The sequence below is a fragment of the Lynx rufus genome, unplaced genomic scaffold (assembly GCF_022079265.1).
Source record: "Lynx rufus isolate CCGP_SWC_20201006 ecotype Redwood Valley unplaced genomic scaffold, mLynRuf1.p SCAF_3, whole genome shotgun sequence".
NCBI lineage: Eukaryota > Metazoa > Chordata > Mammalia > Carnivora > Felidae > Lynx > Lynx rufus.
This window is the reverse complement of record NW_025814845.1, coordinates 185,731,419-185,803,329: the sequence shown is the minus strand read 5'-3', so window position 1 is coordinate 185,803,329 and position 71,911 is coordinate 185,731,419. Positions and strand designations below refer to the sequence as shown.

The following is a 71,911-nucleotide window of genomic DNA, read 5'->3' as shown; positions in this document are numbered from 1 at the left end:
ACCTGAACAAAAGGCTCCACGGAAGATCAGACCTTTCAAAGATGGGTAGGATTTTGTTGAGTGAGGAGCAAGATGGTGGAATGAACGGTAAGATGAAAGGGAGGGAGGCGTGATCTTGGTGTTGGGAGGTCACAGGATGCTGCTGAGGATGGAACCATGGTACAGAGAACGTGGCAGAGGAATTTAGACTTAAGGAGTCAGGTGTCTTCAGATTGTAACTTGATGGGTTTCAAATGGCAACACCAGAAGTTATAATAAAATTCTCCCCTGGAATCTATGACTTAGATTTATGTGGCAGCTAGTTGAATAGAGAGTGTAACTTCTAACTTTACAGTCCAGTCAGGCATATCCTCATATCACAGAAGGAGATTTAAAGCACTTATTTCTTTTCATATATATATATATATATATATATATATATATATATATATGTAAATCCATATTGAAGTAACAAAAAAAAGGGTAATCAATTGGTCATCAGTTGCTAATTACACTGGGGGATATATTAGCCATTTTTTATAATATAATTTATTGTCAAATTGGTTTCCATACAACACCCAGTGCTCATCCCAACAATTGCCTCCTCAATGCCCATCACTCACCTTCCCCTCTCCCCCACCCCCATCGACCCTCAGTTTGTTCTCAGTATCCAAGAGTCTCTTATGGTTTGCCTCCCTCCCTCTCTGTAACTATTTTTTCCCCTTTTCTTCCCCCATGGTCTTCTGTTAAGTTTCTCAAGATCCACATATGAGTGAAAACATACGATATCTTTCTCTGACTGACTTATTTCACTTAGCATAATACCCTCCAGTTCCATCCACGTTGCTGCAAATGACCAGATTTCATTCTTTGTCATTGCCAAGTAGTATTCCATTGGATATATAAACCCCATCTTCTTTATCCACCAAATTGGTGGACATTTAGGCTCTTTCCATAATTTGGCTATTGTTGAAAGAGCTGTTATAAACATTGGGGTACAAGTGCCCCATTGCATCAGTACTCCTGTATCCCTTGGGTAAATTCCTGGTAGTGCTATTGCTGGGTCATAGGGTAGATCTATTTTTAATTTTTTGAGGAACCTCCACACTGTTTTCCAGAGCGGCTGCACCAGTTTGCATTCCCACCAATAGTGCAAGAGGGTTCCCATTTCTCCAAATCCTCTTCAGCATCTATAGTCTCCTGATTTGTTTATTTTAGCCGCTCTGACTGGCATGAGGTGGTATCTCAGTGTGGTTTTGATTTGTATTTCCCTGAGGAGGAGTGACGTTGAGCATCTTTTCATGTGCCTGTTGGCCATCTGGATGTCTTCTTTGGAAAAGTGTCTATTCATGTCTTCTGCCCATTTCTTCACTGGATTTATTTGTTTTTCAGGTGTGGGGTTTAGTAAGTTCTTTATAGGTTTTAGATACTAGCCCTTTATCTGATATGTCATTTGCAAATATCTTTTACCATTCTGTTGGTTACCTTTTGTTTTGTTGATTGTTTCCTTTGCAGTGCAGAAGCTTTTTATCTTGATGAGGTCCCAATAGTTCATTTTTATTTTTAATTCCCTTGCCTTTAGAGATGTGTTGAGTAAGAAATTGCTGCAGCTGAGGTCAAAGAGGTTTTTGCCTGCTTTCTCCTCTAGGGTTTTGATGGTTTCCTGTCTCACATTCAGGTTCTTTATCCAGTTTGAGTTTATTTTTGTGTGTGGTGTAAGAAAGTGGTCTAGTTTCATTCTTCTGCATGTTGCTGTCCAGTTCGCCCAGCACCATTTGCTAAAGAGACTGTCTTTTTTTCCATTCGATACTCTGTCCTGCTTTGTCAACATTACTTGGCCATACATTTGTGGGTCCACTTCTGGGTTCTCTATTCTATTTCATTGGTCTATGTGTCTGTTTTTGTGCCAATATCATACCGTCTTGATGATTACAGCTTTGAGTAGAGGCTAAAGTCTGGGATTGTGATGCCTCCTGCTTTGGTTTTCTTCTTCAATATTACTTTGGCTATTCGGGGTCTTTTGTAGTTTCATACAAATTTTAGGATTGCTTGTTCTAGCTTCGAGAAGAATGCTGACGCAATTCTGATTGGGATTGCATTGAATGTGTAGAGATAGCTTTGGGTAGTACTGACATTTAACAATACTTCCAATCCATGAGCATGGAATGCTTTTCCATTTCTTTGTGTCTTCTTCAATTTCCTTCATAAGTTTTCTATAGTTTTCAGCATACAGATCTTTTACATCTTTGGTTAGGTTTATTCCTAGGTATTTGATGATTCTTGGTTATATTAGCCATTTGTAACTCCTGCAATCCCTTAACCTGACTCCATCTTTCTGTCCAAGGGAGAAACTGGTTCTGTCACGTGACTTCCTCCCCACCCATTTAGCAAACTATTTTGTATACGTTGGGCAGGAGTCATGGGAATTTTCAGTGGCAGAACTTTCCTGGTTCCGTGTGAGAATTTCTGGTAGCCAGTTTTGAATTCTTAGCTCTCTTGTATCTTAAGTCAGTTCCCCAGGAAATAAATACCCGCATGGAAATGTCTGCGCAGCAGAATTCGGGGAGTGCTCTGATTTGTAAGGGAGTGAAGTCACCTGGATTGGGAAGAGAGCTCACAGTGACCTGTGCTGCAATTGCAGCAGAAGCCTCAGCAGACCCCACAGGGAATGGCCTTACAGAGTTGATGCCAAAAAGGGGCTGGACCACTCTACCCTCATCTCAACCAATCAGCATTGGCTACAGGCAGTCCCAGGGAGGAAGCTGTGCCCTTGAACAAAAAGCTTTGCCTAAAAGCAATTCCAAAGGAGGAGATCAGTTGTGAAGTATGAGGAGTGAACAATCTGGAGGAATAGGTAGGTGCCTGGCTCCTGAAGGCGAGATCTCAGCATCCTGAGGTATTTAAGAATTAAAATAGATGTAGTTCACTTGGTTTCTTTAGGCACTTCTGCAAGCTTCCAAACATTTCATGTTTTAAAAAATAAAGTCTCTTCCAGACATCCTGGAAGACAAATGGTTTCATAGGAAGCCAACATTTAAAAAAAAATAAAAAATAAAAATGCTTTCACAGTGTCAATGTCTTCCAGTCAAAGGCCACCAGAAACACACCTGCGGTTGAACAAGTTGGGTTTATTTCTCATTGAAGTGAAGAAGCATACACACCATGGAGATCCAGGGGCGTCTCAGTAAAAAGGTGCCTGAATGAACCTGTTCCATAGGTTTGGACATTCCTTGGGTGATTTGGGGGAGGGCCTAAGGAAGCAGAGTTTCCTTCTAGATTTTATGCTGTTACAAAGGGGGAAATTGTGTGCCTGGTTATCTCAATAAAGCTTATCTATAGAGAGAGAAGAGACTAGAACCAGGAGAAGGTTATAATTGGTAAAGCAAAGAAATAGCCAACAGAGGAGTGTTTGTGGTATTAGGAAGGTGCCACAGTGACCTTATTTTTTTTTGTCTGTGCTTATACAGAATTACAAAGTGGTCATCCTGGGTCTCATTTTATAGCGTCAGCGTAACCTTGTCTGAGGTTGATACTCTGTGAGGTTGTTTGTGTCCAGCAAGAGAATAACATGGCCCAGCTATGAGTGCCAGACCGGCTTCTGGGTTGTCAGGGGCTGCGTTTTGTTTGGCACAGAAGCTTTAACACAGCCTTTTGGCTGTTACCAAAAGCGTTTACCTTTTTGGCTTCTTGCAGAGATATCTTTTCATCTTAGCGAGCACTTGGTTGTAAGTGCCAGAAACTCAAAGTTCTTTAGGCAAAAAGGGAAAATGTTTGTGGTCTATACTCAAACTGGGAAAAGGGCCGGAATATCACTAGCTGTTGAAGGGAACTAGAGCCTAGAGCTCAAACGCCACCACACCTCATACCTGCTCCTCTCTCTGTGTTCGTTAGTAGCTGGGTTTGCACTGCTAGAAGTTGGGGTAACCAGGATCTCTTAGGCTCCCATTTCACATCGGCAATCCCAGTTTTTAAAACCTCGGGGAAGGCCTCTGATTGGCCTTATTTGGGGTATACATCCATGCGTGTGGCCATGACGGTGGGGTCCTGTGGTTGGAAGCGCCCACCAGAACCATGTGGATAGACCCATGTGCTGTTTCCCAAAGATGGGAGCTGGACAAGCCAAGCAGTTCATGCCCACCGTATGAGACTTGTGGAACTGGCCCATTGAACAAGCTGGATTCAGTAAGGTGCAAACAGGAAACTGTGTTATTCTATCTTCCTCTCAAAGCTCTTTTTAAGAAGAAAAATTCTGCCATTTGCACAAAACCTCAGGCTTGTCATAGAGCTTTACAGACACTCTTAGATAGTACAAAGGGTTGTCCAACCTCACCGTCACCACTTGTGATGGTCCAGTAGTGATAACCAAAACCCAAACTCTTGCCCAATATGAGTTCTCTACTTCCCCTGCTGGTGTCTGTCTTCTGGAAGACCCCACTGATGAGGGTGAAGGTGTTGGCTTCTTGTCTCTCTCCTCACTCTACCTGCTCATCCACTGGCTGGCTGGGCACCTCTAGAATCTCAGGAGTTCGGAACACAGTTGAAAGAAGGGACATCAAGGACAGATGTCACAGATATGGGGTATGATCTGGCCTCTGGGCCTTCGCAGCATAATGCTTGGTTGCTGGCTCTTTTTTTTTTTTTTTTTTTCCCATGGGATGCTTTTGTCACTTCAGAGACCCAGAACCTTCCGTTGCAGCCCAGCTCACATGCTAGCTGTGGTCAGCCGCTCCCAACACAAATTCTTCTGGTGACTCCCTGGCATCTAATAAAATGAATTCAAAGCTTTCCAGCACCCTGTCTCTACCCAGTCTTTCAAACTTGTCTCCACTATTGCTGTTTACATCTAAGGTATTAATTGGTGTTCCTCACCAGTCTGACAAGATAATATCCCATAAAAGGGCCCCTGCCAAATAAATGTGGGAAGCACTATACATACTGTGTCCTCCTTTCAGAAATATGCAATGCGTCTCGGGATTTTACCAAGCTAAGATGTCCTGCTTTACAGAAAGGTACTTAACTTTTTATTATCGAGGCAGTCCCTAAGCCAATTTGATTACAGAACCCTTCTTATCACTTACCTTGTTAAAATCCTGCTGAATGCATGCTCTGCATAACACAGTTTTGCAAATCTAACGGTAAATGTTCGACTGAAGTTGTGGCAGTGGACATAGAAAGGAAAGAGACACATTTGATTTCATGGAAATATATTTTTACCTTCCAGAAATTTTGTTAAATTTCTGAGACAGCAGACAAAAGAGAACCAGGATGCTCTAAAATTCCCTCTAACCACCTCCAGTTCTGCAATAACTATTCCAAAACATGCTGCTACTCCTTTAACAATGGCGTAGGGAATTCCAAGTCCCCACTTAAAACCTTAGTTTACATTCTAAGAGTGTGTGTGTGTGTGTGTGTGTGTGTGTGTGTGTGTGTGTGTGGCATTGCTTTTTCTTCTCTTGCTTCACCGCCAACACACAGTAAATAGTCACAAAATATTTATGGATTGAGTGATTGAAGAATTAAGTGAATGAATAGGCCCTGAAGTCTAGCCACCCGGAACTGCCTACAGTCTCGCCCACATGCGTGGCCCTTTCACATTTCCATCTGCATGTGACTGTGGGTCTGCTTTCCCCGCTGTCCTACAGCCTTTTCTTAGCTAAACCATGCAGTTTCAGGGGTTAGCTCAGGCATCAGCTTCTCCTATAAGGAGACCTAACCCTTGGCCTAACTTGACCTAATCTTGAAACTTACAGCCTTCCTAAATACACCCCCTTCTTAGGATGAGTTAGTTGACTTTTACCCTGTGCCAGGCACTCTTGGATGGGAAAAGCTTGATCTCAAGTGAGATCGCCCTTCCTCAGAGAAACCCTGTTACCTAAGCAGTGGTAAGAAACAGAGGGTCCCTCTAGACTTCTCTGACAACAGTCCAACTTCCCGGCTTGGCCACTTGGTGATTCTGTAGACTTGTGATGTAACCTCTCTCCAGTGAACCATCTGGTATTTTCTGGCCTTAAAGTGTGTGTGCTCCCAATACCAAACCTAGCTCAGGACAGTGTGGAAGAAGCAGAACTGCCCCCCACTCCCACCCCGAATCCCACACTCATGAGGGAGCACCTGGTGATTTCTGAACACAAAGGCAGAGTCGTGAAGGGGGAGAAAGTATCTAAGGGGTGGTATAGGGGTTTGGTTTAGGAAACTGGCCCTCGCGTTCATCTTGGCACAGTATGTTTTGAACATTGTGCCTTTGAACAAATTCCAGGGGGGGCCCTTGGGACCACCTGAAACTTTAAGGACAGATTTACCAGTTACACAGGATGTCCTCCATCATCCTTCCCTCTGTCTTATTTCTCTTATGATCTTTCTTTCTTCTCTTTTCTCCTTGAGTTATACCCAGGGTGGAGGCATGCGGAGCAGAAAAACACAAATAATATTAATTAAAAAAAAAAACCTCTTAGGAAAATGCAATTGTACCCTTAACTGATCCTTTTAGGACCATATTCTATTGCAGAGTGGCTAAGTTGCTCGGGCAGTGTTAGTCTTGAGCTGGTAAACACCAGAATACATTCTTCTGGGCAGAAAGGTAGGGGCAAGGGTCATATAACCCCCAAAAGTTTCTAGAACCCAATTACGATGTGTGGTGGTGGTGGTGGTGGTGGTGTTCTACATCACCAATCAATTCTCCAACACCAGCGGGGGGGTGTCTTACAGTTTAACTCAGCTTTGACACTGTCCACCAGGAGATAGAGTCGGATCCTACAGTTTAAGGGCTCAGTCCTGCAAGACTGTTTCCCCCACACCTCTTCTGCAGATGGCAGTCACCAGTCTGGGGTGTCCCTGGTGCTTCTGACAGACCAGCTATAGATCAGAGGTTCCTAAGAAACCCTTCTGGGGTTTGACCCCTTACTGAGTACCAAGGGACGTACTGTGACCGCGAAGCGTGATAACCCTTATTCCCCCTTTGCCGATGATTAGTTGAGGGATGGACTTTTAGCCCAGTTTTAGCCAATGAGACTCAAGTGGTCAGCTTGAGAAGCTTCTGGAAAGTATTTTGCTCCTTAATGAGAGGGAGAATGAAAGAGTGAGCTGTACCTTTTGGGCTCGAATGTGGTTATTTGAGGGCAAGATGTTTGGCGCTAAAGGTGCCATCTTGGGACCATCAGGAACAAGCAAGTGAACAAAAAAGAAAAGAGATCTGCCATCTCTGATGACATTGGTAATTTATGGCACCATTCTCAGCACCAACTTACTGTAGGCTTCTTGCTCTGTGAGTGCTTGAGCCACTGTTGGTGAGGGCTTTCTCTGTTGCCTGCAGCTGAAAAGGGAACTGAGCTCGTTGGTCTGTCCTCTGCTCTTTCCACTGTGCTATATATGCTCCCATACCTAGCAGAGTTAGTCACGGTCTGTTAATAATCTCTGTGATCGAAAGCTGCTTCTTCATCAGTGGAAAGTTGTTCTTGTTCTACTATTGTTCCCTTTGCTAGAAACCAGAACACCTTAATCGAATATTAAGACAGTTTTCTGTTTAGTTTTCTTTTATTGCGTTTGTCCCTAAAAGTAAATAATACGTATTTACCGAAAATATTCAAATAGTACAAAAGTGAATAAACTTGGAAGTAAATGTAGCTATAACTTCCTTCCAGATTTTCCTCAGGTTGTTCATGGTAACCTGAGATTATATGATAAGAGCTAATATCATATAACAAAATCACATGTAATAAAATCACGTATAATATAAATTAACATCTCGGGGCGCCCGGGGGGCTTAGGTGAGCATCTGACTTCGGCCCACGTCATGATCTCACGGTTTATGAGTTCAAGCCCCGCGTTGGGCTCTGCCCTGACAGCTCAGAGCCTGGAGCCTGCTTCAGATTTTGTGTCTTCCTCTCTCTCTCTGCCCCTCCCCCGCTCATGCTCTGTCTCTCAAAAATAAATAAATGTTAAAAAAAATGATAACAAAATTAACATCTACTGAGAGCTTACCCTGTGTGACGCTCTGTTTCAGTTACCAAGCACGTGTGAATTAATATAACCCTCGGAAATTGCCATTATTTCAGATAGGAACCATTTCATCCCTGGATTATAGTTGAGGAAACTAAGGGACAGAAATAAGCCTGGGTGTTGATGGATGGCAGAGACCATATGAACCTAGAGAATCCTGTTCCAGAGTCTGCTGTTCAGTACTGTCTCCATTGTGGTGCTTTGTAATTACTTGTTGTATCAACAAATGTCTTTTACTATTAAGAAGCTTTAAATTTTTTTATAATCAAATCTGATTGCATTTTTCTTTATAGGTTCTGGCCTTGGTGTTATGCTAAGTGAGGCAGTTTAAATTCTTTCAAAAGAATTTTTTTACATGTTTATTTATTTATTTTGAGAGAGAGAAAGAGAGGGAGGGGCAGAGAGACAGGGAGAGAGAGAGAGAATCCCAAGCAGGCTCCGTGCTGTCACTACAGAGCCCAGTGCGGGGCTCGAACTCATGAACCATGAAATCATGACCTGAGCCGAAATCAAGAGCTTAAACGACTGAGCCACCCAGGTGCCCCATGGCGGTTTAAATTCTTGAACAGATTAGTTACTCAATGTTATTTGCTTTAACCTTCAGGTTTCCAAAACATAACATTTCTTCATAGCAACATGGTCATAACTTCCTAATGTTTTTTTCAGTGATGCAGATGGGCATTGTTATACACCCCAGAAAACCACTGCATCTAATTCTTTTTTTTTTTTTTTAATTTTTTTTTCAACGTTTATTTATTTTTGGGACAGAGAGAGACAGAGCATGAACGGGGGAGGGGCAGAGAGAGAGGGAGACACAGAATCGGAAACAGGTTCCAGGCTCTGAGCCATCAGCCCAGAGCCTGACGCGGGGCTCGAACTCCCGGACCGCGAGATCGTGACCTGGCTGAAGTCGGACGCTTAACCGACTGCGCCACCCAGGCGCCCCTGCATCTAATTCTTAATTAGCCAATATAATCAGAAGAGTTTTAGCACGTAGAACACTGCTTTCACATAAGGTCTGCCTAAAAATCACCACTGCCACAGTTAGAAGCAATAATTTACTGCATTTCTTTTCATTACTGCACTTGAGCTCCATCCGTGTGGTACCTCACCTGGGGTCATGTTATGAGAATGGTAATTAACAGAGAGGCCTGGTAGCATCTAACATCTGTCTGAAGGACTGTTGATGGATGAACAATGGGTGTAAAAGACCTAGCGTCTTCCTGAGAATCGTTTACCATGTTTGCAATTATAGGCCATTTTCAAAGGACTTCAAACAAAAGGATCAGTGTTCATTCATAGTGCCTTCCTCACACGGCTGGGTGGCCAGAATATTTTATCCCCTACTTGAACTGACACTTCCCGCCCCATCCTTTCTGTGATTCCTGTCATTCTCCTAGTAGATTTGAGAAAGTCATGATTTGCATCTGTGACCAGCTTTATCGAGCGAGCACCCCACCGAAGATGCTCATAAACATATCAGAAAGATACTGCGATCGTGAAGTACCCCACTAATTAATTAATACTCAAATAGCTTATTAGTTTCTTAGGGATGCCATAACAAAGTGCCCCAAACTGGGTGGCTTAAAACGACAGAAATTTATTCTGTCATTGTTCTGGAAACCAGAGGTTGACATTAGATGGGCAGGGCCATGCCCTCTCTGAGACCTATGTAGGGAAGAATCTTCCTCGCCTCTTCCCAGCTTCTGGCGGTGGCTGTCCGTCCTTCTCATTCTTTGGCTCGGCAGCTCCATCACCCCAGTCTCTGCCTCTGTCAGCACATGACGTGTCCCCTGTGTGTTTGTGTTCAAATTTCTTCTTGAGAGTATGGCAGCCATATTGAATCAGGGCCCGTCCTGACAACCTCCTCTTAACTTGATTACATCTGTAAAGGCCCTATTTCCAAATAAGGCCACTTCCACACAAACTGAGGGTTAGGGACTTTTTTGGACTGGATTCAACCGAGACAGATAGGATGCATGTAAACACACCTTAGAAGCAGAATACTTTCAAGCCAGGTTCTGGAAGAGGATGAGCTTTTCTGCAGTCTTATTAACGGTATCTACATACTTAAAGAAAAGCATGTGCATGGAAAGGAAGTGGTTAGTAATGGAAGAATAGAAATATCTAAAGTTAGAGAGCTGAGACAGGTGGGCGAATGTCCCACTGTTTATATTAAGGTTGCTCCTCCGAGAGGGAGAAAAGTGTTGTCTCTGACGGTTTCTGCCCCCATGTGTAAAATATATGTATATATATATAACATATGTATGAATTACTACCTTCTCTTTGGTTCTGTGCCCATTTAACAATCTTTCCACTTAATTTGGTCTTAACAGGAATTCTTCTTGTCGAGAAAGAGCAGAGGACAAATCTGCAGTTGTGTAATTATTAGTTAACACGGTGGAACTCGGGCTTGAGCACCAGTATTTTCTGAGTCAGTCAGTGGGTTCCATCCTAAGAGGCTGGTCAGCTGTGAAGGTCCTGGGCTGAACAGATTTCCGAGTCCGAGGAGTCAGGAACTCTGAGATGTGGCCTCAAGCAAGTACTGTGCCCCAGGAACTGGGTGGCTTGAATCAGGCTTCGCTCAGCAGTGGCTGTCCTTTGCTGCCTGTCCCTTCAAGTTATAGTACATATGTTCAGCCTCAATCAGATGATTAGCAGCTTAAACACTGAGAGTGCATGCTCTAGAAATAGTCTCTACCTGCATTGAAGATTTAATTGTTCTGTGAACCAGACTCAAGATCCTTATGAAATAAACAAACAAAATCTTTTTATTTATCTTCCAAAAAAAATTTTTACGTTTATTTATGTGAGAGCGAGAGAGAAAATCCCAGGCAGGCTCCAAACTGTCAGCACAGAGCCCAGCTTGGGACTCGAACTCACAAACTGTGAGATCATGACCTGAGCTGACACCAAGAGTCAGACGCTTGACCGACTGAGCCACCCAGGTGCCCCAACAGACAGCAAATCTGTTTGGGACACAGATTTACGACCTTGAATGAGAGCTGAATGAAAACAGAAGCCGTTCAATGTTCTGATGGGCCTCCCACACCTCTGAGGCCACCTGATGAGTTGCTACAAAAGAACAATGAGAGTAGGAGAGATGTTGATGGTCCCAAACCATGATGCCTCTGCTGTCCTTGCATGACGACACAGGAGGTGCAGTTTGCTTGGTTTGACCCTGAGACCTCTGCCTCTAGTTTCCACTAGGTGTGTCTGCTACTTTCCCCTCTTTCCTTCATTCTTCACCATGTGCTGGTGCTGTTCATGCTGACAACTGCATGCGCTTCCCTCTCCCAACACGCAAGGCCCTTTATACTCTGACCCGTATCTGCCTTGTCTCTTACTTCTCTCAGGCACACATGTGTTACTCTTGCCTTGAGCTACTGCTGACTACAGTGCCTGCCTTGTTTTCTGGGACACTCACCTTACACTTAGCGTGTGATGTGGAGCTGATCATTCCACATTGTGGGAAGAGAACACCTTTTTTTTTTTTTTTACCTCTCCCTGTCTACCACAATCTTGAGTTAGGAAAGGGCCTGGCGTATGTCTGTCCAGGGTAGTTGGATGCAGAAAAGGGCTCATGACAGGATGTGAATATCGTAAGGAGAAGACTGGCCGGCTGTCTTCAAGACGATGAAAAGCTTGCATTACTATAGAAATGTTCCATGGTTCAGAATCCAGTTTGTGGATTCTTGCGAAAGACTCGTGTATAGAGTCACGAACATCAGCTAACGTATTCACTACCAGACTTACTCATCTCTTTTTGCCACCTCTAATCAGGAAAATATACCTCCTGAGATCCAAACAGAAACTCTTCACTAAACATTAGTGGATAAACCGTCCACATCTTATTTTTAAATCACGCTCAAAATCAACCCCACACTCCCGCAGATACTCATACTTACAACTCTACCATGCACACAGATTTCTTCCGACTTCGTAAAATGCAATGTATTCCACTTAATTAAAAACTCTTACCTTTCGTATCTGCCTTTGAGTTTGTATCCAAGCAGTCTGATTATAGTTTGAGTGCCCAAACATTTTAGTTCTAAAATCTCTTGGTGCACCCAAATAGATGTTGTGAACGCACACATGGTGTATGGATTTTACTCTCAGGGCGCCGTCTTTTTTCCACGTTCTTGGGTGAGGCCCTTCCTTGCTGTCGTTCCCCTACGTCCTCTTCACTGACCCACTTTGAACATGGCCCTGAGGCGGGAGGCTGGGCGCTGCTGTTTCAAGACCCCTCGCCTGAACACGCGTTTGTACTAAGCTTCCCTCAGATCAGAGAGCTGGCCGGCTCCCTGATCCTGGCACCTTTCGTCTTACCAGGCTGGACAAGCTCCAGATCTTTTGGAACCAGGATGATGGCGAGATTGCCGTGTTCCTTTAAGGCACGCATCAAGGAGGGCCGCCAGTGTGTCTATTGCGGCCGCGGCCCCAAGCTGCAGTCTGGGGCCCAATTAGCAGTGAGCTAAGCAGGGTTTTTGTTTGGCTTAGCAACCGCCAGCGCCGTCCCGGGGGCCCGTGGGGGTAGCTCCCGCGGGCGGAGCCCAAATCACCCTCCGGCCCGCGGCGGCGCTGGCGGCACTTCGTCTCCCTGGGCACCCGGACCTTTGGCCCTCGGGGGTCTCGGAGTACTAGGCGGAGAAGGGGCTGCTCCCCGCAGACGGCGTCCTCGGCACCCCGCAGGCGGACCAGGCCGTCGGGGCAGGTCGGCCTAAAGCGCTGCGGAGCTGAGCGCCGGGAGGGGTTCCTGCTGGTGGAGAGAGTGCCAGGCGCCCCCCGGGCTCGGCGGCGTGCGGGGACCCCGGGACCCCCGCCCCCGCCCGGGGCAGCCGGAGCCGGATCGCCGAGCGCGGCGGTGGATGGAGCCCAGCAGCCCCGAGTCCCGTGCCCTGGAGGTTCAGGCTGCCGCGGGGACAGCGTTTCCAAGACCGGGGCATGAAGGTCGCTGTGTCGGACCTGGGGTCTCTCTTCGCCAAAATCTTCAAGACCCCGACGGCGCCCCCGGCGGTCCCCTCGCCGGTGGCCTCCTCCGGCCATTCGGGGGGCGCTGCCGCCGCAGGCCGGACGGGCTCCAGCGCCTCGCCCGGCGCGGCCCCGACCCCGGCCCTCTTGCCCGCCCTGGCCCCCGACTCCCCCTCCGCCGCGCGGGGAGCGCCGCGCGCCTCGCTCCATCCTCTGCTCGCCGCCTCCTACCCCCGGGTCTCGGTCGCGAGCCGCGCGGCGGAAGCAGCAGGGACCCCCGTCTCGCTGCCCAGTAGCCCGGGCGCGGCCCGAGCGCAGCCCCCGCCCGCCGGCCACTCCAGCAGCGGCCGCAGCGCCGCAGGCTCCCCCGCCCACCTGGTGACCCGGGCGCGGCCCGCCCCGGGCCCCGGCGGGGTCACCGCTGCGCTGCCGGCCCTCGGGGGCGCCGGGGGCGGCGGCAGCCTAGGCGCGAGCCCACGGAGCACCCCACAGTCTGGCCCCGGAGAGCGAGCGCCCGGCGCTTGGATGCCCCCCGGGCCTGGCCCCAGGACCCTGTTCTTCACCCTGCCGGACATCGGCGAGGAGTGGGCCTCGGACGGCGACTCGGAGGACGGTGGAGAAGCGTGAGTAGCGGCGGGGTCCTTGTGTGTCGTGGTTAGGACGCCGACCTTCTCCTGCCACACCCACCTGGCCAGGCGCTAGTTGCAATTTCACTTCTACTAACACTCCTGGGCACCCTCCTTGCGCTTTCCCTGAGTCCTTATTGCTCGGCTGCCTGGTCTTTTCAAACCTACGCCCTGACAGGCTTGTTGTTCAGCTTTCTGGAAGGTAATCCTCTTGCTGTTTGCTCTCAGAGAGGGAGGGGAGACCACGCAGGGCTTGAAGGACAGGAGGACAGAATTTTGTTTCTCTTCTAGCTGAAGTGTTCCCCTCGATCGTTCCATACTCTGGTTTCCTTAGGGACTTTGAAAGGAGGCTTCAAGTCCCTTTCTCTGATGCAGAATGTGACAGAGAGATGTGCAGTGTAACCGAATACACGTTGGCAGCGACAAGTTTAAGAAATGGTGAGACTTTGCGCTTTCCTAGTTTTCAAAGATCAGCCACAATTCTTATCCCAGGTGGGATGGGGTTTTCTTTGTGTGATATCTAGTTAATTTACATATGTATAACATCATATGACATAAACGGAATCTGTAATACTCAGGACACTTCTGATCATATACCCTAGAGCTTGGGAGTTCTTGCCATAGCGCCCTGAGGTAGTTCAGAAACACTGACTGACTTCATGGGAATATTTCACTGGGGATTGGCGAACCCTGCCCTCAACACACACACACACACACACACACACACACACACACACACACACAGTCCCTCCACCATCAAGAGCGGTGATGAAAACATTCCTCTTGCAAAATGTGCAGTTTAGAATTAAAGAGATTATTTTTCAATGAGCAGAACATATGGCTTTTCTTAAGTGGGTATAGAAATGTTCAGCGTTCTGAATCCTGCAGAAGAACGGTGAAATGGTCAAGGGCACACCAGAGGGTCCCCATGATGGATGGAGATTTCTGCCTACACAGAAGCTCTTCCTCACCTCTTGCCCCCCAAAACAGATTGGAGAACCATCGCATTAAAACGTATTCTAACCCATTCGCAATTTACATGACTGCATCTTTACAATTCTCTGTGATATTCATCTCCGTGTTAAAATAAGTTGTTAAATAACATTAAGATGATTCTTTTGATTTAAAACAGCATGTTGGAAAGCATATTAGAAAATGCGTTAATAAGTTGATCCCCGCCAGAAGGAAAATCAACTGCATTTGAATTCGAGTAAGTGGCTAGAATACCTATGCCTTAGGAATGAGGCCTTTGTTTTTGGCTACTGGTCCTTTAACACTTACACACTTAATGTTTTATGAGCACACAGTTCCACATGCTGACTTTAACCTCTAGTCTTAGTGCTTTGTACGAACAGGCACATTGCTCTGAGAAATAATATGCACAGATCTGCTCATTCAAGGATCTTTCTGATGATGTGTGTTCATACTCTGCCATCAGACAGCCCTCGAGTGCACCAGGATCTTTTGTAGATACACAAACTCTCATATTCCCTTCCTTTCATACCTCATTCCTTTTGTCACTTAGAAAGTTTATGAAGGGGGAAAGGAAGAAAGTGTTGCGGTGAGTTTTCCTTCAATACTACAGACCTTTTGCAGCTTGAAGTGTATTTTTTTTTTTTTGCCCTCCCGGATTTCTCGGTTGGCAATTTATAACATAGACTAAAGAAACATCATTCAGTGATGGATTTAAATTATACAACTGCAAGCCTTACCTGCCGGTTTGCAGAGAGCTACTATGAATTATTAGACTACTTGCTTAATATTAAAGTAGAGTCTTTAGTTTTCTCAAGTCCAGGGAGGGACATGGGGAGAGGGAGGTGGTTAATGTAGGAGTAGGAAGACAAAAAGAGTAGGTAGAGAGAGTTTGGGACATGGAAACTACTGGACATAAACCCTTGAGAAACACGAATCCAATGGTAAGACCACTACACTCAGTTACAAAGGAAGATCTTAATTCACAGTTTCTGTTTGCTTGATGAAAACCCATGCATTTTATATCCTGATTCTGTACTGTTCTCTGAAAACTGGAAACAGTGGAATTAATTTGAGTGGGGAAGTGCGCAGACTTTCTCTCAATTCTGAGCCTTTTCTTTTTCACCGAGGTGCTCCATAGCAGCCCAAGTTTTGATCTCTGAACCACAGATTGGATGAAGGAATGGCCCACAGAGGAGGGCCTTGCCTTTTTCATTCCACAGGGCGGGCGCCTTGGCTGCCTCGCAGAGGCAGAGGGTATTGAGTTCCCTGCTTCACCTCGCCCTCTTGCACTCCCAGACATGTGATCCCCCCACTTTTTGTCTTCACCCTTACCTCCCCATGCATTTCATTTACACCGTGTCCCTCATTTACGCTGGCTTCCGGTCTTGCCCACCCTCCTCACTACCTCTCTTTGGCACTTCTGGTGTGAACTACGCAATTACCGCCCTGTAAAAGGTCTTATTCTATTTGTTCTGGAGATACAAGAATTTCTAACAGTAGGTAAGGTGGAAGGTATATAGTTGGATAATAGCTATATAGGAATGTGGATAGACCGTAAACTTCATGTGGTCAGAAAGTATATCTCTTATAAGTTATAGCTGGTAGCATATAATGTTGCTTTTTTGAGTGATTGAGTTCCACTGTCGGAGTCACGTGAGTGTGGAAATGTTGCAGTGACTGCCTTCAGGGCTTGTCAGCTTAGCTGGAAGTCAAATGAATGCAGGGACTTACCTCTCAGTCTATCGGGGCTGAGCGAGCCTGTGTACCTAGGAATCAGAAGAGCCGGATTCCAATCTCAAACCGTCTGCCGGCTGTGTAATTCTGGGCAGTTTATGCAGTCTTCCAACCTGTGGGTTTTTCTCCTTGATAAAATGCAGATGATAATAATATTTGCCTCAGAGGGAGGTTCCAGAATTCAATTGCAGCAACATCTTAACGTGCCTAACACGCGGAGACCTGCTTTAAAAATGTTTTCCATGATTAGCATCTGCTTCTTGGATGAAGATGAAATGAAATCTGGGAGTGTGTTTCCTGAAAGGATACATTCCAGGTGAAGAAAAGGGTGACAGAAACAGAAGAAAAAAAGAAGAATTCGTTTACAGTTATCAAATGACTGTAAGAAATGGCACCGTTTGGTTCCACTATTTGGGGAAACCAATTAGAGTAGTCTAATCTTTCATGACAACGTCCCGAAGGTAAAGATTATCCTAATTAGCATGACCACTGATTATGGTCGAATGGCTAGAAGAAATGTAGGTGTCACCCTGGGATCGAACGTTTCATGTTCAACTTTTAGAGACACTGCAGAAGAATCCGTAGCATCACAAATCATTCACGGCCCACCCTCCATACAGCTCTTACCCATTCCTACCCCCTAACCCTGTGGCTCCTATTCACACATTACATCCTTTTTGGACTATAAACCCTTCGTCCTGTGCCACTTAAGGCAACATGTGCAATAAATAAAACAATAAATAAATATAAACTAAAATAGGCAATTTTAGGAAAAAACATTTAATAAAATCTGTTAAATGAGTGAATGAAAATGTTAGCTTTGTCATATAAGCCACTTTTGTGGGTTCCTAATCTCAAGGCAATTTAAATGCCCTTTCTCAGGACATTTAGGTACAAAACTGTATGTCACATAATGAGTTCAATTTGTTAGGAGTACAGCGTTTGTGAAAAGGCATTGGGAGAAAACCCGGCGAGCCTTGGATACCAGACTCTGTTTAGCAAACACTGGGGAGGCCACTAAATGTTTTTAGACAGAGAAGTGGCATGAACAGGCCTGAGCTTTAGAAGGAATAAGCTAATGCACAGAGAGTGTGAACCCAGAAACAGTGGAGAGGCTCTGGCAATGAACCCCATGAGAGATATGAGGGCCTGGGATGAGGATGATAAAAATAAAGATACTGGGACGATAAATATCACTGGACTGGCAATGTGTTGGTGCAGTTGAAGGAAGCAAGAGGGAAAGTTAAAGATCATTTTACGTGACTGCAAGGAGAATGCCATCAATAAAGTATGAACACAGAAGGGAGTTTGTTGGGTAGATGAGGAATTCACTTTGGGATGCATATTGGGTTGAAATCTTGGAAAAACAACCAAAGAAGGTGCCAGGCGGAGAGCTGGACCTTCGTGAGTGGAACTTGGGAGAAAGATTAAGGACTAGAAATATAAATATGGCAGCTTTCCATATGCAGTTGATTTTGAATATGTACAGCAATTACAAATTTATAACACAGCGCATTACAGACTCTGGAAGATACATAGTGTTCTTTATTTTTGCTGCTGGGTGTTTTAAGATCTTCTACAAGTGGAGGTGTCTCTTCTCTGTGCTAACCTAGTATTTCTCAACACGTGCCCTGTCAGTTACCTGTCACCGGTCCGTGATAAGTACAGAAAGTGGGAATAAGCATTTAGAAACTTTTATAGCAATTGAAAGAATAGCTTGACGCCTGCTGACTGATAACATTTGTATTTGTATTTTGTGCCTCTTTTTTTTCCATTTTATTCTCTGGTTAATTTATTTTTATTATACTTTAACAATTATTTATTCACAGTAAACTGGAAAAAAAAATTTTTTTTAATGTTTTTATTTATTTTTGAAGGAGAGAGAGACCGAGCGTGAGCAGGGGAGGAGCAGAGAGAGAGGGAGACATAGAATTTGAAGCAGGCTCCAGGCTCCGAGCCATCGGCCCAGAGCCCGACGCGGGGCTCGAACTCCCGAACTGGGAGATCATGACCTGAGCCGAAGTCGGATGCTTAGCCGACTGAGCCACCCAGGCGCCCCTGGAAAAAAATTTTTTAAATGGTCTGACACTACACAATAGTTTGAGAAGCATCGAGGCAGACTTTACTTAGATACCTTTAGACCGTAAAGAGCAAAAAAACCTTTGGGACACCAAGAGAGAAAAAACCAGCCGAGTGATCATACTACCTTTTTTACTCTCCCTGAAATACAGGGCTAAGCAACATTCAGCGTACCCTCTGATTTAAGATGAGAGTCTTTAAGTTGTTCAAATGATCTAGACTTGCAGATGTGCTCTGTTCACAACATCTATGGGAGCTGTGGTCCTGGGGAGAGACCTGTGGCCAAGAGTCCGCTGCTCAAAGGGGAAGGTTTCTCCTACTGTTACTCTTTGTTTTTTTTTTTTTTTTGAAGTTTAAGCCAATGGCTATGTCCATCATGATTCCCATAGTTCATTCACAACCCTTGATGGCTAATTTGTCTCATAAAGCATAACTTGCAAACACAGATAATTTCCAAACGAAAGGAACTTGGACAGGAAATATGCAACATGACCTGCTCTCTTGTTGCCAGTCTGTTGTCTTTGAGAAGAGTCCTTTGCCTGTAATTAAGAGACGATCATAATGTATTAATCTCTTCTGAATCCTATAGAAAGGAAGCATGTCACAGTAAGGGCACTGATCTTTTGCCCCATGAGACTATTTCCCCATATTTTAAATTTAATTTCCATTTGAGGCCCACATCCCACCAAAGTGGTAGAAACTAAAACTCAGTTATCTGGGATTTTCCCAACTTTATCTTAAGCATGAGCCTCTTTTTGGGGTGGCGGGGAGGGGGGTGGTGGTTTGCCTACATGGGACCAGGATATTCAGTGGCAGGGAAGGAGCCCACTGGTTTTCTGATAACCTCTATCCTTGCTGGATCCCCTGAAATGTCCATAATCTCATCTTATCCTTCTTTCTAACCCAGGGCTCGTGCACATATCTACCAAGGCTCTTCAAGTTAGGGCTCTCTTCCTTATTTCTGTGGTCCTCATGGGAGCCCCTCATACCAACATTCTCCATTATAGGACTTCCAGGAGGATGTCAGTCTGCGCCAGACAGCCTTTCTTTTCTCAGGGATCCTTACCTAAGTCCTATTGAAGCATCAGGACACAGGTCCTCCCTGATCCCTTACCACACAAACATACCTTAGGCCAGGTTCCACCTAGTACTCCAGCTCTCTGGAGGTCTGCATTTTGTGCCTCGGAACCACAATTTCCTAGAGAAAACCTGGTTCCTAGATTCAGGGACCCACCAGTTCACGGGAATGAGAAAAGACACTCCTTCCCCCAGTAGGCCCATTACTGGCACCAAGAGGGAAATCAAGTGGAGGGCTGGCTAGATTTCAATCTACCTCCTGACTTTGTGCCTTCTCTAGGGTACAGTGTCCCTAATGGACTGTTTTGCTTTGTAATGGCCACTCAAGACACATCCTCACTTCCTAAGACTGTCCCTAAGATTCCCTTCTAGGACACAGAAAATCTCTCTCACAGAATCTCCCCATTCTGGGGAATCTGTTTCTCTTCTGGGGGTGGGGAAGAATCTCCCTAATGTATGTGTTTTTCCCTAAATCTTTTCCTAAGCTAAAAGTCCATACCAATCTCGTAAGTTCAGGCTTAAAACACACACACACACACACACACACACACACACACACACACATCAAGGGGAAAAACCCCTGATTCATTTTCTGTTTTCTGAAGCAATAAGCAAAAAGCTTTGGATTATTCACTATGGGAGGGGACGAAGGAACATAAAAACACTAACTGAATACATTTATCTTTTTTTAATGTTTATTTATTTTTGCAACAGAAACAGAGCATGAGCAGGGGAGGGGAAGAGAGAGAGAGGGAGACACAGAATCCAAAGCAGGCTCCAGGCACTGGGCTGTCAGCACAGAGACTGACATAGGGCTTGAACTCAAGAACCACGAGATCACGACTTGAGCCGAAGTTGGACGCTTAACCAACTGAGCCACCCAAGTGCCCTGAAATACATTTAAAAATACTCTGCTACACATCCCTACATATAGAGAACACTTTTCCCCTCACCAGAGCAGTGTGGATATTTGTTTAATTCAACAACACCCAAATCATATACCTCTTTGGATATAATTTTATAATCTATAGGCAAAACTTTTGCTTTACCCCCAAAATTATCTGAATATTCAATGGTCTTAAGAATGCTAGGCATAATATATATTATATTATATTATATTATATCATATCATATCATATCATATCATATCATATCATATATATCATATATCATATATCATATCATATATATCATATCATATATGTTATATGTTGTATGTTATATATAATATATAATATATATTATATATAATATATATAAAATAGGACATGACTCATCAAATGAATAAATACCATTCTTTAAATATATGTTGAAAAAATTCAAATATTGTCCTTTTATTCTTGAGAGGTAGAAATAGTCGATGAATATACCATGTTTCATACAGCACAGAAATTAAATAAAGCCTTTGAAATGATTAAGTATCCAGTTGTGAACTTGGAAAAGAAATGAAGGTCTTTGACAAAGACAAGAAAAACAGTCAAGCCAAGCCTTACCCTATTTTGTTTAATAAACAGATTATTAAGGTTAAGTTGAACGAAGTAAAATGTTCTTTTCCTATGCACATATGCATGTATATTCTTCTCAGGATCATTGTCACCTTAAATGTTTTATAATGCCAGTAATAAGGATGAGGAAAAACCCCACCTTGGAAGCTCACGACTTACATTAGGATTTTAATACTGATAGTTAAATTTCAGAGAATGTCGCTAGATACTTAGAAGGTTAAAATGGACACTTCTTTTCAAATGAAACTAATTCAGATTTCTAACACTGAACAGTGAAGTCTTAGAAACCATTCATGTATATCCAAGATTCTTTATAATCTAGTTGAATTAAGAGTCTACACTGGGGGACACTTGGGTGGCAGTGGTTAAGTGTCGACTTCGGCTCAGGTCATGATCCCCGCGTCGGGCTCTGTGCTGACAGCTCTGAGCCTGGAACCTGCTTCAGATCCTCTGTCTCCCTCTCTCTGCCCCTCCCTGCTCGCTCTTTCTCTCTCTCTCAAAAATAAATAAACATTTTTTTTTAAAGAGCCGACATTGAATAAAGTGAACACCTCCTGCTTAAAAACCAGTAATTTCATTGCTAAATTAATGCATAATGATAAATTCTGGGGAACTTTAATTTTATATATAAAATATATTTTAAGGAAGCAGGTGATATATTCTCAAGAGAGTCTACCTCAGTTAGACTTTTGTTTTACTCACTAGTTTTAACATTTTTATAAGCATGTTGATTGAGCATTGCGCAAATATGTATTATTCTACAAAGCCAAGATTCTTAGCATTAGACACAACAGGTAGTATTTCCATGTCTACTGGGAACCAAATGCTACATGCATGTTTTTATAGACATTATCATGAATCACCAAAACAAACATAGTGGGTAGGAATTTTGTTACCATTTTACAGATGAAGAAATTGAGGCTCCGAAGGGAAAAGAAATTATTTACTTCCACCTGGCTAATAGGTGGAAAATATAGCATTCAAATCCAAGCAATCAATCTATATTGTGCTCACATATATATATATATATATATATATATATATATAACCAAATGTTTTTTTAATAGCCTGTTTAACATGGTAAGGAGGATAAAAATCTGTTTCTAAAGTAATTGGTAGTGTTTGTCCTGGAACAAACTGACTCTACGAAATTTTACTCTTTCAAGAAAAATAAATTTGAAAAATAAAAAGCATGTTAATGAATAATCGAAAAGTATCTTTCTTGGAATAATACTCCTAGTAATCCTGATAAGGGGACCAAATTTAACGCTTAGTTTTGTCCATTTTGAAGTGCAACTTAAGAAATGACTTTTATTCTAAAGCCGTAATTTCTTTTTTTTAATTTTTTATAAAATTTTTTTAATGTTTATTTATTTATTTAAAAAATTTTTTTAACGTTTATTTATTTTTGAGACAGAGAGAGACAGAGCATGAACGGGGGAGGGGCAGACAGAGAGGGAGACAGAATCGGAAACAGGCTCCAGGCTCTGAGCGGTCAGCACAGAGCCTGACGCGGGGCTCGAACTCACAGACCACGAGATCATGACCTGAGCCGAAGTCGGATGCTTAACCGACTGAGCCACCCAGGCGCCCCAATATTTATTTATTTTTGAGAGAGAGAGAGAGTGAGCATGAGTGAGGCGGGTGGGGCTGCTGGTGCAGAGAGAGAGGGAGACATAGAATCTGAAGCAGGCTCCAAGCTCTGAGCTGTCAGCACAGAGCCCAATGTGGGGCTTGAACTCGTGAGCTGCGAGATCATGACCTGAGCTGAAGTCGGACGCTTAATCGACGGAGCCACCCAGGTGCCCCTAAAGCCATGACTTCTTTAAAATAAAACATTAGTTTTATTAACCTTCTTCTCATTTATTTTATGTGTTATTCTTATAAATTATTTCATGTATATTTGAGAGCAAGTCAAATACTTTATCCATATAGTAAGACAGATAATTGGTAAACATTGTCTTACAAGAAAAATTGGAGAAGCAGGTATTAGATACGGCCCTTGCTAGGGGAAAGGGTATACCCACACATTAGCATTTTCTTAATTAGACATTTCACTTAAGGGTTTAGAAGAAGCCTTATAATTAAATACTGACCGCTGTAATCCTTGCCAGGCACTTATATTCACGTTTCTCTAATGAATTTCCTTTTTCCACATAGCATTTAACATTTTAGATCTTACTGATTTCTAACATAATGATATCATTTTGAGTATCTTAAAAAAATTGAACAGTGAGTTATTTGTTCTTTTCAAGATTCACTAAAGTGACAATTTTTAAATTAATCATTAACTTCAATTCCTTACAATGAAATTTCTTTCAACGGAGCACATGGCAATTATACTGAAGAAAACCACGGGCCCCTATTTGAGATGGGCAAGAAATATTAATGACATTTGCTGAGTTCCCGTGTATGAAAACATACGTGGTGCCTGTCCTAACACATTGCCCCCCACTTACCCCCTAGTCTGAGACCAAGAAACTGAACCTTTTAGGGGTTGTTGTCTCGCTGTCTCCCTTCTGCCTTCAGTAGAGTTCTGCCTCTCACCCTTTGTCTTAACTTGGTGGTAGAGTTTAACTTTGGACTTGAGTAAGTTTGGCTAAATTTGGCCAATTTAATTTAAAATTGGCTAAGTTAGGGGCGCCTGGGTGGCTCAGTCGGTTGGGCACACGACTTCAGCTCGGGTCACGATCTCACGGTCCGTGAGTTCGAGCCCCGCGTCGGGCTCTGGGATGATGGCTCGGAGCCTGGAGCCTGCTTCCGCTTCTGTGTCTCCCTCTCTGTCTGCCCCTCCCCCGTTCATGCTCTGTCTCTCTCTGTCTCAAAAATAAATAAACGTTAAAAAAAAAATAAAAAAAATAAAATTGGCTAAGTTAAATTGGCTAAAATCTGCTCAAATTCATGTAACCCTCAGAACTCCTGAAAACCCGGCTTCAGCTTGCTCTTTACAAATGAGCAAAGTGTCACAGTTCCGAGGTGATCTGGGGCCTTTTCCCTTCGGAAAAGGCTGGTTGAAGAGTAGGAGGGAATTCTGCAGTGAAGTCGTCTCGCGAGCCCGTTACAGATATTCTGGTGATCAGAGGTGTTTCAGGGGCAAAAGTGGTAGTTTGTGTGATTCTCTGAGAGTCCCTCCATCCCCACGAAGCAATAGTGTGCCGAGTGGATAGAACTGGCTGGCGGGAGACAATCACCTGCAGCTATTTCCTGTTCCACACTTAGTGGCATCACGGTGGTGGCTGGAGGCTGGCCAAGGAGGGAGCATTCACACCCTGCAAGTCTGCAAACGCTTCACATCAGGACTTTTTTTTTTTTTCAGATTGCTGGTTTCTCAGCACACCAGTGGCAGTAAGTATTAGAAGTATGTTTACTTCCAAAGCCGTCCTGGAGATGACGGGTACATTGGAACAAAGGGATATGTTTAGCAATAGCTTATGAAACTCCTGAAAATGTTTCTGTCACCTGAACACCCCAAAGAGATGAGGGGATCTCTGCCTTCCAGAAGTCACAGAGCTGGAGAGGAGATAGGGGGTCCCCGTCGAGTGAGTGGCTCCCCCACCTTGGTTCCCTCTCCATTAGAGCACGGCGTTTGTATGCGCAAGACACGTTTTCATGCACAACTGTTCATGTAGTCCCTCACTGTCCACGTGAACAAGAATATGAAAATGCAAATGCAAATGATAGCCTCGAAAGTGCTCTGTTTCGCAACGCACGTTGTTGCTACAAGTAGTCTCAGAACTGAGACTGAGGTTAGGGACCCTGATTTTGGATGATACGTGGATGGATAAGAAAGAATTGTGTCCAGCAGGAGGACTCGGTAGTTTTCTGTCTTGAAGAGCCATTCAGCTGAATGTTCTAAAACAAAACAAAACAAAAACAAACAATAGAACTTTCCGTGAAGCACCTTAGCACACAATACATTGTCCTCATTATAAGAAGGAAAATTTGTGTTGATTATAGCCAAGGCTTGAGCTGGGCTTCCTGGAGATATGCCTTAATGGAAATATTCCTGTGTTGAACTTTTGTGAATTCAAGGTCTATATTAAATTCAGTTTATGATGCACATGTTTATTTTTGTTATTTAATGCACTCAGCGGCTCATTTGTTTAATACCGATACTTTGATTTAGCATCGTGTCTGTGTGTGTGTGTACTCTAAATGTACTTCTAATCCATATACGGGTCCCTGCTGGAAACCTTTGGTTTTGCCTCAAGGTGACCATGAAGCAGGATGCACTCCAGTTTTCACCATAAAGCATTTGTAAATTCTTCCTCAGTAAAGCATTAGGGGACAATGTACATTTTACTGAGGACTCTCCTGGGACATGAATGGTGATTTGTGGCACACACTGTACAAGATTTTGCTACAAAAATTCCCTTAACTCAACTTCTAGCAATGGCACACTAACCTGAGTGCAAGGAGGAAAGCTGGGCAATAAATACAAACCCCTCAGGAGTTCAGCTGAACTGGAAAGAGACCAGCCCCACAAGGACTGAAACCCAGGTTTAAATCTTCTTAATTACTGACTGGATTAGTGATTTGAGATTGCCAGGCCCCCCAGTCTGCCACAAGTCGCAAATTTAATCCCATCTGAATTTAGCTGTAAGCAACAACTTTATATTCTAGTTGATCAAAGAAGCAAGTTTAAATACTAGAATACAGAAATACCGGAGATAAATGTGTGGATGGAATGTTGGTACATGTAAACTGTAATCAAAAGAAAGCTGGTGTAGCTTTTATAATATGAGACCAAGTAACGTTTAAAACAAGAAGCATTATGAAAACTTCTCTAAAAAAAGAAAAGAAAAGAAAATGCCCTGACAGCATGGAACCTGCTTGGGATTCTCTCTCCTCTCTCTCTATGCCCCTCCCCCACTCATGTTATGTCTGTCTCTCTTAAATAGATAAAAACTTTAAAAAAAACACACAAGAAGCATTAGCGGAGGTAACAGGGGCCGTTTTATAAATAGAAAAGGGCCACTTTGTCGGAAGATGTGAAAATCCTAAATGTACAGGCACCAATAACATAATTTCAAAAATATATGAAGATGTGTCTATTTTTGACAGACGTAGAGTATCTGCTGCTAAGTTCTCCCTACCAGAGCAAGAAGAAAGTGTTCTCATGCTCTCTCTGATTGTGGCAGGCAAAACTGAATGGAGAACTGAATGAAGAATACAAGAATTATTGCTCATGGGGAAGAGATCATTTTTACAACTCAGAAATAACCTTGTAGATAGTGAAGAGTGAATTTTACAGCAAAAAAAAAGGGGAGCCTAAATTTTGAGTTTGCAAAAACAAAAACCTATCTATAGTTATAGCAGCAATTGACTAAAAGAAGAAATAAGCAAATCCAAACTCATAAGGAAAAATTTTAACGTACCTTTCACAGAAATTGATAGAAAATATACAGAAAAAATAACAGTAATTACTATACAACAATATTTATAATAATATACAATAATTATTCTAGAAACTTTTTTAAAGTTTTTTTTTTTTTGAAAGAGACAGAGCGCAAGTGGGGAGGGGCAGAGAGAGAGGGAGACACAGAATCTGAAGCAGGCTCCAGGCTCCCGGCTGTCAGCACAGAGCCCGACGCGGAGCTTGAACTCACGAACCATGAGATCATGACCTAAGCCGAAGTCAGATGCTTAACCGACTGAGCCACCAAGGTACCCCAGCAATAATTACTCTAAAGGACACCAAATTTATTATAAAGCCACATTAATACATAAAGTGTATTACTGATGCAAAGACAGACAAATAGGCCAGTGGAACATAATAGAGAACCCAGATTCCAGATTCAGTCTTCTAAGTTTATGAATGTTTGTTGGTGAAAAGACCGTCTTTTCAATAAACGGTGCAAAATCAGTTGTTCATCCTTAAAGAAGCAAAAGAAACTTGATCACCTGTGCGAAACTCATGCGAAAAAATCAGTTTTAAGTGAATTGTAGGTCTCAATGTGAAAGAAAACACAATGAAGCTTCTAGAAGAAAACATAGGACATGATCTTTATGTCTTACGGTAGGCAAAGATCTCTTAAATAGGGCCAAAAAAGTGCTAACCAGAAAGAAAAGATTGGTAAGTTATACTAAATTAAAATTAAGAGCTTCCAAAAAATCAATAAAATTGAGAACTTAAGTTCATCGAAAGAGGCCACTAACTGGAAGGTTTTAACCACCCCAAGAGAGCTTTGTCAGGCCAGCTGGCTCTGTAACTACAATTAATCATTGGACAGGAGGCCCTTTGGATTTTATGAGTTGAGTTTAGCTTCTGTTTTGCTTTATCATCTCTGTTAAAGGTTGGAAGACAAAAACCTAAAGAGTTTGAAATTAAGAATTAGAAACACAGATAAACTTAGTATTTCCACAGCAGAGAATTATTTGACAGATTACCCTGGTACAATATCATCTTCCAGTTCATGCTGCTTTTTAATGAAGGGCAAATCTTTACAGGCCTATTGTCCATTTCAGCAAATTAAGCCATTGAATGTAGTTAAAAACCCTGTTTCAAAATCAGGAATTACTGAACTTCATTTAATTTATAATGTTATTGATTGTTAGACACATTATTATTTTATATTCCACTAAAAAGAAAAATGTTGCCGATTAAACTATGATACAATGCTTTCCCATCAATTAGAATTATAATTTTATTCTTATTGTAGTACTTCTTTGAGATTTAACCAGATTTTTTTTAAGTGATAAATTGCTTTTGTCCCAGTATAAGAAGGAAAATACAGGCTAAATAAGTTCCTAGAAGTTCTTAACATTCAAAGATGACTCTTTTGAATTCATTTTCTACTCATCATTGTCAAGGCCTTGGTTTTTCCACACAATGATTTCTGTGCCATTAAAACATAGATGAAACAGTATTTTTACTATGAATCCAGTAAAGTATTAAAAGATATTGGTGCTGGGCTCTTAAGCTGGCTTTGCAGTTAGTAACATAGAGCCAGCCTATACTTGACCCTACTTAAGGAACGTGAATCCGATTCGACCCCACTCCCATATCCTCCTAGGGCTTTGGTTGTTAAAGTTTAGATAAGTGCTTTTATGTTGTGGAAAAGATTTATGTATGGAAAGACTCCTTTCCAAGTCACTAATACTGATTCTGCCCATTGGAAGGTGAGCTTTCTTTTTAAATGTGCTAAAACGTATATAACATAAGATGTATCATTTTAACCATTTTGAAGTGGATAATTCAATGGCATTAAATGCATTCACAATCATTCCTCTCCATAACTTCCTCATCATCCCAAATAGAAACTCTGTACCTATGAAACAATAGCTCCCCACTCCTCTGTTCCCCTCAGCCCGTGGCAACCACCATGGTACTTTCTGTCTCTGAAATGAAATGCCGTTGAAATCCCATGTAAGTGAAGTCGTATAATATTTGTCCTCTTGTGTCTGGCTTATTTCACTTAGCACGTCTTTAAGGTGCATCCATGTTGTAACATGTGTCAAGATCTCACTCTTTTTTAAGGATGAATCATATTTAATTGTAAGTATAGACCACACTCTCTTTATCTGTTCACACGCTGATGAATATGTGGGCTGTTTCCTTCTTTTGGCTAGAGCAAATAATGCCGTTATGAACAATGGTGCACAAATACCTGCTCAAGTCCCTGCTGTCAGTCCTTTGGGAGTACTTACTGAGGAGTGGAATTGCCGCATCATACGGTAATTCTGTGTTTAATTTTGTAAGGAACCACCAGACTGTTTTCCATAGTAGCTGCACCATTTCACATTCCGACCAGCAATGCAATGGTTCCAGGGCACCTGGGTGGCTCAGCCGGTTAAGCATCGGACTCTTGGTTTTGGTTCAGGTCATGATCTCACAGTTTGTGATTGAGCCCCGCGTAGGGCTCCCACACTGATGGTGCAGATCTTGCTTAGGATTCTCTCTCTCCCTCTCTCTCTACCCCTCCCCCACTCATGCATGCGTGCCTGTGTGCCTGTGCTCGCTCTCTCTCAATATAAATAAACATTTTTTTTTAAATCTTCAAAAAAGAACAATGCAAAGGTTCCAGTTCCTCCACATCCTCACCAACACAGGTTATGTTTTGTTTTTTGGATAATAGGCATCCTAATGAGTGTGAGCGGGAAGCTAATCTTTTTTACGGTTTATGACAAGTACTTCCCTATTGATGCTCTCCTGGCCACTATTGTAAGATACTATTGGTGATAGACATCCTCACCTCAGAGATAAAAATGTGAGAAATTATGGGTTTTTTTTTTTTAATTTTGCAAATTTTAGGCTGACATTTTTTAAAGACTTTAATTTTTGAGCAGTGTGAGGTCCACAACAAAAGGTTGTGAGTGAAAGGAAAAGATTTTTCACAAAGATATTTCGTAAAGATTGTACCCCCCTGTCCAACACAGGCATTACTTTCCCTATTATCAACATCTCCCACGAGAGTCAGATATTTGTTATGAATGATAAACCAACAGGGGTGCCTGGGGGGTTCGGTCAGTTAAGCTTCAGACTTCAGCTCGGTCATGATCTCATGCTTCATAAGTTCAAGCCCCTCATCGGGCTCTGTGCTGAGAGCTGGAAGCCTGGAGCGTGCTTTGGATTCTCTCCCTCTCTCTCTGCCTCATCCCTGCTTGTGCGCTCTCTCTCTCTCTCTCAAAAATAAATAAATAAACATTTCAAAAAAATGAGAAACTTACATTGACAGATCATTAGCATCCCAAAATCATGGTTTACATTAGGGTTCAGCCTTGGCCTTATACATCGTATGCATTTGGACAAATGTATGATATGTATCTACCTGCGGTCTCACACAGTATTTTCACTGCCCTAAAGAATTCTCTGTGCCCTATTCATCCCTCCCTTTCCCTTGGCACACACTGATCTTTTTACTCTCTCCGTATTTTGCCATTTTCAGAATGTCTTCTAGTTGGAATCAGACAGTACATAACCCGTTCAGATTGCCTTCTTCCACTTAGTAACACATACTTAAGTTTCCTCTCTGTATTTTCATGGCTTGATAGCTCATTTCCTTTTAGAGCTGAATAAGATTTCACTGTCTGGATATACCACAGTTTATTTATCCACTCACCTACTGAAGGATATCTTGGTTGCTTCCTAGTTTGGGCAAGTATAAATAAAGCTGCTATAAACATCTACGTGCAAGTTTTGTGTAGACCTAAGTGTTTACTCTTTTGGGTAAATACCAAGAAGTGTGATTGCGGGGTTGTAGTGTAAGGGTACATTTAATTTGGTAAGAAACCACCAAACTGTCTTCTAAAATGGATGTACCATTTTGCATTCCCACCAGCAATGGAAGAGTTCTCCTTGCCCTACCACCTTCCCATCATCTGGTGTTGTCAGTGTTCTGAATTTTGGCCATTGTAACAGGTGTGTAGTGGCATCTCATTGTTGTTTTAATTTGCACTTCTCCGCTGCATATGGTGTGGAGTATCTTTTCATTTGCTTCTTTGCTATCGATCCATCTTCTTCGGTGGGGTGTCCGTTAAGGTCTTTGGCTTATTTTTAAACCGGGTTGTTTGTTTTCTTACTGTTGGTCTTTAAGAGTTCTTTGTATATTTTGGATAACAGTTCTTTAGCAAATGTGCCTTTTGCAAATATTTTCTCCCCGTCTTGTTTCCCAGGCTTGTCTTTTCATTCTCATGACATTATCCTTCGCGTAGTAGATTTTTTTAATTTTATTTTAATGAAGCCTCACTTGTCAATTCTTTCTTTCATGGGGCATGCCTTTGGTGTTGTATCTAAAAAGTCATTGTCTTGGGACGCCTGGGTGGCTCAGTCAGTTAAGCGTCCACCTTCGGCTCAGATCACGATCTTGTGGTCTGTGAGCCCCACGTTGGGCTCTGTGCTGACAACTCAGAGCCTGGAGCCTGCTTCAGATTCTGTGTCTTCCTCTCTCTCTGCCCCTCCCCTGCTCACATTCTGTCTCTCTCCCTCAAAAGTAAATAATAAAATTAAAAGGCTAAAAAAATTAAAAATAAATAAATAAAAAGTCATTGTCTTGATGATCTAGGTCATCAAGATTTTCTCCTATGTTATCTTGTAGAAGTTTTATAGTTTTTTAAATTTTACATTTAGGTTTATGATCCATTTCAAGATAATTTTTGGAGAGGATGTTACATCTGTACCTAGGTTGATTTTTTTGCATGTGGATATCCAGTTGTTTTAACACCATTTGTTAAAGAGATTTTCTCTGTTCCATTGTATTGCATTCACTCCTTTGTCCAAGATCAGCTGAATATATTTACGTACATATATCTCCAGGGCTTTCTATTCTGTTCCATTGGTCTATTGTGTACTTTTCTACCAATACCAGCCTTGATTATGGTAGCTTTATAGTAGGTCTTAAAGTCAGGTAGAGTCATTTCTCCAACTTAGTTCCTCTCCTTCAATATTGTGTTGGTAATTCTGAGTCTTCTGTCTCTCCATATAAACTTTAGAATCAGTTCTAGATATCTGTTTGTTGATAGCCACAAAATAGTTTGCTGAGATTTTGATTGAGATCGCATTAAATCTATAGATCAGTTTGGAAAGAACTGATACCGGACAATATTGAGTCTTCCTATCCATGAACATGGATTATCTCTCCATTTATTTAGTTTTGCCTTGATTTCTTTCATCAGAGTTCTGTAGTTTTCCTTATATAGATTCTGTACACATTTTGTTAGATATGTATCTAAATAATTAATTTGGGGGTGGGCAAATGTAAATAGTATTGTATTGTTATTTTTAAATTTGACTTGTTTATTGCCTATATAAGGAAAGCAATTCGCTTTTTTTTTATATAATCTTGAATCCTACAACTTTGCTATAATCACTTATTAGTTCCAGGAGTTTTTTGGTTGATTCTTTGGATTTTCTACATCAACAGTTAGGTCATCTGTGAACAAAGGTAATTTTCTTTCTTTCAAATCAGTATACCTTTTCTTTCATTTTTGTGTCTTATTGAATTTGGTAAGACTTCCAGTATAATGTTGAAAAGTGAGTGGTGAGAGAGGACATCCTGACATACTCCTGACCTTAGTGGGAAAGCGTCTAGTTTCTCATCATTAAGATGTTAGCCGTAGACTTTTTGTAGATGCTCTTTATCAAGTTTTAAAATTCCCCTTTATTCCTACTTTACTGAGAGGTTTTATTTTTTTGTTTTTGCATGAATGGATGTTCAAAGGCATTTTATGCATCTATTGATATAATCATGTAATTTTTCTTTAGCCTGTTGATATGATTGATTACATTAATTGATTAGGTAGTGTTAAGTCAGCCTTACATACCCAGGATAAATCCTATTTGGTGATGCTGTATAATTCTCTTTATAATTGTTGGATTCAATTTACTAATATTTTGTTGAGGATTTTTTGCATTTATCTTCATGGGAGATGTGTATCTGTAGTTTTCTTACAAATGTCTCTGTCTGGTTTTGGTATTATAGTGATGCTGGCCACATAGAATGAGTTAGGAAGTATTCCCTCTGTTTTTATCCTCTGAAAGAGATTAGGAGAATTGGTATAATTTCTCCTTAAATGTTTGATAGAATTCACCGGTGAACCCACTTGGGCCTGGTGCTTTCTGTTTTATTAATTATTGATTTAATTTCTGTAATACTTTTAGGTGGCCTATTCAGATTGTCTATTTCTTTTTGTGTGAGTTTTGGGCAGATTATGTCTTTCAAGGAATTGGTCTGTTTCATCTAGTTTATCAAATTTGTGCTCACTGAGTTATTCGGAGTATTCCTTTATTATACTTTCAATGTCCATGGGATTTGTAGTGATGTTCCCTCTTTCATTTCTTTTTTTTTTAAGATTTTATTTTTAATTAATCTCTACACCCAACACAGGGCTCAAACTCACAACCCTGAGATCAAGAGTTGCATGCTCCACCGGCTGAGCCAGGCAAGCACCCCTCGTTTCTGATTTCAGTAATTTGTGCCCCCTCTCAATCTCCCTCTTTTTGGCTAGAGGCTTATTGGTTTTTCTTACGCTTTACAAAGAACCGTCTTTTGGTTTCATTGATTTTCTCTATTTAATTTCTTGTTTTCGATTTTTTTTAAATTTCTGCTCTAATTTTATTATTTCTTCTCTTCTGCTTACTTTGGATTGCATTTGCTCTTCCTTTTCTAGTTTCCTAAGGTGGAAAGTTAGATGATTGATTTTAGGTCTTCTTTTCTAATATAAGCCTTCAATGCTATAATTTCCATCTAAGCACCACAAAGTTCGACAGCAAAATCACCAACTAAAAACACAAGAATGCAAACCATCATGGCACTAAACAGACTACAAAAAGGGCACTTGTTTGTAGTGTTAGAGCAAAACTAAGAAGGCAGAGTGCTGTCTTGCTCCACCTCGGGGGAGAACACGCAGTTCAGGCAACTCAAGCTTTTTGCCCCGCTACACGTGTCCATGAATAAGCATGAAAGCACCCGGAGTGTTGATTTTGGAATTATAAATAAATTTTAGCAAGTAGGCGAATTCACAAATATGGGATCCGCAAATAACGAGGATCAACTGTATCTTAAGATTTCGATGACATCAAATGAAACATCAAATGAAACCTTATAAGTAGTGATCTAGCAATTATTAGCAAGTCTTTACTTTCTGCTCTACTAATTAAAAGAATACGTGAAATCAAACATGAAAATACACTTTTTGGGGGAAAATTTGACTATATTGATGCTATAGTGGGAGAAATTCAGCTCTTCCTAGAATATGCTTAGGTGGTTGTTTTTACTTTGAAAGTCTGATGAATTCTTTATAAAAGTATTCATAAAAACATTTTCAAATTGTTTTTTTTCTTTCACTTTCTACTATAATAGCATGGTAAAGTTAATGCTTAAAAGTAAGAAAAATACTGGATATTAAAGAATGTTATTGGGGCACCTGGGTGTCTCAGTCTGTTGAGACCTTGATCTCAGCCCAGATCTTGGTTTCAGGGTCATGAGTTCAAGCCCTATGTTGGGCTCCATGCATGAAGCCTACTTAAAAAAAAATGTTATTAAATCCATTCATCCAGTGTATTGGGTTGACACATAAAACTTCTGTTTTTCTGGTTCAAAACAGTACACTATTGGCAATTTCGTATGGTCTTACCTAATAATTATTGTCCTTAATAATTTTCAGCAGTAATTTAGAAATCATTGGATTTCTAAATTCCCAATTTAGGTGGGTTTTTTTTTTAAATAAAATACAAATTCTGTATCTCTCTGTAATTTTATATAAGCTGTTAACCTCATAGATTACTTAGGGCTTTCTAAGTTTTTTACACCCTTCATATTAAAAGTCTAATAGTTTTCCTCCGTTACCCTTTTCAGATACAACATTCTTCTACATGTAAAAACTTTTCTGTATTCTTTGTTAAACCTAGTGAGCTCGAACTTCTCCGGATATGTTGTAGAGGGCTTCTGAGGTGCCTGCCCTGCATAAAAGACTGAGCATGGTGTTGAATAAGCTTTATCTCCAGTAGCTGAAGTTAGAGTGTTGGCTCTGTCATGTCATCGACTTCTCTGTGCCTCAGTTTACTACTCTGCATAATGATACTAATACTATCCCCCTTTCAAAGAATTATTGTGAAACTTAAATGTTAAACTCACTTGTATCAAGTCCATTAAAGGAGGGACTGGAACGTGGTTAGTATTCGAGAAACGTTAGTGAATATTATTACAGAACGTATTTGGTATGTCCACAAGTGATGTCCATAGAACATCTCTATCAGAGAAGGGACTTCAACAGAGATCTGCAAGTTAGATCAGAGATGAATCTTAGAAAGGGCAAACTTTTAAACTCAGACTGGACCGATCTGGATAAAACTGCTTACCCTCAGGAATTTACTTACATTGCTCACCCTCGATTTTCTTTTCTGTACTGAAAAGCAGCGAGCATCAGGGTGGTTGTTAGGTTCAGAAGTAAGGTCCCTGAGTCTGTTTGCCTGTCAAAGGGTTAGCATTCCAGCCACAGGGGATGTTAGTATCTTGCCACTTTCTGTCAGCTGTGCATACTAGATATTGTTCACTGCAATAGTGATTTCTGATCTAAACAGGATTCCACATCTGGAAAGAAAATTCACTAAATCCTAAGTCTTGCAAAAAATATATATACATATATTTACATAAATATATGTATATAAATATATATATGTATATAATATATAAATATATGTATATAAATATATATATATTATATGTATATAATATATAAATATATGTATATAAATATATATATATTTATGTATGTATATATAAAATCCACCTGGGCACGTTTTTCAGTTTTAACAGATGGGAAAGATTGACATCTAGTGGCTCTCTGGCGGGATTGCATGCAAACATTTTGATTGCAAAAGGAGTCAAATAATGCACTTGTAGTTTGCTTTACATAGACTGCTCTTAGAAAAGAATTATATAAAGCACATTTCTGTTATTATTTATTAGTATCTGTCATTATAAAATCAGATATAACTTCCTGTATTTTGTTATAATTCTTTCAAAATAATGTCCTTATAAATTTTCCCACCTAGTAAATTTTTTTTCATTTTCCTGTTAAATAATATATTAATTCTACATTTTTCTATAATTTCATATAAGCTGTGGACTTCACAGTTTACCTAGAACATTATAAAATTATTATATTCTTCACATTATAGTAATGAAATATGATATTGTTTTATTGGTCTTCTAGGAAGGTGTTATTAACTTGGACAATATATTTAAATGCGGCGAAGAGTTTAATGAAAGCATTTTTAAATTGACTTTACTTTAGAACAGTTTTAAATGTACAGAAAAGTTGCTCCCTATTATTAACATCTTATAGGAGATGGTACGTTTGTCACAGATAACGAACTGGCATTGATGTAATATTATTAACGAAAATTTCACATTTCATTCCATCTTCATTCCATCACCAGTGTATTCAGCCAGGGTTCCCCAGAGAAACTGAATCATTAGGATGTATCTCTATATGTCTACACCTGCATCTATATTTGTAGATTTATATAAGAAGGTATATATTTATGGATAGACAGATAAAGAGCTAGAGAGAGAGATTTACATTAAAGAATTGGACCACGTGATAATGGAGTCTTGGTAAGTCTAATCTCTGCGGGGTAGGTGGGCAGGCTGGAGACCCAGGGAAGAGTTACAGTTTGAGTCCAAAGGCAGTCTGTTTGCAGCATTCGTTCCTGCTTGGGAGAAGTCAGTCTTTGTTCTATTAAGGGCTGCAACTGATTGGATGAGGCCCACCCACATTATGGAGGATAATCTGCTTTATTCAGAGTCCACTGATTTAAGATTAGCTGTTACAACCAGGTTTTCCCCACTGTCCTTCTTCTGTTCCACGGTCCTATCCAGGATGCCATATCGCATTTAACCATCACGACTCCTTAGTATTCTCTGGTTTGAGACAGTTTCTCAGACTTGCCTTGTTTTGATGACGTTGACAATTTGAAAAGCACAGGTCACATATTTGGTAGAGTGTCTCTCAGTTAGAATTTGTCCTATGATTAGACTGTGATTATGGGTTTCGGGGAGGAAGACCACAGAGATGAAGCGGCATTCTCTTCATATCTTGTTAAGGGTGTCTGCTTCCATCGTGACTCATCACTAATGATGCTGACCTTGATCACCTGGCTGACAGAGTGCTGGTCAGGTTTTTCCCCTGTAAAGTTACCCGCCTCCCTTTCATACTGTACTCTTTGGAATCAAGCCCACACTCAAGGTTGAGGGTCGGAGATACTAAGCTCTGTCTCCTGAAAGGATAAGCAGTGACCTGATTCATTTATAATTTTTCTGTACGAGATTCACCACTTTCCCCCCCCTTTATTTATTTATTCATTCATTTATTTATATCACTATGTACTCATAGATATTTATTTTGTTCCTTGGATTGTAACTCAATACCACATTATTTTTTTTTGGTACTCAAATTGTTTCAGCTTTCGCCATTCAGGGCTCTTTCAGGCTGGCCCCTGACATGCCCCCACTCTTTTGTAGTTTTTTGAGTACGTCCTTATTTTCTGGCACTGCACATGCTCCAGGATCTTATAGTTTCCCTGCCCCAGCCCTGGAATCATATATTTCTCCACTGAAACTTAGTTCCTCCTATTGGAGGATTGTACTAGAAACCAAGATCTAGGTGCTGGGTGGGTGTGCTCACTGGTGAACAGCTCCATGGTGGAGATAGAAAATACGTGTGTGTGTGTGTGTGTGTGTGTGTGTACATTTGCAAAGCAAGGACATGGTTTTGATGCATACAGTTTCAGTTTACGTGATACTGGTGCAAAGGAAAGACTGCCTGAACTGGATAAATACAAAAGGCTATATGCAACATTTGCATATTATAACTGCATAAGAATAATATGGACACAAGTGAGCTCTCTACTCAATCTTCTTTTTCTTTTTTAATTAAAAATTCTTTTTAATATTTATTTTTGAGAGAAAGAGAGAAACAGAACACGAGTGGGGAGGGGCAGAGAGAGAGGGAGACCCAGAATCCGAAGCAAGCTCCAGGCTCTGAGCTGTCAGCACAGAGCCTGATGCGGGGCTCAAACTCACCAGCTGTGAGATCATGACCTGAGCCGAAGTCAGATGCTTAACCAACTGAGCCACCCAGGCGCCCCTCAATTTTCTTTTTAAACTCTCACTGTAATTAACTCAATGTTTCAAGAGCTGAAAGGCGGAGTAATGTAAGTTACAATGTATTAGGCATCTACGTGCACTGTTTAAAAATCATCTCTAATTCATAGGACTCTACAAGGAAGAGAATAATATTAGATTTGCTTTCGACAATTTATGCTCGGGGAATTATTACCAATTCGGGATTGCCTGGCTAGAGCAAGGCAGAGCCAGTATTTGAAATCAGGTCGGTTTTTGACAACTGAAATGTTGCTTGTGACTAGTGATAGATCTTTACATTTCTAATAGATTTTTCAGAGGATGGTCACATGCACAATTTCATTTCATCCAAATGAATTCTCCAAAATAGGTTAAGGCAGATCCTAATATCCTTATTTTAGGAATTGAGGTCTTCTATTTAATTACTGTGATTATTGACCTCAAGCCCCCACCCCCCTTAGAATGTAAAACACTCCATCAAGAATGCGGAAATAGGTATTTACTTTTGGTTCCCAAATCCAGTTTAAGTAACCAGTGAAGGATGAAAAATGATATGCTCTAAGTACAAATAACATTGAGGAAAATGTTTTTCTTTTATAAATCATATTCAAATGTGGAACATTTTTAATCCTTTTTATTTGAAATGAATTTTTGTCTGCTTATAGAAATTTCAATGTGCCTTTAAGAATAAACTGACAGGATCAGTAGCTTTGGTTGTGATAATGCAGTTAAGCGTTTAACTACATATTGATGAAGTTTATGACTAATACTTCAGAAACGTGCATATTTATAAGAGAATATATACATATTCTCATATATACATATGCATATGTATATATATCTTGTAGATATAAATAACGCACAACTTTAGGCTTGGCTAAGAATGATGAAGTCTTAAAATGTTTAAGCCATATTAAAAATAAAAGTCAAGGGATTTTAGGGGCGCCTGGGTGGCTCAGTCAGTTGAACGTGTGACTCTTGATTTGCCCTCAGGTCCTGACCATAGGGTTGTGGGATCGAGCCCTGCGTCAGTCTCCACAGAGGGCTCCCTATCGGGCTCCGCGCTGAGCGTGAGCCGGCTTGGGATTCTCCCTCTCCCTTGCCCTCTGACCTTCCCCTGCTCGCTCTCTCTCTCTCGCTCTCTCTCTCTCAAAACAACAACAACAACAAAAGTCAAAGGATTTTATAGTCTAGACCACTGTCCAGTACAGAAGCCACAAGCCACATGTAGTGAATGAGCACCTGAAACATTACTAGTTCTGAGATGTGCGCTAAGTGGGAAGTATACATTGGATTTCAAAGACAGCACCGGAAAAAAAAAGGATTTAAGATATCTCAATAATTTTTATATTGATTACATGTTGAGATATAGTTGATTTTAGATATAGTGGATTAAATAAAATGTATTATTAAAAACAATTTCAACTGTTCCTTTTAACTTTATTAATGCAGATACTAGAAAATTTAAAATTATGTGTGTCGCTTCCATTATATTTCTGCCGGGGCATACTGCTCTCTAGACCAGTCCAGCGGGAAGATTTTAGGACTTCTGTCTCTAAATCAGTAGTGCTTTGGGTTTGGAAATTTGAGAGAAGAGAGAGATGAACTAAAGAAGGAGCTGTTCAGTTATTGAGCAGAATTCGTATGAAATGTGAGAGTCAGGACTTGTTGGGTTTGAAGAGTGGGTTGTTTCAACATCAGAGTCTCTGAACAGAATTAAGAAATGACCTCCGTGCACAGATCAGCTCCCGGGCAGTGGTAGAGGGGGAACCACAGGTTCGGCTAACTAAAGCCTCGGGAAGATTTAGGGGCTTAAGAGCATTGTCCCATAGCAGCCTCAAAGGGGCCCCAATGACCTGTCCCAGAAAGAAGGGTCAGCGTGGCTTATGGCTAGTGGAGGGAACTTGAATGAAATTGAAAGGACAGGACAGAATTTATATAAGAGAATTATATTGGTGGAGTGTTAGAAGCACTCTCAGCTTGGACTCGAAGCAGCTCTGACTTTGGTTCCTCCCCCGTGAAGCTTCTCTGGAAGGAAGCAGGCTGACCTGGGCCATTTCTTCCTCACGAGGACAACTCAGAGGGTGGACCCAGAAGCCCAGAAGGCAGAGCGAAGGGCCGGGAGGGAGCCAGGGAGCAGAAGCGGGTCCCGATCAAGGATTTGGAAACATGAGCCTGCTTGGATTCAGATAGCCGTGGGCCAGAGGCTGCTGTGTCTCCCACTGCCCCTCCTTTGCGACACGAGTGTCCGCTGTGGTTCTCCAGTCTCCGTCTCCCCATTGTTCGTGGGGCAGAGGGCGCTGGCTTGTCTCTTAGTTCACAGGTCTTCAGATGCAGAGGAAATGCCCCCGAGGAGCCTCCTCCTCCTCCTCCTCCCTTGAATATGACCGAAATGATCAGATTTAGGGAATTTTGAGAGGCTTGAGTATGTTGTGCATGTCAGGGAGGCGTGTAAATAACATCTGGACGGCAGTGGATAGTGGCAGATAAAAGTGCAGATTCTTTGACGCACTTCCCATAGAGGGATGGGTTCTCCTTCGCAGCGCTTTGAATCTGTGACCAGTTTGACAATGGAGTACAATGGGAGTGACGCTATGCCCGTTCCAAGCCGGCCTTTCACAGAGCTGACAGCTTCAGCCTTGGTGTCTCAGAGCCCCGAGCTGCCATGTGGGAATTCTGATCGCCCCGCTGGAGAGGTTCCCCGGGGAGGTCTTGAGACTGCAATGAGAGAAGGGCCCAGCTGTGCCCAGCCTTCCAGCCATTCCCCCACCCCAAAGTGCCAGATACCATGCGGGTGAAGCTTTCTTGGACTCTCCAGACCAGTCCAGAGGCCTGCTGGATACCGCTGAATAATGGTATACCAGCTGAATAATGCCAGTGAGCCACAAGGCCGGCCAAAGCAGAATAATCACCCAGGCAAGTCTTGCCCAAATTTGTGAATTCTGTGGTTTGTGAGCAGCACAGAATGACTCCCGTGTTAATCCACTAAATTTGGGGTCGTTTGTTGTGCAATAATCGATAGCTGGGACACACACACACACACACACACACACACACACCACGGCCTCGTGGAGTGACCTGGAACATTTTGCTTCTGGTTTTTCTGCCTTCGGATTTTCATCAGTGAAATTGGATAATGGTATCTACGAAGCATGGGTGTTAAAAAAGTAAACAAGATGGCCTATCTTTGGATCATAATATTCTTCTTTCTTTTGTTTCCCTGTCATGCCTCCCTTTACATATCACTAGTGTTAGCAGGTGTGTGTTTACTTCAGACACCATCAGTTTTCCTGATAGACACACACACACACACACACACACCCCACATATATACACGTATGTATAAAGGGCCCACCCTTTCCCACGTTGCTTTGAAAATGTACATTATTTAAGCCAAATCACTCCTGTTTCTCTCAATGTATGAATATGGTGGCTTGGATATTTTGCTAGCTCCCCACACAGGGGTCCCGGTATAATTGTATGACTTCAAGATTGACACAAGCGCATATTAAAAAACCTAAACACAGGCATGCTCGCTGGCTTGTAGAAAAGTTACTGGGTGGGATGAGATAAAGCATCTATTTGAATGAAGCTGGAGAGACGGGACATGAATAGAGACAAATCTTTGGTGCACAACTAGGCCTGGAGTTCCTGTTAATCGGTTTAGCATCTTGCATTTACCGGGTCTGAGGCTTCCGTATTTTTTAACCTCCCTTCCACCTACCTCCCACCTAGGAATCCTTTGATGGGAGGACGGGGATAGGTGAAATCTTTCTCCTGTTGATCAAAGTTCTCGGTCTTTCTGTTCATTAAAATCCCACTTAAAAGAATTAAGTATAGCAAACACCTGTCCGGACAGACCCCCTTCCTGCTCCCCCTCCCCCTGCCCGGACAGGCCCCGGGCGCGCGGGGTGGGGCGGAGAGGGAGCCCGACCGTGCGCACTGGAGGCGCAGGGAGGGCGGCGAGGCGAGGGCCAAGAGGCCGAGTGGCTTGCGGCCCAAGCTCAGGTCACTGGAGTATGAAATCGGGCCTCTGGCAGCAGCACTTTTCCAAGGTCAGGTTCCTGGGAACGCGGGCCGCGGACGCAGGGCGGGGAGGCAGCGTGTGGGGGCGGGGAGCGCGGGCCAGGCTTGGAAACCGGGAGCGCCCGAGACCCGCCGCCTGGCCCAGACCGCCCTCGGCGAAGGGCGCGGCGGCCGGGGAGGAGGAGGGAAGGGCGTGCGCGGAGGGGACGGGAGGCGTCGCCCCGCCGCGCCGGAATCTGGCCCGTGCGGGGCCGTGGCATCGGGACGGGAAGCGGTGCGGGGCGCCCCGCGAGCAGCCGCGCCCATGGGCCGCGCAGACCCGGCCGGGAGCGCCCCTGGCCGCGCCGCTCGAGGCTCGCGGTTCCCGGCTGCGAAGCGGCTGCGTGTGCGGGGCTAGCGGTCTGGGGGCGCAGGGCTGGGCGGGCGGGGAGTCGAGGCCCCGGGGGCGCGGGGGCGCACGGCCGCCCGCCGCCTGCGGGGGGCCCGCGCGGGATGTCGGCGCCCGGAGGCGCCCAGGCCTCGGGGCGCGGGGCCGGGCCCGGGGGACGCCAGCCGAGGCCTGGGGCTGATTGTGATTGGGTAAGTGTTGATCTGGGAAGGGAGGTGGGATGATGAACTTCTGATCGTGTCACATCTCCGTGCCATGTGCCTGCTTTTTTTTTTTCCTGGCTGCAAAGCTGGGATCCATCGGGTCTATTTCCCTGCACCCATTCATGAAATCTCTAGTGCTGACATCATCCCGCTTTCCCAGGCGAAGTTGTTCTCTTGCACTGAGAAGCTTGCGTCGCGTCTGAGATGACAGATTCTCCATCGGCCCCGCCAGCTGTGGTTGCGTCCAGGCTGTGCTTGTATGAAGTCGGGGCGGCGTTGGGTGTTTTAGGGCAAGAGCGTCTTCGTGAGAGACAGCCCATCCAGAAAACCATCTTGCATTTCGACCCACTCAGAATATAGTGCTCATTTCAGACAGTCCTTTTAAGCAGGCATGCAAAATTTTGAAAGCTCTGATCACTGTTTAATATTGAATTTCTATTAAGGCAAAGAGGCGGAGATTTGTGGGCCATCAAGAGGTGAGTTTTAAAAAGTAAAATTAAGTAATAGAGTCATTACCTCGTCCACTGGAAGAGTGACTCATGGAGATTGGGACTCAGCCTTAAATTTGATGCACTGACAAATTAGGGCCATCTAGTTCAGTGGGTGCACTTCAGTCGGCCCTAAAACCCACTCCCTCTTTCCAAGTGAACAGCCTTAAATATACCCATTAGCAGTTTTTTTTAACATCTCTAAAATCTAAGCAGTATAGACAGAAACTTGTGTAAAACTGTTATGTGTCTATGTATTATGTAATAAACTGTTCTGTGTCTGTGTATTTAATAAAAGCTTGATAGACATTCCACCATTTTCAAGTTTTAAGGCACTTATAGGACACATCCCGTAAATCCTGTACGCTTGTTTATTTATTTATTTTTTTATTTTTGAGAGAGAGAGAGGGAAAGGGCACAACTGAGCAAGGAACAGAGAGAGAGAAAAGCAGGGCTTACCTGAAGTGGGGCTTGTGCTCACGCAGAGCAGGGCTCAAACTCATGAACTGTGAGCTCATGACCTGAGCCAAAGTCGGATGCTTAACCCAGGTGCCCTGTACCCTTTATTAGACTGCAGAGTTTACAAGGGAATCGATAGTTTACAGGGAATTAAAGATGTTCAGTGTTATGTATAATGGTTGGTTAGAGGAGGGAAATCAGAGATTGAAAACAAGACATAAAAAGAAAAAAACAAAAGGCAAATTGTATCGGTTCTGGTTTTACTGAACCACGTCGGTAGTTTGGGGTCCCCGGAGACACACGCAGGTCAGATGGCCTGGGTCCAGGGGGCAGGTCCATCCCTAGGTTTTTGGTGACTTTGGGTATTCATTGCATTAATAGGTTCAACTTCCTCTTCAGAGTTTCTGAACTCCGTGGTCAAACGTATCTGTTACCACACTGAACTCTGAAGTTCAAGAAGTTCCACAGAAACACAGAGGCTTTTTTTTTTAAATTTTTTTTCAACGTTTTTTATTTATTTTTGGGACAGAGAGAGACAGAGCATGAACGGGGGAGGGGCAGAGAGAGAGGGAGACACAGAATCGGAAACAGGCTCCAGGCTCCGAGCCATCAGCCCAGAGCCCGACGCGGGGCTCGAACTCACGGACCGCGAGATCGTGACCTGGCTGATGTCGGACGCTTAACCGACTGCGCCACCCAGGCGCCCCGAAACACAGAGGCTTTTGAAGGAAAGGAAGCTCAGAGAAAAAAAAAAAAAATTGGAGAACTAGTGTAGACCTAGATGGTGGGTGAGGGCATCTTATAGTAGTCCTCTACCCCCAGCCCCGACCTGCTACACACACCTAGTCCCCGCATCTTGAAGATCTGTCAGCTACACTTTGAAGTCAGTAGGAATGCCGTCTGGGGAAAGGGTATGGTGCTAGGAGAAGAGAAGCATCAGTGCTTTCATTTTGTAAAGCCTTTTCTTGGATTGGAAAGACCCCCTCCTCCCCTGGCCCCTGAAAAAGGGTGAACTTCCTGGAGGAAGAAGGTATTGTTCATTGGGAACAAAACAAACAGGCATACCTCCGATTAGTGAATTCAGTCTTCCAGCGCTGACAGCAAGAAACCATTTTATGCAACCAATTCGTTGTAAAAGTCACTTCTGTGGCCATCAGCTATTCCCAGAGCTGTGAATTTTCTTTCTTCACGAAGGATGACACATCCTCCAGAAACGTCTTGAGTTTGAAGAGTATGTTTGTGTCTGGTCGCAATGCAGTCCTTTGTAGTAAGCATGGACTTTTAGAGTAAAGCATGTTCGTTGTTTGAGTCGCTAATTTAATCTTTGCGTGTTGATTCTTTCAGCAAACAGAGAGCATCTCTGTGTGAGAGGCATGCGTTTGACACGAAAACAATAAAGTGTCAGAATGATCTAAATAAAAAGCTGAGGGATGGGGAGAGATCTGTATGATACAAAATGCTGCGGGAGGTGCAAAGAAACAGCTCGGTGTTTTCAGAGAGGAACGTGTGATAGCCGTGGTAGCAGTGAGCAGGAACCACCCGATAGAGCCAGCACTGATGACGTGGGCACTGCACACACTTGATCTAACTGAGATCTCACAACAACCGTATTGAAACCGTTGACAGTATTTGCACTGTGTTGCAGGTGGGTCCAGGAGACAGAAGCAACTTGCTGGGAACACAGAGCCTGTCAGGGGCAGAGCAGGATTCTAATGGATCTGTGTTCTTCTTTTATAGATATTATGAAGGAGCGCGTTTCATTTAATTCACCACCCTGAGGTTTCCAGTTATTTCTCAGTAAGAAGCAGATGAACTCGTAGGCTAGCGTTTCTTTCTTAATGCTCGAAGCAGTGCTCTCTGATGTAACGTTTGGTTGATTGTCTCCTTTCCATCATAAGTGTTTTTATGTTTCTCTAAAGAGTTACGGAGGCGCATGAAATTGATAAGTAATTGATGGTTCTGAAACACGACTGAATAAGGCCAGAGGTAAAGCTGTTTATTACCGTAAAAGCTTGTCCTGTATTCTTTTCTCTTAGCACCTTTATTCTCCGAATCGCCTGATTGTACCTAAGACACGTAAGCAGTAAGGAGGGGGAAAAATACATGATTCTATTCTTCTCTCATACAAGATGTATGTATGGAAGGCAGAGGTTCTTACTAACCTGTTTGTACTAATTAAGTTGTTTTTCAAATTCCCTTTGTTGTAGAGTACTGCAGGTATATAACTAAGGGCAGAATTTATTCTCTGTATTAATATTTTTAATTATTTTAATGTTTATTTATGAGAGAGAGAGAGACAAACAGCATGAGCGGGGGGGGGGGGGTGGTTTGCAGAGAGAGAGGGAGACACGGAATCCGAAGCAGGCTCCAGGCTCTAAGCTGTCAGCACAGAGTCCTATGCGGGGCTCAAACTCACAAACCGACCTGAGCTGAAATCGGACGCTTAACTGACTGAACCACCCGGGTGCCCCAATCTGTATTGATATTTTTTTAAACTCCATTTACATTTCAGTAATATAAATGCTGTAAATTAGGCACCATTTTAATTGATGACACAGCAAACTTTTTTTTTAAATGAGTATTACTGTGGTATCCCTGTTAAAAAGACTGAAAGTTGACTTGTTCCCCCCAAATCACTGCCATACCTTCAGATGATATAGAATATGAGTTATTTGTATGGGAAACTATTATTTCTATAAAAGAATGAAAGTTGTTTACTGTTAAATGTTAGGAAGTTGCTTTGACTAAGAGGGAAGTAAATGTTTTAAGAGGTTCATTGAAAGGGCATTTTAATGATTAACTCTCCTACACCAGTCAGGTTTAGTACCTTATTTAAAGTTTAGAGATTTCTTCCTTTGTTGTTGTTTTTCATTAACTTTAATGTTTTAAAACTCGCCACACGTTAGGCAGACAATGGTGCCATGCTAAAATGAGCTATTGTCTGTGGGTTTCGATCATTTCTTCTGTTCATTCGTGTGTTTAGTGATTCAACAGAATTTAATACATTTCAGAGTTAATACAGAACTATCAAGTTTTTCCCAAAAGGCTGGTTGGCTTTTGTAATCACAAGGGCACCCAGTCAAGGGACAAGTTGGAAGTGAAATCTAGCTCACGGTCCACTTGCCTTGGAGTGAGGCCGTGTCTGCGCGGAGTTGGGGGCAACGTTTACCGGTCTGGCTAAGTCACAAAAAGTTGTGTTTTCTCCCCGCCCCCCCATTTACATAAAGGGGCATATAGGTTAATGTCAACCTTGTTCTAAGAAAAACAGAGATGGTAAGATCCTAGACCTTCAGTTTCTTGAGGAAATATGGTGTGCGTGAGCACGTGTGTAAGCATGCACTCTTTGTGTGTTTGGGGGACGCAGCAGGAAGAAAGAAGCAACTTTATGCCAAAGGACGTTTTAAAAGTCTCAATGAGTAAAATTCGATTATTACATCGGAGATGGTTTTCCTATTTTATTTTTCAGAAGAGGACTGGCAGAAGGATCTGGAAAGCACGGTTCCGTTGTGAAAAGCGAAGATCCTTTACCTACACATTTTACAAGAAATGTGCAGAAAGCCATTGATAAATATGCCTGGTAAGAATTAGCTTGTGCAATGCTTCTGATTGCAAAATCAAAACGTTCCCATAATGAATACAGGAAGCAGAATCAGTGATTGGCCATGCATTTCTAAAAGTAAAAAACAAAACAAGACAAAAAAGCAGTTTTGTTTGTAGTGTCGGGAGATGCTACACTGCATGAATGTTTTAGAATCAGTTTTTTTTTTAATTTTTTTTTCAACGTTTTTATTTATTTTTGGGACGGGGAGAGACAGAGCATGAACGGGGGAGGGGCAGAGAGAGAGGGAGACACAGAATCGGAAGCAGGCTCCAGGCTCCGAGCCATCAGCCCAGAGCCCGACGCGGGGCTCGAACTCACGGACCGCGAGATCGTGACCTGGCTGAAGTCGGACGCTTAACCGACTGCGCCACCCAGGCGCCCCTAGAATCAGTTTTAAAAGCAGCTCAGAGAAGGAGAACCACTTCCCGTATAACCTCTTCCCACTTTGCTTGCATGTGTCTCCGCAGTGGATTCGTATCATCGTTGCCATCGAGTGGAAGGCCCACGCCTGCAGGTGCCCACAACTCTTGGTCCGGGTCTGGCACACAGACTTCCACCACTGGCTTATCAACGGAGAGGAGCTCCATTTACTCCTGGAGAGATGACGTAGGTTTCAGAATCTTTTGTGCAATTCTGTGCTTACAATTTATGATGAAGAATTGCTTTCTTTACTTTTGAAACAAAATTTTTTAATGTTTATTTATTCTTGAGAGACAGAGAGCATGAGCAGGGGAGGGGCAGAGAGAGAGAGAGGGAGACACAGAATCCGAAGCAGGCTCCGGGCTCTGAACTGTCAGCACAGAGCCTGACGCGGGGCCCGAACCCACAAACCGTGAGATCGTGACCTGAGCCGAAGTCGGATGCTTAAGCGACTGAACCACCCAGGTGCCCCAAGAGTTGTTTTTTTTTTTAAGTTATTTTGAGAGAGAGAGACAGAGCAGGGGAGGGGCAGAGAGAGGAGGAGACCCAGAATCCAAAGCAGGCTCCAGTCTCCGAGTTGTCAGCACAGAGCCTGACGTGGGGCTTGAACCCACAAACTGTGAGATCACGACCTGAGCCAAAGTCAGACGCTCAACTGACTGAGCCACCCAGGTGCCTCATTTTCTTACTTTTAAATAAACTTCTTACCAACTTTGAAAGATACACATACATCCATATGAACCTATTTACATGTCACATGGAAAAACTTAAAAATACAGAAAATATTAGGAAAAATAAAAATCACTCATAATCTCATAACCCAGAATCCTAGCTGTTGAGAATTTTGGTTTTGTTTTCCACTTCCCAACCCTCCCCCTCCATGTTATAAATGATCTCTTGTATCCTGTCTATGGCTGGAAATTCAGGACAGGCTTTGACAATCAGGAACTTAAATACTAGAAAAATGTGGAGAAGTAAAGACTGTACGAAATCATCGATGATGAGGGAATTTCCCACCAGCATTCTAAATTTTTATTTTTATTTTTAGCATATACTTATTTTTGAGAGAGAGACAGAGACAGAGACAGAGCACGAGTGGAGGAGGGGCAGAGAGAGGGAGACACAGAATCCGAAGCAGGCTCCAGGCTCTGAGCTGTCAGCACAGAGCCTGATGTGGGGCTCGAACTCACGGACTGTGAGATCATGACCTGAGCTGAAGTCAGACGCTCAACTCTTTCGAAGCAGTTGGCCACTCGACAGGCACACGTGGGTCCACTTCCTTGGCCGGGGGAATAGCTGGGCCTCCCACAGTGGTGAGAGGGACACGGAAAAGAGTCAGCTCCCGATCACTCAGGACTTTTCAGACAAGGCGGGACTCCTGCACCTGCGATGAACAGCCCCTGCCCTCACTCTCGTGCCTCTGCAGGTGGGAAGAAGGCTGAGGACCCTTGCTTCGTAGCGTCCCAAGTTCCGCGATTCTTTCGGCACATGTTTTCGTGTAATTATCCAGAGAGATTCTTGGGGCTTCCGTTTCAAGAGTTGAAATTACATCAGGCCCTACAGTTGCTCTTTGTTTAAAAACTTTAACGTACCGGGGCACCTGCGTGGCTCAGTCGGTCGAGCGTCCGACTTCGGCTCAGATCATGATCTCACGGTTCCGTGAGTTCAAGCCCCACGTTGGGCTGTGTGCTGACAGCTTGGAGCCTTCAGGTTCTGTGTGTGTGTCTCTCTCTCTCTCTGCCCCTCCCCGCTTACCCTCTGTCTCTCTCTCCTTCAGAAATAAATAAACATTAAAAAAATAATAATAATAAAAATTTTAACTTACTTTTTTGATAGGTAATATTTGCAATAAGCAACAAAAGCCAAAAGAGAAAATTGAAAGTAAGCCTTTCTCCATGCCTGGGTCCCCCAGTCCCCTCCTGGGAGGAGAATATTAGTAGTTTTTTACCCTATTTGCATTTTATTTTATTTATTTTTTTTTTCAACGTTTTTTATTTATTTTTTTTGGGACAGAGAGAGACAGAGCATGAACGGGGGAGGGGCAGAGAGAGAGGGAGACACAGAATCGGAAACAGGCTCCAGGCTCCGAGCCATCCGCCCAGAGCCTGACGCGGGGCTCGAACTCACGGACCGCGAGATCGTGACCTGGCTGAAGTCGGACGCTTAACCGACTGCGCCACCCAGGCGCCCCACCCTATTTGCATTTTAAAAGAATTCAGCTCCCCTGCTGTAGCGGGAATGTAGGTTGTTATCAGTTTAAGGGAGCAAGCCCAACAGAAAACACTGAACAGCGTTCTGTGAAAATCAACCAGACCTGACCATCTTGGGTCAGGTGTATCAAAATGGATGTGCACCTGCTCCGGAGTTGTGGGTTCGATTTCAGGTTCCATCACCCCTAGAGGGTACATGGCCCTTTCTATAATGACTGCAAAGTCCACATTCTTGTCGTCATGTTGTACCCCTTCTAAATAAGGAGCACTTTAAATGTGTGTTACTGATTATGAAGGCCACACATCTGCAACTTTTATTTTTTATTTTTAGTTTCATTTTTATTTTTTAAAATTTATTTATTTTTGAGAGCGAGAGAGAGAGAGAGAGAGAGACAGAGTGCAAGCAGGGGAGGGGCAGAGAGAGAGGAAGACACGGGATCGGAAGCAGGCTCCAGGCTGTCAGCACAGAGCCCGACGCGGGATTCGAACTCATGAACTGCGAGATCATGGCCTGAGCCAAAGTCAGACACTTAACCGGCTGAGCCACCCAGGCTCCCGTCGTAGTTCTGCAACTTTTCGTCTTGCTACTGAATGTGCATTTCTGTTCTAGGAGTTTGACAAAGCCAATGCGCAGAAAGTACAGCAGCTGTTCTGGGAGGTGGAAGAAATGTTGTTCGAAGGGAAAGTAAGCCCTCAGACTCAGAATCTGGTGGCCGAATGCAGCGAGTGGGCAAGAAGATCCCTCCACCTGAGGTAGGGAAGTTGTTCCACGGTAATTCTCTGGAATGGGTTTTGGATCCACCTGCTTACTCCTGACCCGGTTAATACAGTTCGTATATTTTGACGGAAAGCAATTGCCTGATCAAAATATGTATCCAGAACACGTGTCTTAATTGAGGAAGCATAGTCTTTGAAATGGTGTCTGAGGGAATATTGGGCCCAAGTGCATTCTAATTTGTGAGAAGCAAATCTCGCTCATTTTCAGAAAGGCCTTGCATACGTGACAAATACAGGAATGGGCCGAAACGAGCCTTTACCTTTCACCTTCACTAGTTTGTGAGCAACACGTCAGTCTTCAGAGCTGAGAACGGTCTTTGGGGTCGGGGTGGGGGAGGAACAGAGTACTTATTTGCCAAGTGATTGAATAGCTGAATTTTACTAACTCATCCAGATTCCTTATGAGAGAGGATAGCTTATTTTTTTTTTTAATTTGTTTTAATGTTTATTTATTTTTGAGAGACAGAGAGAGTACAGGTTGGGGAGGAACAGAGAGAGAGGGAGACACAGAATCCGAAGCGGGCTCCAGGCCCTGAGCTGTCAGCACAGAACCCAACGTGGGGCTCGAACCCACGAACCGGGAGATCATGACCTGAGCCGAAGTCGGATGCTCAACTGACTGAGCCACCCAGGTGCCCCAAGGATAGCTCAGTTTGTAATAGCAAAGCTGGAGAATATAGATTGGGTATGGAGAAAAAGCTTTTCTTCCTTCAATTATTCAGCCCAGATGCACTTAGGAGAAAAATCCATCTCAGTTATCTGAAGTTCCTTTGCATTACATCTGGAGAGAATAGATTAGATAGAACACCCCGACAAATGTTGCGGGGTTTTCTGGTTACCTCAAGTAGGTAACTTAAAAGAAATCTTGACTCAGTCGTTTTTAAATCTTCTCTATTCCGCCCTTCATCAGCTCTCTGTCTTGAAGGGCATAGCACGCCCACCGGTACTCATTGTGGGTGCTGACTTTTCTAGCACAGGGCAGTCACCCAAGAGCCAGGAGCTCAGACCTGCCCCCACCACTCCTGTCTTAAATAGTCCAGACGAAAACGAAGGAGGGGAGGGTGGAAAAAGGAAAGACTGCAAGGAATATAAGCCTGGTATATATATTTATATAGGTTTATTCATTACGTGGATATTAGTTAACATGCATAGAGAGCCCCTGTGTGCCCAGCCTTACCCTAGCTGTCTGGCTCTGGCATCTCCAAGCCACCCCTCAGCCCTACAGGTGACTATTAGTATCTCTTTCATGCAAGAAACAAACCAGTGGAATCAGTGGCTCAGAGAGCCCGAGAACTCTGCCTCCGATCTTTGCGTCAGTGGCGAGAACAGCCCGTCCTGCGCCCTCGAAGCCTGTGCTTTTTCCGTGACACCGTCGTGCTTCTCGTGGACCGGCCTGTGCCTCGTCACTTCATACACACGCCTTCAAAGCATCATTTCATCTGACTTGGAACGCTGCAAAACGTGTTGGCCTTTTTCCGAATCAAAAGTGTTCGTAATTTCCCATCTTTTTTCTTTCTTCTTTCTTTCTTCCCCCTCCGCGCAGAGTATTGGGAAGACAGCTCATAGTGCCGACTGATGAAGGATTCCAACATTTCCCGGGCGATGAGCCTAGTTCCACGGTCCACACACCCTTCCTGGATGCCTGCGGACACAAGCACAGCAGCAGAGAGTAGGTTCCTATGAGTTACTTTCGCAAGTATTTTTAATTTCATTTTAGTGATACTTTTTTCTTATTTACTTATTCATTTTTTAGGTCTATTTATTTTGAGAGAGAGCGAGCTGGGGAGGGGCAGAGAGAGAGGATTAGAGGGAGAGAACCCCCAGCAGGCTCTGCACTGACTGCCAGCATGAAGCCCCAGGCAGGGCACAAACTCACAAACCTTGGGATCACGACCTGCGCCGAAACCATGAGTCGGAAGTTTAACCGACTGAGCCACCCAGGCGCCCCCTTTGGTTTTCATTTTTAATTTCCCGTTAGTTACACTCTTCCCGTGTCTGTCTTGGCCGTGAGCCTTGGCCCCGCTGATTTTGGAACCTTGGACTTCAGGGAAGGGCAGGGGCAGAGCATTTTTTCACAGGATGCTTTTCATTCTAAATTGATGGTGATGCACCAGTCAGAGTGGCTAAAATCAACAACTCGGGAAACAACAGATGTTGGCGAGCGTGTGGAGAAATGGAACCCTCTTACGCTGCTGGTGGGAATGCAAACTGGTGCAGCCGCTCTGGAAAACAGGGTGGAGGTTCCTCAGAAAATTACAAATAGGTCTACCCTATGGCCCGGCAATAGCACTGCTAGGAATTGACCCAAGGGATACAGGAGTACTGATGCGTAGGGGCGCTTGTACCCCAATGTTTATAGCAGCGCTTTCAACAATAGCCAAAGTATGGAAAGAGCCTAAATGTCCATCAACTGACGAATGGATAAAGAAGATGGGGTTTATATATCCAATGGAATACTACTTGGCAACGAGAAAGAATGAAATCCTGCCATTTGCAACAATGTGGATGGAACTGGAGGGTATTATGCTAAGTGAAATAAGTCAGTCAGAGAAAGACAGATACCATATGTTTTCACTCATATGTGGAACTTGAGAAACTTAACAGAAGACCATGAGGGAAGGGAAGGGAAGGGGAAAAAATAGTTTACAACAGTGAGGGAGGCAAACCGTAAGAGACTCTTAAATATAGAGAACAAACTGAGGTTGATAGGGTGGGAGGGGGAGAGGGGAAAATGGGTGATGGGCATCGAGGAGGGCACCTGTTGGGATGAGCGCTGGGTGTATGTAAGTGATGAATCATGGGAATCTACCCCCCAAACCAAGAGCACACTGTATACACTGTTATGTTAGCTACCTTGACAATAAATTATAGTTAGAAAAATAAATAAATTGATGGTGATGAGGAGGATGACGATATCAAGGGAGTTAACTTTTGAAGGTTAGATGCGACACCTTTTGCCAAATGCCAAACCCGAAACTGACCCCTTGTGATGGGTCCCAAGCTCCATCACAACAGCAGAAGGAATAAAGCTCTATCCCGTCTTCTCTGGCTCACCAACAGGTTTTGATAAATCTCTCCATGCCAGTCACCCATAGTTGGGACTGTGCCAGGACGTCCTTTCACTACAGCAAAAGGGATGCAAACTCATCGAGTAAGTTAAGCTTTTAAGAGGCCCTTAAATGTTGACTGATGCCCGCGTTAAAATGTTGCTTTTAAGGATACGACTTTTATCGAGTGTAATAATCAATGACTTTGCTTGTTCGTTTGGGATTCTGTACTTTCTGGATAAAGACTCGCCCAGATCCTGCGAGCATCGTATCCTTGCCGCTCCGCACGCCCTCACGGAGGCTCTGCTCTTTCCCCACAGGCTATGCATTTCTGGCTCTCAGATACTCCCAGGGGTGTGCTCTGCCCCTGCACTGCCAGGCCCCGCCTGCACGCGGCCTGCTGACTGTTCGGCAGGTTCACCCCTGGAAGAAGAGGTTTACGATGCGGACGGAAAGATGGAAGAATATTTTGCTTTTGACAGAAAAGAAGAGTAAATAGAACTTATTTGACGCTGACTTTAATAGTAATACTAATATTAACTTTAGTATAATAATATTATAGTATTATAATAATTAGTATAATAATATTAACTTTTTTGGCGTTTGTTTCGATTATCTGCTCCTTTGGTGTTCTGCGTAGTTTTTACTTGTCCGAACGATTTTCCATTCTTTTGGGAGTAATATACTCCCCAAAGGGTTTAGATTCCTTTTTTTTTTTATTTAAAAACATTTTTTAACGTTTATTCATTTTTGAGAGACAGAGAGAGGCAGAGTGTGAGTGGGGGAGGGGCAGAGAGAGAGGGAGACAGAATCCGAAGCAGGCTCCAGGCTCTGAGCTGTCAGCCCAGAGCCCGACGCGGGGCTCGAACTCATGGACTGCGAGATCATGACCTGAGCTGAAGTCGGACGCTTAACCGACTGAGCCACCCCGGTGCCCAAAAAGTTTTTAGATTCCTAACAGGATGTGTCTGTGCTAGATCAGTGCTCCCCTTTCTGTTTTGACCATATGGCACAGATGGGGAACAAGAAGTGTGTTTGGCATTCTGGCGAAAGTGGACAAGGCCACCTGAGGACTCCAGGCTGCCCAGAAGGGCACAGGGGAAGGCCCCGTCTCTGCACTAGATACAGAGGCTTAAATTGGTTCCTAGATGAAAGCTACGAAGATTGAATAATAAAAAGTGGTCTTGTGATCGAAACTTGGTAGCAATAAAAAGTAACAATGTACTGTTTAAAACAGGATGTTATAGGGGCGCCTGGGTGGCTCAGTCGGTTGAGCGTCCGACTTCAGCTCAGGTCACGATCTCGCGGTCCACGAGTTCGAGCCCCGCATCGGGCTCTGGGCTGATGGCTCAGAGCCTGGAGCCTGCTTCCGATTCTGTGTCTCCCTCTCTCTCTCTGCCCCTCCCCCGTTCATGCTCTGTCTCTCTCTGTCTCAAAAATAAATAAACGTTAAAAAAAAAATTTTTTTTTAAATAAAAAAATAAAACAGGATGTTATATTTATTTATATATGCATAATATATATATGCATGCATAGTAGATAGATGGGTGGATGGATGGATAGATAGATAGATAGATAGATAGATAGCACTGTTTTAACTTGAGCCACTGATACTTCTAGTAATTACAGTGGGTTTTGTTCTTAGGGGTGATGAATGTCTTGAACAGAAATCAGTTCATCGCCACAGGATGAGGCATAAACACGGACTTCCTCCCGTTTCTCCTCACGACTGTATCAAAGATGCGGTGGCTGCAGAAGTGTTTGATCATGTCTGGACAAATGTGGTAGCACTGTTGGAAGAGCTGGTTAGAAAAAATTGGGAAGTTACACTCCCAGGTACTTATCTGCAGCATGTGTCCCCAATGAAAAGAAAAATGACCCCCGTTGCCCAGCTTGGTGGCCCCACCCAGCGTGGCCACACCTGGGATATGGTTGGGTGAGAAAGGAAATGAGTTTTCCACCCTCCTTCACACGTGATCTTTGATCCCTTCAAAGGGGACATCATCATTTTTTGAGTTCTAGAAATAATATGTGTGCACTTTTGGAACAGTAACCTAGAAATACACAAGAAAGGAGCTAAAAGTCACTTTAAAAAATCTCTAATAATAGGATAACCTCTCTAATACTGGGATGTTGGTTTTTAAGTGTTTATGGCATTTTTTTGTAAAGTAAAATGGAAACACAGATAATTGTACAGTTACTTCATTTAACCTGGTAAAATGTTCTCGAAGCTACTTGAGATCGAGAAGAAACAAATCCTAGAAATGCCAGTGATGGACAACACTGGCTAATGTTATGTGATCAGTAGGGTAGTAGTCATGTTAATTTAAATACGTTCTTTTCCAACCAAAAGATTAGTTGGGATATTATACAATACCAAGAATTTTTCTTGCCCCAGTGTATAATCCCTAGTTTTCTACCTACCACCGAAATGATAGGACGTGCGTGTGGAAAGCATCACATCAGGCAATTGCCTTGTGGGGTCTCCATGTTATACAAGGTTCAGTGGCCATCGTAGACTCACGGTAACTCCAGAGCAAATATTCTCTTAGAACAGAGAATTTTAAGTACCTATGTTAGATAATATGTTTCCTAATAATATTGATTTTTCTTTTGTCGTTGACGTGGAAGGAAAGAAACAGAAAGAAAAATTGAAAGTAGCTGAGAATAAATCTCCACTTACACTCATTTCTCGTACGAACACCGATGCGTCGAGTGTTCCCCCATCCAGAAGCTCTGAAGCCCGAAGTATATCCCTGGCTTCTCATCTTAATCCACCTCAGGTAGGTGTTTTTCTACCAGTCTCTCTCTTTCCTTCAGTATTTTATGGCCTTTATGTCAGAGTGCCTGCCTTTCTATATCGAGTATTTGGGTCTGTCAATTGGACTACTTTAAAAATAATTTGTGGGGGCACCTGGGTGGCGCAGTCAGTTAAGCGTCCGACTTCAGCCAGGTCACGATCTCGCGGTCCGTGAGTTCGAGCCCCGCATCAGGCTCTGGGCTGATGGCTCAGAGCCTGGAGCCTGTTTCCGATTCTGTGTCTCCCTCTCTCTCTCTGCCCCTCCCCCGTTCATGCTCTGTCTCTCTCTGTCCCAAAAATAAATAAACGTTGAAAAAAAAAATTAAAAAAAAATAATAATTTGTGGAAAAAAAATAAAATAAAAATAAAAATAATTTGTGTATAGAGTTTAGTAGCATCACCATATTCTTGAATAGAGACACTCAGATTTGAAACTTCCCACCTGCATTGAGCTGTAGAACTGTTTACATATTTTTATTTTTATTTAAAAAATAATTTTTAATGTTTATTTATTTTTGAGAGAGAGAGACAGAGAGACAGAGAGAGAGCAGGGGAAAGGCAGAGAGAGGGAGACACAGAATCTGATTCAGGCTCTAGGCTCTGAGCTGTCAGCACAGAGCCCGACGCAGGGTTTGAACTCACGAACCACGAGATCATGACCCGAGCTGAAGTCAGAGGCTTAACCGACTGAGCCACCCAGGTGCCCATCCATATTTTTAAAGAGAAAAAATGCTTTTCCCCAGCATTTCTAGCCAATATGAAGAATCCAGATGTTCTCCTGTCTTCCCTCCAAAATGATAAAAAAAAAAAAAAAAAGTCAATGAGAATATGTTGGATCCATTCAACATTTATTGAGTTTACATTAAGTGCACTGTATTAGGTATGTTCAGTTGTATCAATCATATACATGAACGAAGCATAGTCCCTGATCAAGTAGAAAGAAAAGCATAATGCAAGTCAGATGCAATACATTGGGTCAGTTCTGTGCAAAACAAGGCCTCAGGAGAATAAAGGAGAGAATGATTCATCCTGACCTGAGCTCGAGCCTTGATGTTTTAGGTTGGAGGTGAAATTTGAACAGAACCACGAAGAAGCAAGTAGGGCTTGCACGGGTAGGAGGTCTGTGTGGGTCATTTCAGGCCAAGCAGAGGCATGGGGGAGTGGGAGGGTGTGTTTGGAGAACAGTGATTGGACGGGGCAGGGTTAAAGGTGGGGATGCTGGGACCACGGGGGGCACTGGGTCAAGACCAGGGTAGTGAGAGTCAAGAAACTATGGAGGAACTATTTGGGACGTGTCACTTAACTGTTCCAAAGTTGAGTTTCCTTTACCTAGGGAATGATGATAAGACGTTGTCCAGGGTATTGCCGTGAGGATCAACTTCTGTAAACAGGTGAGAGTTCCTAATGCAAAGCCTAGTGCGTACTAGGCACTCAGGACATTTTTCTTGAATTGCTTCCTTAATCAAAGATCTAGTGGAGGGTGGGGCTGGAAAGGCTGATCTTGCCCATGGGAGACCTTCAGTAACACTCAAGAGTTTGGACTTTATGTTTTGCACAGCTTGTCTTGTGCGGGTGGGGAGCAGAGAAAAAGGACAGGAGGGGTTTCCTGGTCTTGAGGTACACGCAGTTCAGCTGGAGGGAGTCAAGCCAGGCCAAACAACACCGCACACACGCACACAGGCACACAGGCAAGATGAGGCGGCCAGTAGACAGTAGGGTGGATGAGAGTTTGAGCCACAGAACTACAAGTGTCGGGCCCGATGGCACAATTTATGAGCTCTGTGATCTTGAATCAGTCCCTCAAAGCCTCAGTCTCATAATCGATGGGATCTGTGGGTCAGGAGGCTGTGCGAAGCAAAAGAGATAAGATGCTGAGTACAACGTGTAGGGTAGAGGAGGCACTCCATCAGCGTTCGCTTTCGTTGTAACCAGATGCGAATTGTGTATCGTGTCATATCATAGCACATCACATCGCGTTGTATATTGTAATTTGATATCCTTTAGCTCGTAAATGCCCCGGAGAAAAAAATAGCACACCCTCCATAAAGTAGAGTAATACCTGAATTAAATCCTAAATGATACATTAGATTTGGTAAGGCCGAAAGGAAAAGGGAAGATATTCAAGGGAGAGGCAAAACTATGCATCTAGCATAAGAGCACATAAACAGACTACCTTTGCAAAGTGTAGAAGAACACGGGTCTGAATAGGATGTACCGTCAGGGAGTGGTAGTTTAAAATAGAAATATCTAGGTTGGTTAAGTGTCCAGTTGGTTAAGTGTCCGACTTCGGCTCAGGTCATGATCTCACTGTTCGTGGGTTCGAGCCCCGTGTGGGGCTCTGTGCCGACAGCTCAGAGCCTTCAGATTCTGTGCCTCCCTCTCGCTCTCTGCCCCTCCCCTGCTCGCACTCTGTCTCTCTCTCTCTCTCAAAAATAAATAAACATTAAAAAAAGTCAAATAAAATAGAAATATCTAATAGCGTTGTTTTACTCTGTAGTGTAAGGGCTTTGCAGTAAGACTGCTTTGCTTTTGCGGTTCAAAATACACTTTCAGAATGCTGCCGCTAATTGTATTTTTCTCTGGGCTTTTTAAACTGCTCTGGAAGGATCAGCATTGGTTCCCACTTTGCATATTCACATACGCAGTATGAATCGCGTAAAGATGGGTGGCTGATGACAGCATAGGAAAGAATCTATAAGTATTAGGCAAAATATAACTAAGCTCGAAAAATATGGAAAGTTTTCAATCTCAGGAGTTTTTTTTTACAAGTATTTTCCTTTTGTGGCTTTTTATTTTTTTATTCTTGAGAAGGACAGAGAGGGTGCAAGCAGGAGAGGGGCAGTGAGAGAGGGAGAATCTTGATCAGGCTCCGTGCTGTCAACATAGAGCCGGACGTGGGGCTTGAACTCACAAACCATGAGATCGTGACCTGAGCTGAAATCAAGAGTTGGACACTTAACTGACTGAGTCATCCAGGCCACCCTCTTTTTATAGCTTTAATGGGCTTCAAAAAAATTTTTTTTACAGCTGACTCATTGTTTTCATTTGGACCCATTTTAAAAGGAAATGAATGGATGACAAAGTTGAAAATAAAGTATTATTAGAGCCTGTTTTGAAATAGTCAAAGTGTTCTAGCAGTAATGACAGGTCTTAATTTATTCCGCTAACATTTTTTTGTTTTTACATGTTCAGCATGGGGGAAAATGTGCTTGTGGTTGCTACATCTATTCTCGAACTAGAATATGATTCTAGTTCAGAAATCCTGTTTGCCTGAATCAAATGTTGTTTTACATCCTAGCTGGTCATATCGCGGGACCAAATAGGGAATTCGGGATTATTTAGCCCGTCGTGCTTTCCCAGTGTTATTCAACTTAATTCTCATACAAAGTATGTATCAGTATTCTGGACTTAAAGGTTAGGGAATTAAACCTCCAAGTAAGCTTTCCAAGACCACCAGTCAGGAAGCGGTTAGAATTGGGATTCAAATTTAAGGGTCTGACGTCTGGTGTTCGGGTTTCTTCCTAGGCTCTTGTACCCTTCCTGGCAGCTACCTTCCTCAAGCTGTGAAGGACTTCCTCTGGGAGCAGCCCAGTTAGAAGCTGGGGTACCCTTTCTTTGCTTCTCCAGATTCTCTCTCTACCTTCTTCACCCTGGTATGCCCTGGCCGCTGGTACATTCTAGCTGTCTGGAGGGCTCCTTCGCCCCATATGGCTCTCAGAGCTCAACATGGGAGCAGAACGTGGGACATTGTTCACTCCTGGCCTCTCTGCCAGGTCGCAGTGATTGGTGGCGTTTCTCCCTGCAGCTCCCCTTGCCGGATTCCAGAAACTTCTCCCTCCCTTCTTGCCACTCCCGGCTTCCAAGTGGTAATGCATCCCTACTGTGGCGTTGTTACGTTGTGTTGGGAAATTAAGCCATTCCCTGTTAATTCCTCTTCGCCCGTCTTTATAAAATATAGTCCCTTTTAAAGCTTTTCCTCAAACCAGCCCAGTGGAGCGCGCCTTTGTTTCCTGCTGATTCCCGACAGGCACCAGAGATTGCAGTGGCGCTGGCTGCCTTTTAACTTTCACTGTCTTTACTCTTCTCAGGTTCATCGCTTCTCCAACAACTTTTATAGTGATTTGAGTTGTGTGATGACAATTCAAGCAAAACCACTTCAGCAGAGACCTACCTGTTCTGCGGATAGAACGCAGTACGTATGCGAAATAACGACGCAGCCTGCTCTCTAGGCCGCATGCACCTGAGCACGAGGCCTGCAGAAGTCCGCGTGCTAGGCGTGTCTGAGCACGCTCAGGGAAGGATACAGCCATGTGTGAGAATGAAAACGCACTGCTCCAATAGCAGCCACGAAAGTGACTTACCGTTAGGTGAGGGTCAACAGATAAGGGGAAGATAGCTGTGAATTCTTAATCTTCTGGGCTATACTGTGTGATTGCAGTCAGGGAGGACCTTAGACCTTATGTTCCTGTGGACGATTCTTCAGTGGAATGGAAGTTGAATTGGAAATGATAGTCTGTCCATTCGTTCGGCCAATATTCGGAAGTATCTGCTTGAGGTGGGCACTCTTCCAGACAGTGCCTCGTAATGGGCACATCTATCTATGCCCTGTTCACCGAATGCTTACATGCTGAGTAATTAATTTGGCTCCCCCCCCCACCCCTCCCGCCCCCAGGAATGAACAAGAAGCCAAATCACTGGGTGTGGGGGCCAGTGCTCCGTCTTTGGCCCGGCACCGTCTGGGACGAATCTCGGATGCTCGCGGACTCCACGCTTCCGCGAGGAAGACGCCTGCACATCTGAGGCTGCCTTCTCTCACTTCAGACTCCCAGAGGATGAAAACCCCCAGTGTGTGCAGCGATGAAGTTCTAAGGGGAACAAAGCCGTAAGTCTTGTTTCTCTCCTGGGGAGCCAGAAGCCACACGTGACGGAGGATAGAGACAGGTGGACACCTTCTAAGTAGTTCATTAATTTGAATATTTCCCACGAAATGCGTTTCAGTAGTGTAGTTAAGCTGCGTGCTGGAAAGTAAAGTCAGGCAGAGAACCCGCGTTTGCGTCTTTCCAGTTTTTATTTAAATTCTAGTCAGTTAACATGTAGTGTAACGTTGGTTTCAGGAGTAGTATGACTGTTCGTTCTTTTTTATCTCTAAGGCTGTGTTTCACTCTGTGTGGGGGAGTTTCAGAAAAGCTTTTGACCTTAGGGCTCGACACCAAATCATTGCCCTGTTAGAAAGGAACTTGTCTTTTCCTTTATTACAGAGGTATTAGGGAGCAGCCCAGCTTTATCACTTACTCAAGTGCCCAGCAGTCTTTACATTAATAACGGCTAGTGTTTGTCGACAGCTTTCTGTTACCAGCACCAGCGGGACGAGTCACATTTATTATCTGACTTATTCCCTGCCACAAATCTTTTGAGTTAGTACTCGTGGGATCCCAGATCCAAGAGGAGGAGACAGAGGCTGAGAGAAGTTGCATAACTAGCCAAAGCTCCCAGGAAGGAGAGGCAGAGCCTGGGGCTCCCCCGCGGTGCTATGCAGCTTCCGAGACCTCCACCCCCTACCCCCCGGACCACTGGCCCCAGGCTTCCTGCAGCAAGGGAGGGAGTCATTAAGGGGGTTGCCTTAGGCTCCCCCTGCAGGGATGGGGTGCATTATCAGCTGCCAGTGCTTAAGCAGCAACTGGATTTTTCTGGATGTATTGCACAGAGCCATGTTCAGCTTTGTGATGGATTACTGTGTCTTTCACCCTCCGGAACTGGTATTTCTGGTGTTGTTCGGGTTATCCGGGGTTATTTGCTCTGATAGTTCTTTTCAAGAGCTCTTCCCCTCCTCCAGTCCCACTGTGGCCACTTGGGACCCCTGACCCCATGCCCCAGTCACTGGCACATTGCTGGCCCTCTCCTCCTCCTCCCAGCCCCCCTGGGCTCCACTAACAGGCTTTCATCCAAAACCTTTTCTATTTTCTGTTGAAATCTGTGCCTCAACTATACCTTCCCTTCATGTTCTGCCCCTTCCTATCCATACACCATAGACCCGTGTTTTTCAACTGGTTTTTTTTTTATATTACTGCCATACTAAGAAGCCCTTTTAGACGATCTTTCCTAATTCCTCCCTCACCTGTGGAATTTTAATGGCACAAATATACCGTACAGTCTATGTACTGTTCTTTACGTCTGTGTTTTATGCATAAAAAAAAGTAAGGGTTGGTTTGTCTGTCCCACCAATAACCAGCGTTGGCCCCTTGGGGGGCAGTGTCGCCCTCATTGATAGGCATACCTGTTTCCATTACTGTTGATCACCCGCCTTGACTGGGTTCAGCCTTTCTTTCTGTCTGACCCACAACCATGCCAGCTGTGCTGGTCCTTCCCTCGTGGGGATTTTGCTCGTGCCCTTTCACTTTTAGCAAAGTAACCTGCTTTTTTCTATCAAAGTACTCCAAGTTCACAGTGGGACATTAGAATAGTACCAAAACTACAAGTAGGTGTCAAAGGTCACCTGTATGCCTAATACCTAGAAATGTAAAAATGATAACTGTTGATAAATTTACTACCAATTTTATCTGTGGTTACGTTTCTTCTTTTCTTTCCTTTATCTTTTTTCCAATACTACGTTTTCCTACTAATATAGCTTTTTTCATATTTTTTTCACTTAACGTTATTCCTATTTTCCACATTGTTAAATATTTGTGAAAGCATGATTTTAACGACTAGAAATAACGTATGGGTATGTGATAATTTGTGAAATATTTCGCTATTACTGGAACTTTTCCTTCTACATTTTCACGATTATAATGTACAGGGGACATCGTTTTATGTAAATCTTTTAAGTTTTTATTTAAATTCCAGCTAGTTAACAAACAGTGTAATATTAGTTTCAGGTGTAGAGTATCATTTCATATAAATCCCAGTAAGGATGTCTTTAAATTGTTTTTCCTGTTGGTACAACCCTAGAACTAAAGCTACCGGGTCAAAGATTATGGATATTTTTCCGACTCTTCACATCTTTTTCCAAGGCTCTTCCCAGAATGGTTCTAACAATCTATAGTCCCACTGGCAGGACGTGAAACTCTTTCCTTGCAGCCTCTAAACTATGGGTAGTATGTGTATTTTAAAACTTGATAGCCAGTATGGTCACATTTTAATTTTCATAACTTGATTATGAACGAATCAATGAATTGGAATCTTATTGTAGAATATCCATCTCTGTTCTTGTGCATGAACCAGACAGTCTTTCCATGTCAGTATCTGGTGGGGAATGTCTATCATCATTACTCTTCTGAACCTTTCCTCACCCTTCCTGACAAAGTCTATGATCTGGTGGTCAAATTCAAAAACGAAAAGTATCACATTGAACCTGATGGTATTAAATCTATTACAAATGTAGGGATGACCGACACTTTCACAATATTTAGTTTTCTCATCGGAGAACATATCTTGCCTCTCCTTTTAATGCCCTTACATAAAGTTTTATGGTTTTCCTCATCGAGGCCCTACACTTTGGTAATTAATTTTATCCTTCATTGATCGCTCCGTTCTCTCGATTTCTACAGCACTTCTATTTAGAATCGTTTACCATAGCCCTTCATTACATCAACTGATTACGTTGTTCTCTAATAACTTCATGGGTTTTCAGTAACTTACAAGCTCCTTAAGAGGAGGAACCAGACCTTCAATTATTTCCGTATCGTGTACAGGGACTAGCATCGCAGAGCAGTCAGTAAATACAGTTCGACAGTCACTGCCGAGGAAGGAGAAGGTGACCGGAGCTGGTGGTCAGTCCCCCTCTTTACATTTGTCTTTCCCACACTCTGCTCATTCTCCTCGAACATTTCTTTTGAAAGGCAGCTGTGATTACCAGTTCCGATGAGGAGCTTTGTGGTGAGGTCTGTCCCCCTGTCTCTGCACCTGGGTGCTCAGTTACATGTTGTTGTGTTTACAGGCAAACTGGCATAGACCGGGGGTCCTCCCCACCAGCTCAGGCCTCAAGGAGCAGGTTACCCCCCATAGGCTCAGAGGCTGGTGGGCAGAATGTGGCAGTTCCTGGATCTCGACCTCTTCCTGTAAGACACATTTCATTATATTTAAGTGCACCATTTAGATCGTCTACTGCAAAACAAACAACCACAATATAATTTTGGCCCTTCTGGGGCCAAGTACGAACTCAAGTAACGTAAAACGTCTCCATAATCTGCTTCCTGAAAGTAACTGGCATGCGAGAACTGACGGGAGGTGGGAGGGTTAATTCACTGTCGTGCGAAATGAAAACCGGATTTGAACCGAATCAGAAAGTCCAGGTGTCAAAGAAAATCTGACAGTCAGGATGGTATAGCAAAGAAAATAGCATGAAGGTTAGGTCAGGAAACAGGAGATCTGCGTTTGAGCCCGGCCACCCAAATGTAGTGTAGAAATTAACGTAGTAGAAATTCATCTCCCTGCGCCTTTGTTTTTCTGACCCGTAGAAGGGCCACAGTGATTCCTTCCTCAAAGGCGTGATATAAGGATGACATGAATTTATAGATGGGAAATAACGCCTGCATAAAGTAAGAGCTCTGTAGAACGCCCCTGCCATTTTTATCAGCTCTCATGTTTACGGCTCAGGGGCACCATGTCCGTCGCGATGTGGAGGGAATGTCTTCTTCACCCAGGCTCAACGCAGCCACGTGATGGCAACAGGTGTGGGGCAGGTGTGGGGCTGCTGGTGTGCATCACCAGATGTCCCCCCACAGTTACAGTGACTCGCCACTTCGCTCTCTTACGAGTAACTAACTCATCTCTATTTCGTAAAACGCAGAAGGGCCCCAGTCGTGGGAACCTAAAAAGCCTAAGGAGAAAAACCGATGGAATGTTTTCTCTTGCATTCCTTTGCTTCCCTGAGTGCAGCGGCAGAATCCATTCCTAGAAAGGCAAGAATTGCACAGCTTGCGTGTGTAACCTTAGAATGTCGTGGCTTGGAGTAAAATCATAAAGGAAGGCAGACATCACATTAAAAAAAAAATAAACGCAAAATTACATTTCTATTATAATTTAATATTGGGTACTTTATGCGGTTTGGGTTTTTAATCCGTATTTATCTATTAGGACGCTCTTGTTTTATCAGGTTAAATAATAAAATGACATAATCAACATGTGTTTTGACATTTATGCTTGATAGATGTTATACTTCCCAGTATCTAAATAAAAGTTTCAGATAAGGGAGTGAATGGATGAATAAATGAGTGAATGGTTGAAACACAAAGAAAGGAATCTTCTCTTGTCTTTTTTAAGGATTGCGTTTACCTGAAACCAAAACATATTATCCTTTATTTAGTACAGAGGGAGGCATTCACAGAACCGTGTGTTAAGTGCAGTACCTGACAGTTTGGAACGCTCGCCTCTTCGAGAAAGATCTCTGACCGTGGAACAGTTTTCAAGACCCAGCACAACCCATACATTTCGGGTAGGTTGTCTGTTAACCATAAAGTTGACTTTTAAAAATGTCTGAAACAATACGGGGGGCCTGGGTGGCCCAGGCGGTTAAGTGTCTGACTTCAGCCCGGGTGGAGATCTCACAGAGCGTGGGTTCGAGCCCCGCGTCGGGCTCTGTGCTGACAGCTCAGAGCCTGGAGTCTGCTTCCGATTCTGTGTCTCCCTCTCTCTCTCTGCCCCTTCTCACACTCTTTCTCTCTCTTTCCCTCTCAAAAATAAACATTAAAAAAAAAAAAAGAATCTTGTTTAAAAAAAAAATATGTGTAACAATAAAGCTCACCCCTCATTTTATTTTTCTTCTGACAGTTAGATACTCCTCGAAAAGGTTCACTGACCCTGATGGAATTTGCTGGCCACACATGGACAAGTCAGAGTCTGTTGACAGGTCAGTTTTCTCCACATGTAAATAAATGAGGTGTGATGTGAAGTTTCAAGTTTTGGAAAGAGAAATGGAAGATCATCTACCTAAGTAGGACTCTTCGGACCATGTAAGAGCAAATTACAAGTGTTTGTCACCCATGGCCAGACACAGAAGTCTCTAGAAAGAGCCACACTTCAAAGATAAGCCCTCGCCTGCTGTTAGTCATAAAGGGGAAAATGCCCAAATGCTCTGCGTTAAACTGGGGCCTCACTCTCAGAAAAAGGAAAATGCTGTCTTAGGAGTCTCATGACAAATCAGTGTCTCTCTCCACAATAACAGTTTTCATGTTTTCTCATCACACCCTCCTCTTAATTCCCTTTAAAGATCTAATTTATAAAAATGCTCCACAAAATTAACACAAATATCCTAAGTATTTTAGAATGGAGAGTTTCACAGATAAATACTTATTTTCAGCCCAGTAGCTATTTTTAGAGTAAAGTTTCTAGTCCGAACGCAGGCCAGCGATGTTTTAATTCTCAAAACTGTTACCAGTATTTTTGTTTAAGGAGGCAACATGGTATTATCATGAACTGTGCCGCTCTGGAACCCAATGCCAGGTTTCCACCCCACTCACTGAGCTATCTTAGGAGAGCCTCAACCTTCTTGGGCCTCAGTTTCTTCTTTTTATAATAGTCTGGGTTGATCAAGCCATCACTGGAAAAATGTCCGGAGAGGACCTCGCTAGATTCTAGGCATATGTTGTTTGCTCAAGAATCAGGAGTCATTGGGATTATAGGTCATGTGAAATGCGCAGGGTAACTTGCTGTGTTAAGGCAAATGCTACAGTTTAAACATAAGTCTAGTAAAATTGAAGCGTTGCGACAACACGCTAATTTTATCACTGTTTACGTCAGCCCTTCTGTAGTTCTGGGGCATAGTGATGTCACGGATACTTTAGCCTTTTACAGATTCTCTCGAGGAGCACTCAGTGTAGTGGGGAAGATGAGGGGACCGTGAGAGAGGTGAGCAGGACCACCGGCTGGCTGTGCAGATGGGTAAAGGGTCGAGGGGCGGCCCGGAGGGGCCGTGAGCCACGCAAATCGGGATGAGCATCACGGGTACACGAGACCCATCCCCGGATGGTCAGTAGACAGTGGTGCCGGCAGAGGGGACGCAGAGAATTTCGATGAGTTTCGTTTTGGAGATCTTGACCGCAGGACGCTAAGTGGAGCTAATAGTTTGCTGGGCACACAGGATTAGAGGTTCCGAGAGGGAACTGGGTTCTGAATTCATCTGAAATCTGCACACTTAATTTACCCCCCGTACTAAGTCAGTATATTCTCTTATCAGGAATCTTGTGACTATTATTACCGACCGTCAGGAGCTTTTCTCATGGCTATAGAAATAACTGAGGTACATAAGAGGTACTTCTGTAATTCTAAGAACTTATTTTCTTTCTTTGTGACAAGCAGGCATGTCATCTCTTAACCTTTGCTTCCAGGTCAAAAAGCACCAGGAACTATTAATTTGTCGACATTTGTTCTGTGGCAGAAGAAAAAGAGAAAGGGAGAGGCTGAGGGGAATCCCCAACAGTGGCAAGGGTCTCTTAAGGCAGCTGACATTCCTTCTGCCCCCGTGAAGCCAGTAGGCCACCAGAACTCAATACTCGGCTTCCTGGGACCCACCTCAGGGTAGAAGGTGCTAGCAAAGCCACCAGCTCTCGGAGGACACAGGGCCAGAACTTAGGCTTAGTGGAGAAGGGGAACAACATCCATCCTTCCTTCCTTCCTTCCTTCCTTCCTTCCTTCCTTCTTTCCTTCCTTCTTCGCTCCCTCCCTCCTTCCCTCCCTTCCTTCCTTCCTTCCTTCCTTCCTTCCTTCCTTCCTTCTTTCCTTCCTTCTTCGCTCCCTCCCTCCTTCCCTTCCTTCCTTCCTTCCTTCTTTCCTTCCTTCTTCGCTCCCTCCCTCCTTCCCTCCCTCCTTCCCTTCCTTCCTCCCTCCCTCCCTCCCTTCCTTCCTCCCTCCCTCCCTCCTTCCCTTCCTCCCTCCCTCCCTGCCTTCCTTCCTCCCTCCCTCCCTTCCTTCCTTCTTTCCTCCCTCCCTCCCTCCCTCCCTTCCTTCCTCCCTCCCTCCCTCCCTCCCTTCCTTCCTCTCAGGACCCCTGATGGCAGTTTTTGCATATTTCCCGGTTTATATAAAAGCAACATCAAAGTATTTTGGTTTTCTTTTTAAAAAAAAATATCGTCTGCATTGAATGTACAAAGCCATCCTTTTGAGAGCTGGAAGTTTGAAGCAGTTTAATGGGCGTTACTTTGTGGTTGGTGTTTCAGGTTCACAGTATCCGCCTAAATCTTTTCAGAGGACGACTCTGACGTCAAGGAAGAGATTCCAAGTGGCATCTTGACGGAACCGGGAGCAGCCAGTCTCAGCATGCCATTTATCACACGAATAATGGAAGAACAAGTATTCTAGTACGCATCAGTTCGTCTGACAGCGGGACCTGAGCCCGTCTGAGAGAAATGCAAGCACATAAACAGCTTAGTTTTGCATCCTTGCATTGTAAAGAGACTCCAAGTCAAATTCACCGACCTTCTTCACTGGAAGCGTTCGGATCTAATAGGTGTTTATAATCCATCATCTTATCGATCACACATACACAGACACACACATAAGCAGTGCATGTATTTACACACTCAACAGATGAGAGGATATTACCTAGGAATGGGCCATTTTGTTGCGTTTTGTGTCTCGTTCTGTGACTCATCCACCGAAGTCCTGGTTACTAATTGATGTGATGTCACTCCCTTCTTTAGAAAATAGCAGAGCCATCTTTGGTACAGTATGGCAGTTTATCTAAGATTCAGATTGTTCTGGGCGTTGTGCTGACTTTCTTACACCTTTGTAAAAAATTTTTTAATGTTTATTTTTGAGAGACAGAGCGTGAGCGGGGGAGGGGCAGGCACAGAATCGGAAGCAGGCCCCGCGCTCTGAGCCGTCAGCACAGAGCCCGACACGGGGCTCGAACCCAGGAACCGTGAGATCATGACCTGAGCCGAAGTCGGACGCTCAACTGACTGAGCCACCCTGGGGCCCCCTTACACCTTTTTTCAAATAGTACTTGAGTCACGAGCCGCTTTGGGAAATGACAGCAGCTGTCTCCCGAGCCAATTTCATTTTGCTGGTTTTCATGCTCAGCCTCAGGCAGTCTATCCAAAAGTGTTCCAAATTCATTGACTTTTAAAGCTGACGAGAAACCTAATTTCCCCATACCGTGTATGGTTTCCTGTTTGCTGTCTGCGGGTGAAGGTGTTCATCCCCTGGGGGAAAGCCCTGAAGCAGCCTCCTGCTTATTTTATCACAGTCTGATATTTGCTCGGTTGTCACATCCGCTGTGAACCCTCCCTGATCCCTCTAAGGCAGCGGTTCTTTCCGCTCTGTCCTCTGACCCTGCGTGTGTCTCTTCCGACCATGTTCCCCTACCTGGCATTCATACAGAAAATGGAATGGGGATTGCGAAGGGGAGGTGATCGGTTGGAGGCCAGGCTCTGGGGTCATTTTCTTTTCTTTCCTTTTTTCTTTCTTCCTTTTTTTTTTTGAGAGACGGGGGGGGTGAAAGTGAGTGAGGGGCAGCGAGAGAGAGAGAGAGAGAGAGAGAAAACCATGAGGGGCAGAGAGAGATGGAGGGAGGAGGAGAGAAGGGGGGCTTAATTGAAGCAGGGCGTGTGTTTTCTTTTGTTTGTTTGTTTTTTTTTTTTTGGTTCTTTTGTTTTTAACCAAAGTGGGGCTCGTGTTCACCCAAAGCAGGGCTGGAGCTCACCGGAAGCAAGGCTTCTGTTTTATCCAAATTGGGCCTCAAGCTCATGAACCACGAGATCATATCCTGAAATGAAGTCACATGCTTAACCGACTGAACCACCCAGGTGCCCCAGGGTCATTTTCGTTTGCCTCCCACCTGCCCCATGGTTTTCCTTTATAGTGACTTATGTTCTTAGATGTTTCTATTCTCAGATCTCAAATCACCAAAATTTCTTTTTTTTTTCCGATCAGATACTTACATTTTATCAATTTATTTTTTATTAATCTTACAATGACACTTGTCCTATTATCACTTAAATGCATAATAAATTATTTTCAGACATATTTCTGGTTGTGAGAAGAGAGGATCTTTGCCTACTTAGAGATGTCTGGAAATTAAAAAGTGTGTTGAGACGGGAACTAGTGTTGCCCTTGATCCCAGAGGACAGGACAAAAATGGTGCTGGAGCCTTGCCTCTTTTTTGTTTCTCCCTTACATTTCTCCTGACTTATTTTTCACAGTTTTGGAACCTGTTATGGAGTAGGTGGCTGGCCCCAGCTCCGTGACTCTAGATTTTTAATGCGTAGTTACCCACACAAAGCATTTAGAAATGTTTCAAAACTCTCCCTCAACATTAGCTATAGGCACTTAAAATACCGGTCTTGATTTAGCCACTCTCAAATGTGAGGGGTTCCTGGACACGGGAGCAGCCTGGAGTCCCTGTTCCCAAGGGCCTCTAGTCCTGGTGCCCTCTGGTCCCTAATTCCTGCTAACGGTGGGTTTTCTATCCACCCTGCTCTTTCAGAACGGCTCAAGCTAATTCATGTCAATTTCCAGGACCCATTCAACTCCTTCCCAGTCAGCACAGACCTCTTAGAAGGGAAAATGACTGATACGCATTCTAAACTAACATTAAGGAAGAGTATCCAAGAGAAATGATGTTCTCGTGGAGAACCACTGAATAGATTTTATGGTAGCTTTACTTTCTGTGGCTTCAAAGGTTTCTAAATGAAAATCTATTATTTGTACATGTATTGATAAAACCGCTTTACAAACAGAACCAAGTGCAGTACTCATTTTCAACTGGAGCATCCAGCACAAATTTATTTTTATTTCTTTTTTAATTTTTTTGACAAAATTATTATTTTGAGAGAGCCTGTGAATGAGCATGAGCGGGGGAGGGGCAGAGAGAAAGAGGAAGAGAGAGAATCCCAAGCAGGCTCCGTGCTGTCAGCATCGAACCTGGCATCCTGCTGCATCCCGCAACCCTGAGATCATGACCTGAGCCAAAATTAAGAGTCAGAAGCTTAACCAACTGAGCCACCCGGGTGCCCTGAAAAAGTACAATTTTAGAGATAACCGAGGCATGGCTTTGCCACTGACTTTAATAAGACCTGCTTAGAGCATGAATTTTTATACCTGTACACTTCATTTATAGGTTAAATGAGATTCAGAGGTTAGCAAATGATGCTTACATCAAGGATAGTGCTTTTTGAAGTGATCAGGGAAGAACTGGGGCAGTGTTTTCATAATACTCTACCTTGATAAGTAAGTCTTAGAATCTCTTTGTTAAAAATTGAAAAAGGCAAATTGAATTACTCCTGAGGTCAATTTTTAAATGAAGGTTAATGACTATGTTAATTGAAATGTCTGTTAATTCGTCCAAAACCAAGGAAGGAATGAAGGAATTTTAAAATAATATAAAAACATGTAAAATACCATAGAAAACTGCTAGATAAACAGTATACATATTCAATGCAATCCCTATCAAAATAACACCAGCATTCTTCACAGAGCTAGAACAAACAATCCTAAATTTGTACGGAACCAGAAAAGACCCCGAATAGCCAAAACAATCTTGAAAAAGAAAATCAAAGCTGGGGGCATCACCTTTCCGGGCTTCAAGATGCATTACAAAGCTGTAATCATCAAGACAATATGGTAATGGCACAAGAACAGACACTCAGATCAATGCAACAGACGAGAGAATCCAGAAACGGACCCACAAGCATATGGCCAACTAATCTTTGACAAAGCAGGAAAGAATATCCAATGAAATAAAGACAGTCTCTTCAGCAAATGGTGCTGGGAAAACTGGACAGCGACATGCAGAAAAATGAACCTGGACCACTTTCTTACACCATACACAAAAATAAAGTGGATGAAAGACCTAAACGTAAGACAGGAAGCCATCAATTCTTAGAAGAGAAAGCAGGCAAAAAACCTCTTTGACTTTGGCCACAGCAACTTTTTACTCAACATGTCTCTGGAGGCAAGGGAAACAAATGCAAAAATCAACTATTGGGACCTCATCAAAATAAAAACCTTCTGCACAGCGAAGGAAACAA

The 71,911-nt window shown here is 43.4% G+C and overlaps 1 protein-coding gene and 1 long non-coding RNA gene across 3 annotated transcripts; one reads left to right on the top strand and one right to left on the bottom strand.

Moving 5' to 3' along the window:
- The first annotated feature begins 12,918 nt into the window (after positions 1-12,918).
- FAM149A (family with sequence similarity 149 member A) lies at positions 12,919-68,176 on the top strand. 2 transcript variants are annotated; one of them, XM_047091467.1, is made up of 15 exons: positions 12,919-13,373; positions 13,419-13,568; positions 46,558-46,668; positions 47,187-47,298; positions 49,933-50,075; positions 51,643-51,768; positions 53,467-53,637; positions 54,792-54,982; positions 55,778-55,929; positions 60,035-60,138; positions 60,619-60,828; positions 63,883-64,003; positions 65,251-65,379; positions 65,715-65,793; positions 68,099-68,176. In XM_047091467.1, exons 1-15 carry the CDS (start codon positions 12,919-12,921, stop codon positions 68,170-68,172), a joined length of 2,328 nt encoding a protein of 775 aa, XP_046947423.1. In that variant the 3' UTR covers positions 68,173-68,176. The 2 variants fall into 2 exon arrangements, with proteins under 2 accessions (XP_046947423.1, XP_046947422.1); XM_047091466.1 differs by having other exon boundaries at positions 47,160-47,298.
- Positions 68,039-68,692, bottom strand: LOC124520539 (uncharacterized). The gene is made up of 2 exons (XR_006964336.1): positions 68,484-68,692; positions 68,039-68,278 (listed from the first exon to the last, which is right to left on the bottom strand). It is a non-coding gene; the product is annotated as an uncharacterized LOC124520539 (long non-coding RNA).
- Between the last annotated feature and the right edge of the window lie 3,219 nt (positions 68,693-71,911).

Coding starts and splice junctions, on each gene's coding strand:
- FAM149A (XM_047091466.1), top strand. CDS start 12,919: ATGAAGGTCGCTGTGTCGGACCTGGGGTCTCTCTTCGCCAAAATCTTC. Junction 54,983..55,777: donor TTGGGAAGTTACACTCCCAG/GTACTTATCTGC, acceptor TTGACGTGGAAG/GAAAGAAACAGAAAGAAAAA. Junction 65,794..68,098: donor AAGTCAGAGTCTGTTGACAG/GTCAGTTTTCTC, acceptor TTGGTGTTTCAG/GTTCACAGTATCCGCCTAAA.